The sequence below is a fragment of the Silurus meridionalis genome, chromosome 7 (assembly GCF_014805685.1).
Source record: "Silurus meridionalis isolate SWU-2019-XX chromosome 7, ASM1480568v1, whole genome shotgun sequence".
NCBI lineage: Eukaryota > Metazoa > Chordata > Actinopteri > Siluriformes > Siluridae > Silurus > Silurus meridionalis.
The window spans coordinates 1,361,175-1,418,778 of record NC_060890.1 but is presented as its reverse complement, the minus strand read 5'-3'; the positions used below and the strand labels follow the sequence as shown (position 1 = coordinate 1,418,778).

The 57,604-nt window shown below is 40.7% G+C and overlaps 4 protein-coding genes across 7 annotated transcripts in view; 2 read left to right on the top strand and 2 right to left on the bottom strand.

Moving 5' to 3' along the window:
- Window positions 1-1,090: 1,090 nt before the first annotated feature.
- Window positions 1,091-4,386, top strand: buc2l (bucky ball 2-like). Of its 2 annotated transcripts, none has more exons than XM_046853339.1 (4): window positions 1,091-1,378; window positions 1,670-3,565; window positions 3,641-3,745; window positions 4,218-4,386. In XM_046853339.1, the coding sequence occupies exons 1-4, from the start codon at window positions 1,126-1,128 to the stop codon at window positions 4,241-4,243; spliced, it is 2,280 nt and encodes a 759-aa protein (XP_046709295.1). In that variant the 5' UTR covers window positions 1,091-1,125; the 3' UTR covers window positions 4,244-4,386. The 2 variants fall into 2 exon arrangements, with proteins under 2 accessions (XP_046709295.1, XP_046709294.1); XM_046853338.1 differs by having other exon boundaries at window positions 4,215-4,386.
- Window positions 4,387-6,203: 1,817 nt separating this feature from the next.
- LOC124388781 (cadherin-20-like) lies at window positions 6,204-14,007 on the bottom strand. Its single transcript, XM_046853800.1, is given in 13 exon segments — window positions 6,204-7,258; window positions 8,620-8,862; window positions 8,939-9,056; window positions 9,141-9,259; window positions 9,340-9,476; window positions 10,510-10,584; window positions 10,586-10,761; window positions 10,841-11,028; window positions 11,449-11,616; window positions 12,025-12,144; window positions 12,318-12,518; window positions 12,624-12,717; window positions 13,906-14,007. Coding segments are annotated over 13 exon segments (2,316 nt in total). The 3' UTR covers window positions 6,204-6,683.
- Window positions 14,008-30,080: 16,073 nt separating this feature from the next.
- Window positions 30,081-52,880, top strand: LOC124389292 (cadherin-10-like). Of its 3 annotated transcripts, none has more exons than XM_046854644.1 (12): window positions 30,081-30,160; window positions 41,657-41,985; window positions 44,835-45,129; window positions 46,634-46,753; window positions 47,215-47,382; window positions 47,935-48,116; window positions 48,264-48,508; window positions 49,489-49,625; window positions 50,701-50,816; window positions 50,910-51,027; window positions 51,260-51,511; window positions 51,638-52,880. In XM_046854644.1, the coding sequence occupies exons 2-12, from the start codon at window positions 41,779-41,781 to the stop codon at window positions 52,126-52,128; spliced, it is 2,331 nt and encodes a 776-aa protein (XP_046710600.1). In that variant the 5' UTR covers window positions 30,081-30,160; window positions 41,657-41,778; the 3' UTR covers window positions 52,129-52,880. The 3 variants fall into 3 exon arrangements, with proteins under 3 accessions (XP_046710600.1, XP_046710598.1, XP_046710599.1); XM_046854642.1 differs by having other exon boundaries at window positions 50,910-51,045; XM_046854643.1 differs by lacking the exon at window positions 30,081-30,160 and adding an exon at window positions 32,276-32,294 and having other exon boundaries at window positions 50,910-51,045.
- A 1,991-nt stretch (window positions 52,881-54,871) lies between these two features.
- drosha (drosha ribonuclease III) overlaps window positions 54,872-57,604 on the bottom strand; it is a 46,465-nt gene continuing 43,732 nt past the window's right edge. The window contains 3 exon segments of the mRNA XM_046853769.1: window positions 54,872-55,240; window positions 57,064-57,110; window positions 57,275-57,367. Of these exon segments, the coding sequence (XP_046709725.1) occupies window positions 55,110-55,240; window positions 57,064-57,110; window positions 57,275-57,367 (271 nt within the window). The 3' untranslated portion in view covers window positions 54,872-55,109.

Sequence of the window (57,604 nt, the reverse complement as noted above, 5' to 3'; positions counted from 1 at the left end):
GGAGGCGACTCTGTGCAGCTTGGGACGGTTTCTCATCAACGCCTTGGGTGGTTCCGGAGATTCCGGAGTAAGAACGGGCGCTTTGAGGATGGATTGGACTGTAGTTAATGTTAACAGTCTCCTACATTGACTCAGGACTACTTTTCGCTTCTGATCATCATCACTGTACCCCGCAACATTGTATATCTGCTATTAATGGACATTTGGTGCAACCTAGATGAGGATGGGTTCCCTCTTGAGTCTGGTTCCTCTCAAGGTTTCTTCCTTATGCCATCTCGGGGAGTTTTTCCTTGCCACAGTCGCCACCAGCTCACTCATCAGGGACAAACTTACTTATAAAGAACATATTCACTTTTAATCACCACATTATCTGTGTAAAGCTGCTTTGAGACAATGTTCATTGTTAAAAGCGCTATACAAATAGAATTTAATTGAATAGAATTTAATAAATCAAGCAACAAAGTACCTTTTGGTACATTTCAGAATGTCTCTAGCCTGAGTATAAATATTTGTGTCAGAAGATTCTTTCCTGCCATGATGCTTCATATAAAACATTTCTAGACACCTGAGATTTCCCATCTAGTGTTACATTATATTTCTGTCTGGAAGATAGATAGATAGATAGATAGATAGATAGATAGATAGATAGATAGATAGATAGATAGATAGATAGATATCATTTATTTTTTATATTTAAAAAAATCCAGAATCTCAGTAAAATATAATTCAGCAAATTAGTTGTATTATATTTTATATTCTGCTAAAAGAAATATATAAAATTATATTCTCAATATTTTCCTGTTCAAGTTGACAGACAATATTTAAGCTGTGTTGATTGGTTGTATTCAAATTGTTGCTCGACCAATCACAGGACTTGCTTGGAGCCAATCACTGATGTGGCTTTGTTATTTAAACTCAGGTGAAGCAAACACTTGTTTGGGTATTGTTCTTTGTTTAAGACACAAGTTCTTTGTGTGAGTGTGTCCTTAGATGCTGTTCATACGTGTTCATTTCAAGACTTTGTTTGTTTGTTTTAGCAGCTTTGCTAATTACTATTAACAACTAAAAGTTTGCTGTTTCCCCCCCTCAGTTTTCTCCCTTGCCTCTTGCTCAAAGGCTGAAGATATGGTTGTTGCAGCTTCCCATAATCCACCTGGATTTGAACCTCATGCCCAAAGTGTTCCTTCTGGGGTGAATCCGATGCAAGGAGCTCGACATGCAGGACCTACTCCCTACAGACCCCCCAATCTCAATCACCCGGACCGTCAACAGCAAGGCAACTGGCCATTTTTCTATGTTCAACCCCCGCAACCTTATATGCCTTGCCAGTGGCCCATGCCTATGAGTTATGTTCCTTATGGAGGCTTTCCTGGGATGGGTAAGTGGCTGTTTAGTTTGGTTAAAGCATCAAGCTTTTTCAACTTGTTCTAACTCCTTCTGTAAATCCTCTTTCATGTAACATGATCTGTATCATCTGCTTTTATCATAAAAGTAACTGGTGACTTTCTTTTATTAAACTGATCCCCCTGAACAAAGCTGCAAAAATCTCATCTTATCAATCCCCCTATTGATATGGCCAAAAGTTGAACTAGCTTTGCTTCTTTAGCCTTAAATTTAACTTTTTATCCATGTCTTTTTTTTTTTTTTTTTTTTTTTTTTTTTGTCCAAGGTTATGGAATGGTGTTGCCACCCTTCCCTCCTGCCTCATATGTAGAAGCTCCTGGTTACATCCTTCCCCACAACCAGTTGCACATGGTTGACTACAGACGCATGGTGTCGCCCCACCTTGCTCCGACGATGGCGTATCAGGCTCGTCGCTTCCGCTACCAGCACACACCATCTGGTCGAGTCATGGTCAGTTCAGAAGTTCAAACTGAGCCTGTTCATGCTGATTCTCACCAACAGGGCCGCAATGCTGTGACGAGCACCCAGAGCAGCTCTGAGTCAGGAAGAAGTACGGACTCTAGCATTTTATCATCGCCTAAATCAAATGAAGGCAAATCCACTTGTCCTAAAAAGGGCTGCACTGTGTTGTCCAGCAGGATGCCTGTAGAAACAGCCAGAGTTGCTACTGTTCAAAATGGAGGGATTCTATTTGAAGCGGAAGAGGTAAGGATTGAATGTAGTGGCTCCCCTTCTGCAATGAAAATCACTCATTCCAAGGAGACCACTGAGCTAGCCAGTAATGCTGATGGTGAGCTCTTGCAGTGTAACATGGGATCTGCAGAGGATGTGGTCTTGCAGTGTTTCCAACCTGTGTCATTTGGAAATGATGAGGAAAGTGAAGGTATAAAAGATACCAGCCACTTGGAGGACCCTTGCCCTGATTTTCAAATGGTTTCATGTCCCTCAAATGGTTCAGTAAGCACATTAGATGGCTCGATTGTGGCACCGGTTGAACCAGTCAACAGTACACTGGTTGTTCAAGGGGATCCCAGCTTGGTAAAAAGTGCGCAGGAGATCTGTGGAAACCCCAAGAACATTCACTTAAAAATCTTGCGACTACCCCTTGACCTGCAGTGCTTGGATGAGTTGCGGCAGATGGAGGCCTCGGTCTGGTCTGTAGAGTCTTTAATGCCTTATGTGCCTACTTCAGAGTGGATGATGCAAAATAGCCTGATGACCTCAGGGGATCAATCTCTTGCCACAGTAATGAAGGCTCCTGCAGAGAGTAATCAACAATTAAACCACTTGCCAGAAGATGCAGCTTCATGTTTGAAACCTGGAACAGTGATTGAACTTGATGGCCAAAACCCTATGACTTCACTAGAATCCCTATCACCATTCCTCCCATCAGTGAGCAGACTAGCGGACTTTGGCAATTCATACTACAATAAACTATCCTCTAATTTTCAGAAGATCAGCAATCCTGGTAACTGGACGAAGGGGCAACCTGAAGCCTGTAAAGATGTCAAAATCCAGTCTGGCCACCCAGTCATTGCAACCCAAAGTCCCAATGAGCCTAAGAAATTGAAAGATGAGACATCCAACCAAAGGGTTATATCTGGAGTTGGCCTTTCTGATCAGGAGCATTGCCTTGCAAATTTATTCCCAGATTTGCCTCTCAAACGCAAAGTGCGGATGTGTGAAAGCTGTTTAAAACATGGTGCAAATGTCTGCCCTGGTAGTCCAAGCAGCAAGGCCTGCAACATGAGAAAACACAAAGTGGTGGACAAGCTCAAGAGTCCATTGTGTGCAACGTGCATGTGCAATCCTGAGAAAGCTAGGTCCTACGCGTCAACTATTAAAGACAACCTGGAGTTGAATAACGCAAATAATGAAATGAGTGAAGTCTCAGAAAATGTTAATCCTCAAAAAATCTGCTCCAAAAAGTTGTTCAATGTTCAAAATACCTATTCAGGTAAACATTCGGAGAAATGCCCCATGTCCTGCCAGTCCAAGTTGCGAGAGCAGAATTGCTCCTGTGAGGATAAGGCTTCACGCTCTACTTTGCCATGGCACAATAACTGCCAGCATGGAGACCTCAACTGGGAAAGAAGGGAGGAAAACCAGGCTGTTTTGGCGATGGAGAAATGGAAGGAAACCGAGCAGAATCTCATTGGTGGCAAGTCTTCAAATTTACCTAACTTTTGCAGAGCATTTAAGCCTATTGCTGTTTAATAGTTTTTTCACCTTTTAGAGAAGTCGTGGAGAGGAAGCAGGCAGGTGTCTGATAGCGAGAGTACCAAAAGTGGAGGAAAGATGAGGACCCGCAATAAACCGAAACAATGTACACAATCACTAGGTGAGTATAGGTTTTGTGGTACACTGGTCAGGATCATCCTGGGTCTCAAAAGCTTGAAGACTTTGTGGTGATTTTCACTGGTGGTTCTGGGACTTGTTTGAAAGTTATGTCCCTAATGTTTGTTTGAAAATGGGTTTTTGGCCTTCCGTCAACACGTGTTTCAGTCAACGAAAACATAGCTTTTTGCAAATGTTCAAGTTGATTAATTTGAAAACTGTTTACACATTGCAGTGTGCTGTGATGCTTCAGAGTCAGAAAGTAAATAAACGGCGGCGGAAACGACTCCTGTTGTCTGTAGCATCTTTTGTTTTGCTCATGTGTGGTACAGGGATGCAAGTGTTTTCAGACATTTGTGTAGATAAGCAGCTGTTAGCATGTTGGCTGTAAAGCCACAAGTTTTGGGGGCTGAGGGCTTTGTGGTTAAACATTTTTATTTTATTTAACATTCCTTGTTTTGTCTTTTTTCCAGAAGTTCACAGAAGAGACACAAGATACTGAAGACACGATTTGCACATTGACTGAAAAGAAAAGCGCACGTTTTATCACGTTTTAAATGTCACGTATATATTTTTCCACTTCCTTTAAAGAAAAGCACAGCTCACTTTTATACAGTGATTAAATAAAGCACTTTTGATGTTTTCCATGGTTTTGTGGTTCTTGTGTACCAGTTTAAAATGGTTTTGTGGCAATTTAGGGCTAAGACCAAGTAGTTCATGTCTGTGCAGAGAATTTGAATTAGGGAAGTGGTAGTGTAGTTTTTCAGATATTTGGCTTCTGATCAGATGTAAGCTCAAATCCCAGCACCACCAAGCTCCCACTAAAGTGTCCTGGAGCAAGGCTATTAAATTAGAATTGCTCAGTTGAAGAAACAGGAATTGTAAACTAAGTGTTGACCTCTTTTAATGCATGTTATGTTGACCTTAAGCTATAAGGAAGTGGTAAGTGGATACGATTTGATTTTTGATAGGTCATAGGTTCAAAACCTAGTGCCACCAAGCTGCTGCTGAAGGCCATTACCCCTCGATTGCTCAGTTGTATGACCCATCACTGCAAGATATTCTGGGTAAGGGTGTCTACTTAAATGCCATAGAATGCAAGTTATATGAATGTCTTAAATGCTAAGCTACACTAAAGATTGATATGACTGTAAAGCAGGGGCGTAGCCATCATTTCAAAAGTGGGGGGATGAAATGTGTAGTTACCGTTTTTGTTTTTTTTGTCCCCCCCACTAAAAAAGGGAGGGGGCCGAATTAACTTTTTATTAAAAAGTGCGGGGGACATGTTCCCCGTGTAATCTACGCCCCTGCTGTAAAGGGTTTGTAGTTTTGAAGATTTCAGAAGTATTCTGCTCTGATTTTGTCTAACAAACTCTGGTGATAATGGGTAAGAATGTGAACCTTAACTTACATTTTGAAAAGTACAAATATTTCATGATCTTCACCGATCTCATTTCAATTTGACCTGGTTTTTGACCATGACTAGAATGTGTGCTGGTGGGGATTCAGTCAACCACAAAGTGAGGAGGTCTGGGGTGCAGTCAGCGTTCAAGTCACTCCCAAAGGTGTCCACTAGGGTTGGATTTCTATAGCAGGAGATCTGTTTTAAACCACATAAAATGAAAATGTCTTTCTACCACATCTAAATACTTCCTATGCAACTATGTTTTTGGGAAGAACCCAATTGTCCTGTATGTTAAAAGCACATTTCAGCAAGACCGTGAAGATTATGGATGAATATTGTGTATAAAATCAAAATTTAGCTTAGTTTTGGGTACAGCAGGTTTTGCATTTATCATGGTCTTTGGGTTCTAATGTGAGGCTGGATTTGAATGATGTTAGCACAGGCTATCGTCTAGTTTCCTCAGAAATTTTCAAGAGCAATTGAATGTTTAAAATTATATTTAATATTCTAAAGCGTAATACTTAACTCACCGTTGAGCTACATCTGCCTATGAGATTCCAGTAATGTACACGACGTTGCTGTGGAAGTCAAGCCATAATGAGCTGAAACTGAGAGAATGCTTGTGTTACAATCTGTGGTGGGAAACCTTTACTTTAAACGTCACTACATTTTGTGAAATTAGTCGTTCCTTATTTAGTTATTAGGGTCAAAACGTAACTGGTGAAACAGGCAGCAGTTCCGACCGGCGCTTGGTGTATCTACTGTTTACCAACATACAGTTCAGCATCAGTTCCACATCGAGCAGAACATTTAGAGAGGAATAAATGATGAAACTCCAGACTTGAATTTTCCACAACACACGTTACCTCATTTATATGACTTTTTTTTTTTTTTTGTTGAAAAGGTTTGGGGCTCATGATAATTGTAATAAAATTATTAGCTGTTAGTGCTTAAGGCTGGGAGTTATTATTTAAATGTTTATTATTAAACATATAAAAAAATACATGTACAATAAAATATATATACGTAAGGCATGCTGATCAAAATCCATCACAGTGACGCTAACCTCAGGCTAAACGCTAAGAACCTGTAACGAGTTGAATATCAACCGCTCGCTATACAGGAATAAACCATAGCTACACGCCTTGTAACATCGTTAAGTCTCACGGTGCGGCTAAGAAAATGTTTACGAACAAATAATTTATTCAAACTTAAAAAAATCAATAAATACAAAGACAGTCTTTCTCCAGATCAACTTTTTTCATCAAGGCTAACGATCAAAATTCTTATAGCTAACCATTTCAATTCTATTTTCCTCCTAAAGCTAGATCGATCTTGATTCGTTTTATATTCCAAAATCAAGTTCTGGTGAATTTTCGAACTTAATGATGAATTGTTTAAGCTGATCACATAATGGTAACATCTAACGTGAATCTTCAAATAAATCAATAAATCGATTGAATTGGTGCTACTGTTTCTGAATCTCAGTAATGTAGTTATTATTTGCTGTTTCGCCATAGCAACACCAAACTTTCTCTTAAACGTTACTCTGGCTTCTTCCGTAAAGCTCCGCGAGTGTGTGAAACCTTGGCCCCCACTCATCTAAATAATCGTAATCAAGCTCTAGATCGTCGTTAGATTGCAGCGAGCTGAGCGACTCGGCGACGGAGCCCTTCCCTTCATAGGCGAACGTCTGGAGCGAATCGTACGCCGCTGCGCCGACATCCAAATCCGCTTCGCAAAGCTTTGCTAGCATGCAACTGTAAATGTTACTGGTGTTAGCATTAGCGCTGGTTTTCTTAGCATCCTTCTGAGTCACGTAGCAAGACAGGCTTGGGATCTCGGGCTGCTTTTCCTGTCGTAGCAAAAAGTTAGGTTTTATGTCCTTGTCGTTAGCATGTCGCCGCTTAGTGCCGTTAAACACCAGTTCAGCATAGCTTAGTGTTTCTGTGTGTGTCTTCCACAGTTTGGTCATGTCGAAGGCTACCGTGTCTTCCTCCCCGCCGCCTTCGTCATCGTAATGAACAATGTTTTCTCGCACGTTTTCTTCCTCGCTGCTGAGGAAAGGCTTTTTAGTGCCACTGCTTACAAGCAGTATGAGAACAAACAGTGCTGCAGAGAGAAAACACCAGAATTAATACAGTGAAGCAACATTTTACAGTCTTTACTCTCAACCCCCTTAATGATACGCCCCTAAACCCTACCCCCAAAACCAGGGGTGGCCAACCAGTCAGAGCCTGAGAGCCAAATTTTTTACTGTTACCGCAAAGAGCCACATCATACACATGGGCACACATGAACATCACCCATCCCTTCCTCTTACACACACACACACACACCTTTGCTCAGCCAGATTTATTGTAAATGTCACACACCAACATAATGACAGAAATTGACTCCTACAGTTCTAAGACCACAGGACAGTCATTTTTAACAATGAACACTGCACTGCCTTACACACAAACTCTGTTTAACCAAGTCTACAAACAAAAATATAATAATTTACAATAGCGTTTTTAGTGGGACTTTTGGCATCCCTTGCCTTGAACAATCCCCTTCAAATCTGCCTCGTATTCCGTTGTTGCCACTCAAAGCAATTCTTTCACATGGGTGTCAGTCAGAACAGATCGATGCTTTGATTTCACGTGTTTCAGGGTAGAAAACACAGACTGTGTTTTTTTTTATATGCGTGTTCACTTCGCTTGAGTTCCACACGATATTTTCGTCAAATGCGCATGTGCGTGAGATGAATATACCGCAGGGGTGGGCAATTAATTTTTACAAGGGGCCACATGAGAAACCTGAATTGTGTCAGAGGGCCACACCAACGATAATATTTTAGGGATGCACCGAAATGAAAATTCAGATCAAAAGGCAATGAAATCCATAATTTTTTGTGTTATGCCTTTTGCCTTGGCACCATCACTGGAAAACTTTCCTGTCTTTTTAAAAACGTCCTCCACAGACGGAGTGCGCATGCTCGGATTAACTACTTTAACCTTATTTAACCGGATTAACCGTGTGCTGGCTGTGCTTTTTTATTGAACTCAAGCAAAGCGAACACACACATTAAAAAACAAACAAACTTCGAAATGAACGTAAGAGCCGCATGAAACCAGCCAAAGACCTGCATGCGGCTCGCGAGCCGCGGGTTGGCCACCCCTGCCCTAAACACTTTAACCTCTAATTACTGGCATAAAGCATTTTACAGTCTCAACCACCTCAACAATACTTCTTTTAAACACCCTAAACTCTAAACTCTACACAGTACACTCTGAACATGACCCCCTAAACCCTACGTCCTGAATACTACACCTCAAACTCTACACCCTAAACTTAACACTCCAAACACTAACCCTAAATCCTACACTTGAACACTACACCCCAAACCCTAAACTCTATTTCTGAAAAACCTACACCCTAAATCATCCACTCAGGACACAACACCCCAAACCCTACACATAATGAGGTACCGAGCACGACGGAGCCGCAGGCCAGCATGGTGGTTAGCGCTGCCATGCTCAGGTTAGCTGGGAGTATGTGAGGTTCAGCGTTGCGGCAGGATGAGACATCTGCGTCACACTCACACACTCGGATCGTCAAGGTGTGTGTGCTGGACAAGACCGGCTCTCCTCCATCAGACACGGTGATGGGAAGGTGGTACACACTCTGCGCCACCCAGCTGCCCCGCCGCGTCAGGACCCTCGCAGAGTTATCTGACAGACGATGAGACAGACGATGAGACAGGCAGACAAAAAAGTGTGAGAGACAAGAAGACTGCTAGACTTGTACCGTGGTTATCTATGAGGGTGAAGTTGGGATTTGTCCGCACTTCCGGAGCGAGCGAGTAACGGAAATGCTGCCCTCCAATCGGCTCGTCCGCATCCACTGCTCTTATCGATTGGACCAGCTAAGACACACACACACACAATTCAGTTATCAGTAATTCAGAACACACCAACGTGTGTGTAGTTACCTCCAGAAGTAACTCTACCTGTCCTGCTCTTGCGCTGTTACACAGGAAAGCTTCGGGATGATCCGCTATTGGTGGATTATCGTTGACGTCTAGAACTCTTATAGCCACAGACACACTCGCTGTTTTTAGTGGGTTATCTGACCAAACACAAACACACACATAATTATTTTATGAAGCTCTTAAAACACCTACAAATAGATTTAAGTCAAAATCACACCTGTTTCCATAGCAATCACAGTGAGATTATGCCAGCCGATGTTCTCTCTGTCTAGACGAAGGACAGTCATGAGAGAACCACTGACCACGCCCACTGAGAAATACTGATCTGGATCACTGGCACGATCAATCATGTACCTGCACACACACATACACATTACAATTAAGTAGTTCGCGGTTCGGTACGTACCTCAGATTTTAAGTCACGTTTCGGTTCCATTTCGGTATTTCGGTGGGAACGCGAAACATAAAATTGGTTTATTATCATTAACGTTTGTCATTATCAACATCAACAGTTTACATTGTTAAAACAATTAGAAATAAAATGCTTGGTTGGTTAAATAATATATAAAATATTATTTTATTGTATTTGATAAAAACCCTAAAAAGATCTAAAAAATGTAATAATAAATCAAATAAATGTGATACGCTTTTTAATCATATCGATTAAATCTAGTAATTGGTGAAATTGGCCCAAATTTATTTAATCAAATAAAATTCAATAAATTCAACAGTTTACATTTGTTAGTGTAATACAGATGTGTGAGTTTGTGTTTAATTATTAGAGTATACTTAAAAAAAAATCTCCTTATAAGCTAAATTCTTAAAACTGTACATAAAATGCTAAAGGATCCGTATCGCTAGTGTTGGCGAAAACCAGGAAGTGGCGTTGGTAGTTTTACAGCGCGCTACAAATCGTATTTCTAGTATGGCGCGAGTAGCCACAGTGACACTGCACTAATTATTTTCTTTTTTATACACCTGGCATTGTTGTTTTTTTGTTTGTTTTTTTAAGTCTAATAATAATAATCAGATAATTTAAAAAAATAAAACTTCCGCCACTTAATACATTCATGAGGGGACTCAGATTCTGCACGTAAACATTGCAGAAAGATTGCATTCGGTTGACGTGTGTGCAGAACTGAATATTTAAGTTTCCGACAATTGGCAGATGCCCATATCCAGAGCAAGGTACAACTGAACATTTAAGGTTTAAGGGCCTTGCACAAGGGCCCAGCCTTGGCAGCTTGGTGATGCTGAGACTTGTGAAGTTCAAAGCCTTAACCACTGAGCTCCCACCTCCTGTTACTATTAGTAGTTATCTAATACACACTGACAACTCATATGCTAATAAGCGTGTATGATAATTTGACATTTTATATTCTCTCACCGTATCGAGTTGTTAGCGGCGTCTGGGTCACGTGCCGAAACGGTGACCAGCGCGGTGCCGATTTCAGCGTCTTCGAACCTCGGCGTAATAAAGCGTGGAGCCGAACTGCGGTGGCTCGTCCACGTCCTCAATGTTCACCATCACCATTGTGATATCGCTGAATGGGCCGTTTACCGAGAAGTGCTTGTCCACGTGCATGTTCGCAGCCTCCACTTTAATGGCGTAGCTATGTGCCGTCTCGTAGTCCAGACGCTGAAACACAAACAAGGGTTAAATCGCCGAATGAACGTCAGCGATATGTACAGGTCTCAGACGGCTCTTTTGCGAGCACCTGTTTGACAGTGATAACGCCATAGGTGTTGGTGGAGTCGGCGCCGACGTCGAACGCGTCTCGTCCTTTTCCGTCGATCACTCTGTAGCGCGTCTCCGCATTGATACCCAGATCCTGATCCCGAGCTTCGACGTGACCCACGACGGAGCCGACCGGAGCGGATTCTGGGATGCTCATTTGATACACCTCTGAGAGAACAAGATTATGAATTAACCCAATGTGTTAAAAAACGTTAGCATATTAATATGCGTAGTGCAAAATATACAAAATGTTAGCTAGCATGGAAATACAAAAGAGGTCGATTCCACAACACTGTGGTTGATTGTGCCTGGTCAGATAAGCTTTCCAGATTAGCTTTTCTAACAACAGCTCTTTCAGGAGTTCTCGTTTCTATCACAGAGAGCTGAAGCTGTATCTTTAGGTTTTCCTGTCGTCCTTTTGTTTTGTTTAAATAACCTCAAGAGTGAGAGTGTTTAAAGCTATTACAACGTACATGAGAACGTTTTTGTTCTCCCATAATATTACCGTAACTGACTAAAAAGTCAAATCTTTCGATCATGCTGTTAAAGGAAAACCGTCAGCTGATGAACGACGCTGCTAGTTCTTACTGTGAGCGAAGCGGGGAGGGTTGTCATTGACGTCGCTCAGAGTGACGTTGACGGTTGTCGATGTTGTCAAACCTCCCAGCTGACCTGCCATGTCTTTAGCCTCAATTACCACCTCGTATTGACCCTTGACCTCTCGATCCATGTCCGGCAATGACACTCGCACCTCACCTACAGAAAAAGATATTAGTATTTTTTTTTTTTTTATTAGCAAATAAACTCTTTTCACGAAAAACTGCTAACATGATTAACGCGGCTTCCCTGAGGAAAAGGCCAATAACTGACCAATCAATGTGCAATTTCTTTTTCATGTGACTTTAATAATAAATAAATAGATAAATAAAAAAAATAATAAACAAAATCTGTAATATACCCAAGCCTGAGACACAAATTAAATTTCATTTTGTGCTAGCTTGTCACTGAGCTATCTTAGCTCAGATGCTAGCTAAGCTGCATAGTTATACTAAAAAGAAAGATTTATTTGGCAACTTCAAGCTTTTTATTTAGATTGAGCAGAATGTTAGCTAAACTATTGAGTTTTTGTAAACGAGGTAATCGATTTGTGTGTCTGATTCTTGCCTGTGTGTCGATCCACAGAGAAATACGGCTGTCCCTTCACAACACTGTACACCACTCGAGCGCTGTTACCGTACGACGGGTCATCAGCGTCCGTCGCCGTCACCCGAATCACAGATGTTCCTACGATCGGAAAACATAAACCGAAAGATCAGATATAGATTAGATTTCTAAGTTAGACTGAGAAAACCGCTTTTCTTTCCCCGAGGGTTCACCTTAGATTTTAAAGCTAAATAAAATCAATGCACTTTTGTAGTCACTTTTGACTCACATTTTTTTAATAGTGTACAACGTACCAACAGGAGACATCTCAGGTACGGTGGCCTTGTAGGGTCCATCTGGGAATTTGGGCTCGTTGTCATTAATATCCTGGATCTTGACGATGAAGCGTGACTCGGGTTCGAGCGCCTGGCCTGTGTGGCGGTGAGTTACCTGAGCACGCAGGATGTAGTGATCTTTCATCTCACGGTCCAGCCTCTGTACAGCGTGGATATCACCTACACACACACACGTATTGGTGGTGGTGTTGTTATAATTATAATTTATTATATTGACACTGATAATAGAATTCCTTATGTGTGTGTGTGCACGTTTATCCCCACCGGTGCTTTCATCCAGTGTGAACGTGGTTCCTGCACCTTCTCCTGATAGAATATATTTAACAGCTCCATCTCCATTATCCAAATCTGAGTGAAGCTGAAACACACACACACACACACACATACTTTTATTCGGACTATTATTCACTAAAATGAAATTACTATAATACTAATTTTAGTGAATAATAGAAATAAACGGAGCTCTTACACAGTAGTCATGTGATGTAGTAGTACACAAAAAAACTGTATATGCCAATATAGCATAGTATACTATATAGTATAGTTGTAGTGTTTAGTACAATAAAGTACAGTATTGTTTAATACACTACAGTACAGTATAGTATAGTAATGTATATTACAATACAGTATATTAGAGTATTGTATAATACAATACAGTGTAGTATAGTAATGTATTCTAAAATACAGTACAGTATAGTAATGTATAGCACACAACAGTACAGTACACTACAGTACAGTATACTACAATATAGTATAGTAATGTATAGTACAATACAGTACAGTATAGTAATGTATAATACACAACAGTACAGTATACTACAGTACAGTATACTACAGTACAGTATACATTACTGTACTATACTGTAGTATACTATACTGTATTGTATTATACATTACTATACTATACTGTAGTATACTGTACTGTAGTGTACTATACATTACTATACTATACTGTAGTGTATTATACAATACTATACTATACTGTAGTGTATTATAGTAATGTATAATACAATATAGTATAGTCATGTAATTTATAGTACAATACAGTACAGTATAGTAATGTATTCTAAAATACAGTACAGTATACATTACTATACTATACTGTAGTGTATTATAGTAATGTATAGTACAGTACACTACAATATAGTATAGTAAAACACTGCAGTATAGTATGGTACATTATAGTATATTATAGTACAGTATACTACAGTATAGTAATGTATTGTACACTACAGTATACTACAGTACAGTACAGTATATTAATGTATATTACAATACAATACAGTATAGTATAGTAATGTATAGTACAATACAGTTTAGTACAGTTTAGTAGTATAAATGTATATTAGGGTATATATAATGGTAATATAATATTGTATATAAGTAGAATGGATAAAAGTAGTTAACAGGTTACAGTTTTTCCCAGTATAAATGTAGTATATGTCAGTATATAAATATACGTATAGTAATGTGGTAAGTAAAATTTGATTTGATTTGATTGAGTATCATTAATATAGTTGTAAAGAGTTTTGTTAGTCGTTAACACCTTTCCGACGTAGAGTGGTGTATCCTCGGCGTACTCTTCAAGCACAAAGAACTGGTTCCACACCCATCCTCTCTTCTCTCTTCTCAGGGGTCTCCCACTCATCCCCTCATCCCCCGCACCCCCCTGAGACAGTGTCACTAAGCACGTAACCGCGATAACGGTGCTGAAGTGAGAACCTCGCTGCAGGAACCACAGGGCCATGGCGGGGCTGACGGATCTCCACTCGTTCACTCGTTATTCGTCCTTCGTCCACTGCTCTGCCAGTTACCTGCTCCAACACACACAAATCTGATGAGTGAAAATATAAAATAGACCTCATGATCTTCCAGAATCTTTCTCAGGCTTTTTTTTTTTAAACCTCGCACCACACACACACACACACACCATCTGCTCACTATGGAGTTAACACACAGTGAAACACATTATGTGTGTGTTTCAGACAGACAAAAGAGCCTAACAAAAGAGCAACAGCAAGAAAGGGAAACATCTCCTCCCTCCATTCATCAGTTAATCTCCGAGTCTCACACTCCATCGGCCCTTTAGTGAGCACTTCATCTTCACTACGGAGGGAACAGCCGCTCTTTCACACACTTCTCCGCTTCTGTTCAGCGCCGTTTGACTTTTAACCCTCCGTAGGTGTCCTGAAGGAGTTTACAAATTCAGCATGCACAATGTGCGTGTTTGGTGAAAGATCTCGCCGTGTCTCTCCTCCGATTCTAATTCTACCACTTTTCTCATGGATCATTGTAATGTGGCCAAAAGTTTGTGGACACCCGTATCTTAGATTTGTAATACTTTTCTTGAACATCCCCTTTCCATATTTAGTCTCCATTTGCTCTTATAATAAACTCCACTCTTCCAGGAACATGTTTTAATTAGATTGTTTAATCAGTTTGAAGCTCTATAGCAGCAGATCTTCCTCTCAATCGCATGCAAAGCATATCTTAATGGAGCTGGAGCAGGTATCCTCGTTCAAGAAAAGGAAAAAATTACATGCTTCTACATCCCAAGACATCCAAAAGAGGAACCACTTGGCTTGAAATGTCAGGTGTCCCTATACTTTTGTCCACAGATGGTATTTAAATTAAGGCAACATTTTCCCACATATTATATGATTAAATAATGAATGGACTGAAACTTCAGTATTTGAACTCCCAATCTGCCCATGCAATTATTCAGAGCTCAATCTGGTCACATGATCACTTTCTCCATCAGCAAGGAGAGACGGCGCGAAGCTCCGATCCGTGAAGACTAACAGGTAATGTCTTTCTCAGCTTTTCAACAACACCAAAGGTCACTGTAGCCGATTACAGTAAAACCCACCTGACAACATATCGGTCACATGACCGCTAACGTGGACCTTTAAAGGTTAATTCAGCATTTGTGTAATGAAAAGATATTCAGACATACATCGTGAGGGGGATTATATTATTAATTTTCCAGCCATGTGTCATAAAAAAATTATAAATTAATAAAAAATGGGGTAATTTTCCCATGGGCCTGATTTTTACAAAACCCACAGCATCCTGAACGAGATCCAAGAGTCAGAAATCAAATCTCAAAAACCTCATCTCTATCCCAACACACACACACACACACACACACACACACACACACACACACACACACACCATTTTGTCACAGCTAATTAACTGACATGCTGCGTTATTGTGTGTGTTAATCAAGTCTTTTCATGGCTAATCTCTTTCTGTCTCTCTCACACACACACACACACACACACACACACACACACACACACACACACACACATGAATAATATGGATTTTCTCTTTTTAATTGAAACATTATATTGTATATTTCACAATTTTTTTTACTATAAAATAAATGATGTAAATAAAAAAAATATATATTTTTATATTTTGATATTTTATCTATATATTTTTATAATGTATTTGAACACGTATATTTTTGCAATATAATTGTTCATGAGCATAAAGTCATTTTTAAATCATATTTTATAAATGATTTTATTATTATTATTTTACAGTTTCATATAAATAAATATATAAGTAACTCTCAGCAGCATTCAGAAATAAAGTATGATATTTACAATACTTATAGAATGACATATTTACATTATTTTGAGTTTATTTATATACATATTAAACACTCAAAACCTATTTATAATATCAATTTATTATATGTATAATATACAGTAATATATAAATAAATTCCAAGTTTCCTCACAACTCTTCTGGTTCTTTATTATGATCGTCTCTGCACAAATAAAATATATTACAATGATTTTCATCTTACCTTTGCTCTCTCTCTCTCTCTCTCTCTCTCTTTCTCTCCCCTCTCTCTCTTTCTCTCTCTGTTTCTTCTCCTCGTCCACTTAAAGGTCAGTTAATAGTAAAGAGGACCTCCTGCATCGTCCCTAATGTCTCACTGCATCACTTCATTTCCACTTTATCCTCTCTACATCTCTCAGAATGGCTTTACAGAGTCGCCTAGGACCAATGAGAAGGGAGAGAGAGACGGAGAAAGAAAGAGAGAGAGAGAGAGAGAGAGAGAGAGAGAGAGAGAAAGAGAGAGAGACCTCCCACTTTATTTGCAATTTGCAAGTCAATAAAGAGGACCCTGTAACAAAAGTGTGTGTGTGTGTGTGTGTGTGTGTGCTAATGCCAAATTTGAGCGTTAAATTGTAGAATGCAGCGTGACAGAGTGTTCAACATGAATAAATGCTCTACATTTGGATTGTAGAGAGAAAACTCTATCTATCTATCTATCTATCTATCTATCTATCTATCTATCTATCTATCTATCTATCTATCTATCTATCCATCTATCCATCTATCTATCTATCTATCTATCTATCTATCTATCTATCTATCTATCTATCTATCTATCTATCTATCTATCTATCTATTAACCACCAACCCGCCAATGCTGGGCCCTTAAACAAGGCCACAACCCTCTACTGCTGTGTAAATTTGAACAATACACATTGGTCTGGAGGACGACTGGCAAAAAAAAAAAAGTCCATCCATCCTTCTGCTGAAAGCTTCAGAAATGAAATTTATATAAATGAAATATAGACTTTTTATATATTTTTTTGGGGGGGCAAATATATTATATAAACATTCTTAGTTCTGTTCTTTTATCATTATTATTATTCAGTTTAAATGCAACAATATTATATTATTATTAATTATTAATTATTTTAATTATATTACATAAGTGAGCCTATTTCTATTATACACACACACACACACACACACACACACACACAATATAATATAATATGGTATACATACAGTATATAATACAAATGATTTAATATTTTATGGAATTTATTGGAATATTACATGCGAAATAATATAACAAGGAACAAGAAAAATGAAAACTGAAAAAAATAATATCTTTTACATAATTATATTTCACACTGAGCATTATTTTTTATTTATTTTTTTTTTTTACACAGAATTTCAAAGCAATATTTCTTTATTCACTTGTTCACCCTCTCCAGTCTTCATCTCTTTCTCATTTCATACTTTTTTCTAGACGGTTTGATTGTTGCACGTTGATAAAAATTTAGAATTCGATGATCGGTGATGAAATTCGCTGTGACAGATTGGATGTGTTAAAGGAGAAGTTAAGAGCAGATGTTTTTCTCTCCCTCCGTCAGCACCCCTCGTGTCCTCCCTCGTCCGTTTCCCACCTTTTGATGGGGTAATTCCTCCGTCATTGTGTCCTTTATTCTCCTCGGCACGGCTGCTTAGCGGCTTGTCGCGATCCGTCACAGCACGCTCCATTAGTCTCGCGTAAAGCAAGGAAGAGAACTAAAGGAATGCAGAACCTGGGGGGGAAAGCGCTAACTAGCATAGGTAATGTGTCAGGGAGTCAAAGGCCATGGACTGGGCGACATCAGGACGGGCGACAAAGCGCCTCTAGCTAGCGTAAAAACCAGATTCGCTACGCGGTGTAATCCGCACTTGGCTGTGAGGATACGCGTTTTAGAGCAACACCATCATCAATTCTCCACACAAGATGTTTTTTTGATACAATTTTTTTTTACTTTTGAAGAAAATCACCGCACAATAAAAACACACACACTCTGGACAACAACGCAATTTGATTAGCCGATTGTAAACTAGCATGATAAAACTAGCACTCAACACCATTCAAATTCCAATCGTTATTTTTCACATACCCAATTTTACGCTAGGCTAAAAAAAAAAAAAAAAAAAGATCGAAATAATAGTAGAATAAATAATACAAATATAAACAAAGAATTAAATAAAATATGAATAAATTTGAATATATAAATACATTAATAACCTATAAATTAAAATAATTTACAAATATACAAATTTAATTATACAAGAATTTAGTTCGGAATTATTTGTAGTTAGCGTTCTTCAAGTTTCCTGTAAAAAAAAACAGGCGATTAGCAAAAAATCTATATCTTCATATCTATCTATCTATCTATCTATCTATCTATCTATCTATCTATCTATCTATCTATCTATCTATCTATCTATCTATATATATATATATATATATATATATATGTATATGCACACATGATTTCCAAAAGTATTGGGACACCTGCCCTTTCCTGCTATACGCGGCTTTTTTCCACGCGCTATAAAATTTGCATTCGCTTGAACTTGGAGACCTGAACCTGTTCCAGCATGGCGATGCCCCTGTGCACAAAGTGAGCTCCTTCAAAATCTGGTTTACCTGCTTTGAAGATGAAGATCTTGCTGCTATAGAGCTCTGATCTCATCCCTACTGAACACCATTGGGATGAATGTGAACGCTGACTGCACCCCAGGTCTCCTCAATTCAATTCAATTCATTTTTATTTGTATAGCGCTTTTAACAATGAACATTGTCTCAAAGCAGCTTTACACAGATAATGTGGTGATTAAATGTAAATATGTTCTTTGTAAGTATGTTTGTCCCCGATGAGCAACTGTGGCAAGGAAAAACTCCCCGAGATGGCAAAGAACCTGTTCCAGCATGGAAGAAACCTTTGAGAGGAACCAGAGAAAAGGAAAAGGAAGAAACCTTTGAGAGGAACCAGACTCAAGAGGGAACCCATCCTCATCTGGGTTGCACCAAATGTCTATTTGAAGCATATATGCAAAGTTGCGGGGTACAGTGATGATGATCAGAAGCAAACTGCACTCCCGAGTCAGTGCAGCAGACCGCTGACACCAACTACAGTCCAATCCGTCCTCAAAAGCACCCGTTCTACTCCGGAATTATATGGAACCACCCAAGGTGTTGATGAGAGACCGTCCCGAGCTGCACAGAAGTGTGAAGATCCACAGAGGGGAGAGGGGCAGGAACAGTGGTCACTGGAGCCTCAGGAGCATGTTTAACTCGACCGAGAGAGAGAGAGAGAGAGAGAGAGAGAGAGAGAGAGAGGGTGACGGGAAGAGAAGGATATGGATTATTAAGTGTAACTATTGGTGTATGAAAGTTAATGTCACTGTGCAGTTTGGACTCCGGCAAGACTCGCTATGGCAGCATAACTAAAGAGAGAACCAGAAGGTAACACAGACATGAGGGATCTCTGGGATGAGGCGACCCACCACACCACCGTTCAACAAACCTGAGTGAGCGTGTGAATGTGAGGGACGACAGCATACAAATATACCAGTTCACCAAACACTCTATATCCATGCGCCCTCCAGATCTGTGCCTTTACCTAAGAAAAATCTACTGATAAAAGGCTTGACTAAATAAATAAGTTTTCAACCTCGACTTGAACACTGAGACTGTGTCCGAGTCCCGAATACTGATTGGAAGGCTGTTCCATAACTGTGGGGCTTTATAAGAGAAAGATCTGCCCCTGCTGTAGTCTTCATTATTTGAGGAACCAACAGATAGCCAGCACCTTTTGATCTAAGTAGGCGTGGAGGATCATACTGGTACAGAAGTTCACTCAGATACTGCGGTGCGAGACCGTTAAGTGCTTTATCGTCAGTAGTAATATTTTATAATCAATGCGAGATTTGATTGGGAGCCAGTGTAGACTGATTAAAACAGGGGTGATGTGGTCATATTTCCTAGATCTAGTGAGGACCCTTGCTGCTGCATTCTGGACTAACTGAAGCTTATTTATGCACTTACTCACACCCAGACAGTAAAGCGTTACAGTAGTCTAATCTAGAAGTAACAAAAGCATGAACTAGTTTTTCTGCATCCTGTAACGACATCATATTTCTAATCTTAGCAATATTTCTAAGGTGAAAGAAGGCGATTCTGGTGATATTATTCACGTGAGACTCAAAGGAAAGACTCGGGTCAATAATCACACCAAGGTCTTTGACAGCCGTACATGCTGAAACAGAAACACCATCCAGAGATGCTACATAATCGGAAAGTTTATTTCTAGCTGCATGTGGTCCTAGTAAAAGTACTTCTGTCTTATCTGAGTTGAGCAGAAGAAAGTTATTAAGCATCCACTGTCTAATGTCCTTTACACACTTCTCAACATTGTTAAGCTGATCTCTCATCTGGCTTTGCTGAAATATACAGCTGTGTGTCATCAGCATAGCAATGGAAGCGAATCCCATGTTTATGAATGATTTCACCAAGAGGCAGCATATATAAAGAGAAAAGCAGTGGGCCCAAGACAGATCCTTGAGGAACACCAAACTTTACCTCATAAAGTGTGGAGAACTCACCATTTACATCCCCAAACTGATAGCGATCAGTCAAATAAGACCTGAGCCAAGAGAGAGCTGTTCCCTTTATTCCTACAACGTTCTCAAGTCTAGCAAGCAGTATAGTGTGATCAATGGTGTCAAAAGCTGCACTAAGGTCGAGCAAAACAAGTAAGGAGACAAAACCCTGATCAGAGGCCAATAACAGGTCATTTACCACCTTAACTAGCGCCGTCTCTGTGCTATGATGAGGCCGAAATCCTGACTGATACATTTCAAAAACGTTATTCTCACCTCACCTACACCAGGACCTGCCTTTCATAACACCCTTGTGGCTGATGAACACAAATAGCACACTGTATCCAAAATGTAGTAAAACATCTTCCCAGAAGAGTGGAGTGAATGGAGGAATGCGGAAGCCCTTTAGCAACGTGAGCTGTTGTGCACTTTATATTAACACTATACAAACACAGGCTGTATAAATAAATATTTATCATTTAAATTATTTGTACAGCACTTTTATTACATTTAAATTGTCCCCAAGTGCTTTAATAAATTAAATAGATGACAAAGATTTTAGCATCAAAAATGAGTCCCTATAAGTTTTTAGCTAAACAGTGACTCCAGTGGTGACTTCTGGTATTGAAAACCTCCCTGAGATGGTATATAAAAGAAACCTTGAGAGGAACCAGACTCGTCTGGGTGACACCAAATGTCCATTCATTACAGTTACTATAGTTCCATCATTACTAAAGCTATAAACTGTTCCCTGATGGACACTTGAATGCAGAATTGTCTATAGAAACTTAAGTCCAAATCCATCTTTATGTTCATATCAAATATTTCTGTAGAACCAAATATTCGTAATTCCAAACACCATTAAGGATCACAGATGTTCCTCTTGTTTATATGCAACAAACCAGGTCAATAAATGATATAAAGATTTACTTTAGCCAAACAAATCGATAAATGTCCAGATGTTTTACTTTCTTTTCACTGAAAAATGCTCCAGCATAAAGAACAGCTTTACACACTTTTAGCATGTGGACACTTTGTTTCCCTCAAACATTCCAATGAAATATTTCGCTCTGCCTCTTGTACTAGTTGGAGATTTTTTTCTTATGATGCAGTCCAGAGAAGTTCAGTAAGATTTAGGTGCGGTGACTGGGCAGATATTTCAATGATAAAAGACACTTCAGATGACCCTCTAAATAACACTTACTTGGTGAACTCGGACGTACAGTGAAGTCGGTTCCAAGGAGACACAGTCTAGACAGAACTGCATGGTGAAGACGTATGGAATGGGAGCCGTGTTGGTTCACTTTCACTTTCTGGAATCTTCCCTGCTCCAAAACAAACTATTAAACTTCCAAGTCTGATCACATCTTCTCGCCTGTTCTACACAAGATTTAGTTTTTGTGTAACAAAAGTTTGTCGACACCTGACTATAAGAATTGACATGTGCTTTTTGAACATCCCATTCCACATTTAGTCCACATTTGCTTTTATAAGAAGCTCCATTTTTCTGTTTACATTTTTGTGCAGATTTGTGGAGATGCATCCAGCCACAAGGGTGTATGTTAAGTCCAGTATTGATGTAGGTGAGAAGGTATGGAGGTTCCTGGGGTGCGGTCAGCGTTCGCATTCCTCCCGTAGGTGTTCAATAGGGTTGGAGTTCTCTAGCAGGAGATCTTTATGGAGCTGGCTTTGGGCACAGGGGTACCTTTTACAGTTATAGCACTTGTTTATGTTCCTGTGCCTCATTTTTCACTTTTATCCCCATTACACGATGTGATTCATCCTAATAATCGGTGTGACTCCGACGGTAACGCTTGATTAGCCCTGTTATTCAAATGAAACCTAGCGCTCTGGGTCCACTTATAGTTCTTTCCGCGTTTTTTGGTTTGCATTTTACGAGGACATGAGCACATTGCGGTAGACTGTTGATAATAATACCAGCTCGAATCCATCCTCAAAGTTCTTCAGTTGCTCAGTCACATCATGGATCTTTAGGCTGTAGATATGGAACCATCCCCAGCTGCGCAGTGTCTGCAATTAAAGAGAGATCCATCTAGAGGCAGGGTGTTGGGATAAATCAAGCAGATTGATTAGCCTGCTTGCATCGCAAGATTTACACAGTGAAATTTTAGAGCTGTTGGGAGGAACCTGAAGAAGGATCGGGGTCAGTTATGATATAGCACCTCCTGGAGCACAGAGGGTTAAGAAAAGTGAGGTACTTTCAAAAGTGGCAGCTTGGCCACACTGGGGCTTGAAACCTTGAACCCTTCAATCAGTAACCCAGAGACTTAACCACTAAATTTCCACTTCTCCCAGGATTTTTCCACATCTAAAGCCTTTGAACCAAAATATTCCCCTCAAGTACCCCCAGAGATGCTAAGCAAGCTAACCTGAATGTTGGAGCTTGTTGCCATTTAAATTTGAGGAGCCCCGTTGCCAGCATTGGGGTAAGATAAACCGTGCACTGGCACGTTTTCATAATGACACGCTTTGCCCTATATTGCCCTCTTTTAAGGAAGGGGGGATTAGGACCCCGAGCGGTTGCTCAGCCTCTAAAGTTCCTCACAAAGGAACCTACTGAATTCCAGGCATCCCAAAGAGCATTCTTTCAGTGTAAATACGTATATATGCTCCATGCTCCATGAAGATCTGCTTAACATTGGTTGGCGTGAAAGATCTCCTACTATAGAGCTCTTGAACCCTATTGAACACCTTTGGGATGAATGTGAATGCTGACTGCACTCTAGGAACCTCCTCATCTCACCGACATCACTACCTGACTTTACTACCAACATTGTCGCTAAATTAATCTCCACAAAATCTTGTGGAACATCTTCCCAGAAGAATGGAGTTTGTTAGAACAGTGAAATGGGGACTCAGTGTGGAACGGGATGTTCACAAAACATGATGATCAGGTGTCCACAAACTTCTGACCATAAAGTGTACATTAGAACTATGACAAGATAATGATCTGATATTTTGTGTGTGTGTGTGTGTGTGTGTGTGTGTGTGTGTGTGTGTTGCGCATCATCTATGTACAGATGTGGATGACACACTAGATGGCGGCAAATACCTGAGATATCCTTGTGTGCTTTCACATCATAGTGTCTCACACACACACACACACACACACACACACACACACACACACACACACACACACACACACACACACACACACACACACACACACACACAAACATACACACACAAACACATTAGGGCTGTTTTAAATCAAGATAAATTATGTGGTGCGTGTGTGTGTGTGTGTGTGTGTGTGTGTGTCCACACTCTCCACACCATCCTCCTCACACTCTTCCTAACACTCTTCCTCACACTCCTCCTCACACTACTTCTCACCATCCACCTCATACTCTCCCTCACATTCCTCCTCACTCTCCTTTTCACACTCTTCCTCACCATCCACCTCACACTCCTCCTCACAATCCACCTCACACTCCACCTTACACTCCTCCTCACACTCCTTCTCACAATCCACCTCACACTCCTCCTCACACTCCTCCTAACACTCTTCCTCACACTCCTCCTCACACTCCTCCTCACCATCCACCTCACAATCTTCCTCACACTCCTCCTCACACTCCTCCTCACACTCCTTCTCACCATCCACCTCACACTCCTCCTCACACTCCATCCTTACACTCCTCCTCACACTCCTCCTCACAATCCACCTCACACTCCTCCTCACACCTCCTCACACTCCTCCTAACACTCTTCCCCACACTCCTTCACACTCCTCCTCACCATCCACAGGTGTCCACACATATGTATTCAAATATAGTGCACCATGTAACAAATACTTAATTGATGTACTTAGACTTTTTTTGGTATCAGTTTTTTACTTCACTGTTTATTTTTCAGACAATTTATTTTCACTTATTACATTTTTACACAAATATCTGTACTTTCTACTAATGACATTTCAAATCAGACTTGTTACTTCAGTTTTGATCTATTTGGTGACGTGATCAATAACGCCTACTTTTAACTGAAGTACATGTCAGAGCCCAAACTTCTTTACTTTAGCTTGAGTAAATAAAAAAAAGAGTGAAGGATGTGTGTACTCGACTGGTTGCTAGCATAGTTAGCATGAGTGGTGTGAAGTAAATAAATAAGTACGTATTTAATAATTAGTAAGTATAAATAAGTATTTAGCAAATCAATCCTCACAATAAATCCGTTATAAACTGTTTTTCACTTCATCAGGAGTCTTGGTGTTGAGGGCCGGTGCATCTTTGAGCCTACGTTTAATATGAGAAAAAAAAAACTGCTAGAATCAGAACTTGAATACTTGTTCAAGTTCAAGGAATCTGTGATATTTAACGTGTAATCGAATCAATTTTGCGATTTTTGACGTGAGTACGATTTTCGGATCTTTACACCTCTGCTTAGCATATGCTTGGTGGAAAAGTAGCTGATATCGTGGTTTCTCAACAAAAAGACGTATAACCTTTGATTGGACTCCGATTAAAAAAACATTCAAATGTCCACTTTATCGATCCATTCATGGGCTCAATGCAGTGGTCATCGTGAAGAACGAAAATACGTGTGTTGAGAGCGTGTTCGGCTAAAATCGGTAGCGTTTGGAGTGTGCGCCATCTAGTGGAATCAACTGAAACGCATGGTATTGTAGAAAAAAAAAAGGAAACGGATGCCGTTTTTGGGACAATTTTGTAAAATACACCGGTTTGTCGCCGTTATTTAACCTTCACGTAGTGCACCGACATCCTTTAACGCACCCAGATTAATAAAAATGTCGATTTACGTGCAATTTATGTAAGTGAACAACGAGTTGCACAACAGCAATCTTTGTAAAAAATAGAAAGGGATTCCAATAAAGGAAGCGAATGTTTAAGTAGTATAGGTGAAGTGCAACAGCAAAGCTTAGCGGTTTTGTGTGTGTGTGTGTGTGTGTGTGTGTGTGTGTGTGTGTGGTGGCAGTGTAGTGTGTAACATGCAGGCTGAGCTGAGCTGAGCTGAGCTGAGCTGAGAAGCGAGAGATCGATGTGAAATGGTCATTTTTAGACAGATTGATTGACACTGAGAGGCCCGGGATCGTCTCATCGCTTTATCGTTCTTATCATTCCCACTCCGCCGTCTTCTCTTTCGGGTTTGATTCCATCACGTGAGCGTGTAATGGCTCTGGAAGCGCCTCTAATTCGCCTTTCTCCACCCAATTTCCCTCTGCTTTTCAAGCGCCGTCTCTCTTCCAGCGCCTCGTTTCGGCCATATTTTCTGTAAATGATGACGATTTTCTTGTCAGACCCGGAGTGTGTAACACACACACTGCGCGCTCGAGCCGGCTCAGGTTCGGCCGTCAGGATGAGGAGGTGTAAGGAGAGACGCAGCAGGGAGACGCTAATTCAATCGAGTCCTCTGTGTTGTATTAAATTAGGGCGGATCGCAGAAGTTTATTTGTCCATTAATGGAAACAGAAAACGCAATAGAGGGAAAAAAAGAATACGGTGAAACTTTTCTGCGCTGAGTGCAGGCTGAAGTGTGTGTGTGTTGGGGGGGGTTTCTTGTACGAGTTCCGTGGAGAAGTTCAGGGGTTTCAAAACTTTCTACCAAGCTTTACACCACTTCATTCACCATAAAAGCCTATTTTTCCACACATCATTACTCATTTTTCTACCCACATGTGTTTCTTCACCAACTGTTACCACAGATTTGTAGATACACAATTGCTTTGCATGTCTTTAGATTTTGTAACATGGAATTTTCCCTTCATTCGAACCAGGAAACCCAAATTTGTTCCAGCATGACACAAATCCAGGTCCAGGAACATCTGCTACAGAGCTCCAAATTCTATTGAACAATGAATGTGAACATTGACTTCACCTCAGACCTCCTCACTTTCTCACCTTTACAGTACCTGACTGAATGAAGCCCACAAATCACCACAAGCACACTCCGAAATCAAGCGGAACATCTTTCCAGAAGAATGGAGGATATCATAAGAGCAAATGGCGACTAAATGTGATTATTAGATACTCGAAAAGCAGGTACGAATCTTATTTTCAGGTGTTCGGAAAGACATCAACTGTCTAGGGGCCTTGTTTTTACGTGAGGAACATCGTTACAGTCTGAGTTTCCTCAGGAACCTATTAAGTGGCGGACCGCAAGTTTGTTTAGTCTCCGCCTCGCACTTTGAGCGCAGTTGCTTCTCGAAATTCTCGAAAACAAGAATTGTGTGAAAACCCGGATTTTTTGTTTGCGCATGCAGGAAACCGCTGCCACTTCGGCCCTTGCTAACGCTAGCTCTAAAGATCCTTTAGCTTCAAGAATTTTCCTAAAAAAGGAGAAAATCCTGATTATTCCGCATACACACACTTTCTACACATCTGTATTACCCAAATTGGGTTGAAATAATTATTCATTTAATTGTATTCAATCAATTCAATTTGTGGCAATTTAATCAATTGCTCAATTTGATCAATATCATGAAAAAAGTTGATTGCGCTCATTGGATTAATTCTATTGTTTATTATATATATTTGTTTTATTTAGAAAAAAACCAAACAAACCTGAACTCTGAATATTGTGTACCTTTTTTTGTCCATAAATTTGTATACAATTATTCCCAATAGTCCTCATTCCACTGTGGTCCTCTAGGGTGCACTGATGAGTGAAAAGATTCAGTTTCTATCCAATCAGATTGCAGTCTTCACATCACGTGTTGCCAGTGTCAAAAGCGACCCATGTTGCTTGAAGCTGTTGCTTTAACCAATCGGATTGCGAGTTGCCGACTCTCCGACGCCCCCTAATCATTACATCGTTACATTTTAACGTCTTTTGATTGGTCGGTCAGAGAACGCACTAGTCGGAGCTCGCGACCTGCATCTGGTTTCTATAGATGTGGCTTCATAACGATGGTACTGAGGGGCGGAGTGAAGGCCAAGGTGTGCAGGCCACACCCACACGAGAGCTGCTGTTTAAATTGTATTGGCAATTTTTTCCCCTTCAATTGTAGGAATGCAGGATTTAATTTCTCCAGCCGAAGCAGCCCGGGTTGTGTTTTAATACCACGTTCGCTGATCACATTATTTCTTTCCGTGATCGAGTTAGCGATCCGTCTCGCGTTTCGGTCCATCGTCGCGCGGTTACATAACGGCGTATTCGCTGGAGAGGGTGAGGAGAACGCCATGGGGATGAAGAACGTCTGGCTTTTTCGTCTTGCTTCCAAAACGAATGGATGAGAAAAAAAAATTAGAAGAAAAAACTTTTATTCAACTTTCAACGGTTTCGAACTCATTCACTAGTCGGGGTTCTTCTACACTTTCTTCTGTTTTTCGGAAGGCTTCGTCCCAAATCGTTTCCTCTGTTCATTGATATAATTTAAGAGTGAACATATACAGTATATTGTTCTGTACTCATTGCTGGAGTGCAGCTTTCTTTCTTCACACACACACACACACACACACACACACACACACACACATATGCTTGACTGAGCTCATTAGCACCAGCACACATTCGCTAGTTCAGACAGAAAGCATTTGCATTTCTTCCCAGCGAGACGAAGCACGGTGTCGGTTGCACACGCAGCACAGCAGGGTTTAGTGTTCCTGATTAAACACTTTGTCTTCCGCTCGTTAATGCAGGATGAAGTACCACTTGATCTCGGTTTGAGACACAGCCAACCGCATGGATCGGAGTTTTAAAAAAAATACTTTACTTGTATAAACAACCCCCAGTTCTTATTAGCAGTGGAGTCAGAGATGTGGTTTGGGACACAACCACAGTAGACTTGGCCTATATAGTGAATTTGTGGTATGGGACATGTCCAGATTGATGATGGTGTTTATGTGACCTATATAACAGAGTGTCTAGTTTGGGACACACCCACAAAGCATTGATTATGCTGTATATGTGGACTACATAGTGATTAGTGTGTATGGTTTGGGACACGAACCCAGTTGGTTGATGACGGTGTTAATGTGCCCTGTTTAGGGAACAAAGTGTATGATTTGGGACAAGCACATAAGGGACATGGCCTATATAAAGAATATAGTTTGGGGTATGGGACATGTCCAGAATGATGATGTTAAGTGCTATTGTGCCCTATATAGTGGACAGGGTGTGTGGTTTGAGAAACACCCGATGTGGACTGATTTTGGTGTTTATCTGGACTATATATATATATATATATATATATATATATATATATATATATATATATATATATATATATATATATATATATATATAGTGGACAGGGTGTGTGGTTTGGGACACGCCCAATGTGGACTGATTTTGGTGTTTATATGGCCTATATATAGTGGACAGGGTGTGTGGTTTGAGACACACCCAATGTGGACTGATTTTGGTGTTCATGTGGCCTATATATAGTGGACAGGGTGTGTGGTTTGAGACACGCCCAATGTGGACTGATTTTGGTGTTCATGTGGCCTATATGTAGTGGACAGGGTGTGTGGTTTGGGACACGCCCAATGTGGACTGATTTTGGTGTTCATGTGACCTATATATAGTGAACACGTTGTGTGGTTTGGGACACGCCCAATGTGGACTGATTTTGGTGTTCATGTGACCTATATATAGTGAACACGTTGTGTGGTTTGGGACACGCACTCTAGACTGATGTTAAAGTGTACCTAGACTATAGAGTGAACAGGGAGTGTGCATTGGGACACGCCCACTCTGGAGTGAACAGGGTGTGTGGTTTTGGATTTGATGATGTGAATGATGGTGTCGAGCAGAAAACGAGTGGTTTGGTGACCGCATGCCCGCAGCGCAACCTTGTAGTTGGAATGATCTCGCAGAGGTTCATGAAGAACGTGCAGAACATCAGACAGCTGCTTACCTGCTGCAGAGGAACATCTCCTTTATTACTCTTCCTCTCTTTCTTTACATCTCTCTCTCTTTCTCTCACTCTTCACCTCTTTCACTCTTCCATTACTTTTCTTCATCTCTTCCTCATCAAATCTCATTCTTCCTTTCTTTCTTTCTTTCTTTCTTTCTTTCTTTCTTTCTTTCTTTCTTTCTTTCTTTCTCTCTCTCTCACTCTTTCTCCCCTCTTCCTTTCCTTCTCCTTTTTCCCTCTCCTCATTCCTCCCTCTTTTCTCCCTCTCTTTCTTTTCTACTTCTCTTTTCCAACCCTTCATTTCCTTCTCTTTCTCTTTTCCTCTCCTTCTGTTCCTCTCTTTCTTTACATATCTCTATCTCTCTCTCTCTCTTTCTCTTGCTCTCTTTCATTCTTTACTTCTCTTCCTCTCTTTCTTTCTTTCTTTCTCTCTCTCTCTCTTTCTCTTGCTCTCTTTCATTCTTTACTTCTCTTCCTCTCTACCTCATTCTCTCTCTCTCTCTCTCTCTCTCTCTCTCTCTCTCTCTTTATCTCTGTTTATCTCTCCTCCCACTTTCTGCCAGCCAATCATAAGCACCCCCTCTCTCTTGGCTCTTGGTGTGAAGTGTGTGTGTGTGTGTGTGTGTGTGTGTGTGTGTGTTGCTGCAGTTTGGAGCACATCACCTCTCTCTCTCTCTCTCTCTCTCTCACACACACACACACACACACACTGGCACATTCCGTCTCTCTGTCCTCCTCCGCACGCTGCGTAAGTGACTGTTTCTGCACTTCACACTGATGTTGATGCTGAGTGTGCGCGCGCGCGCGTGTGTGTGTGTGTGTGTGTGTGTGTGTGTGTGTTACATCAGTGATCTTTTAGATAGTGTGGTTCCTTATGTGTGTACTAGAGTCTCTTAGGCTTTATGTGTGTGTGTTTGTAAGATTATTGTTTGTCAAGTGTGTTTGTGTGGTTTTGTGTGTGTGGTTTTGTGTGTGTGTGCGTTTGTTCTGTACACCACATTAATACACCTGCTATGGTTTTGAAGATTAAATTGTATGTAAACTTTTTCTGGTGTTTACCTCTACACACCTCCACTCTGTGTGTGTGTGTGTGTGTGTGTGTGTTAATGAGTGTATATTGGCTTGTAAAGTGTGTGTTTATTGGTGTGTGTCAGATAATGTGTGTGTGTGTGTGTGTGTGTGTGTGTAATTGTAAGTTGGTGTGTGATTCTGTAGTAATGTGTGTTACAATTAGTTAGTGTGTAATTGTGCACATATTGGTGTTTTACGGTGAGTTGGTTGAGTGTGTAGTTGTTTGTGTATTAATGTGTGTTACAGTGTATTGATGTGTAATTGTGCACGTCTTGGTGTGTGTTACAGTGAGTTAGTGTGTGTTATTGTGCACATCTTGGTGTGTGTTACAGTGAGTTAGTGTGTGTAACTGCACATCTTGGTGTGTTATAGTGAGTTAGTGTGTGTAATTGTGCACATCTTGGTGTGTGTTACAGTGAGTTAGTGTGTGTAACTGTGCACATCTTGGTGTGTGTAACAGTGAGTTAGTGTGTGTAATTGTGCACATCTTGGTGTGTGTTACAGTGAGTTAGTGTGTGTAACTGTGCATGTCATGGTGTGTGTTACAGTGAGTTAGAGTGTGTAATTGTGCACATCTTGGTGTGTGTTACAGTGAGTTAGTGTGTGTAATTGTGCACATCTTGGTGTGTGTTACAGTGAGTTAGTGTGTGTAATTGTGCACGTCTTGGTGTGTGTAACTGTGCACGTCATGGTGTGTGTTACAGTGAGTTAGTGTGTGTAATTGTGCACATCTTGGTGTGTGTAACAGTGAGTTAGTGTGTGTAACTGTGCACATCTTGGTGTGTGTTACAGTGAGTTAGTGTGTGTAATTATGCACGTCTTGGTGTGTGTTATAGTGAGTGTGTTTGTATTAATGTGTCCATGTGTGTTACACTGAGTTGGTGTGTTACAGTATGTGTCTGTGTGTAATTGAGTGCATTTGTGTGTAACACTGAGTTGGTGTCTAATTGTGTGTTTATTGGTGTGTATTGCAGTTAATGAAAACAAAAGAACCTTTAATAGAACAGAATATATTTTTTCCAAGCAATTCATTAAATAATTAAACAATTAATACATTTTAAACATTTATTTATTAAAATATTGTAAATGTTTAAGCAGATTTGCCTGTTTTTATAGTAATATTAGGAATAAAAAATCAATACTTTTTTTTACATCACATTTTTTACACTGATTATTTATTTATTTGTTTGTTTATTTATTTGTGCGTTGTATCATTTTCATTTTATTATCTAATAAACTACACATCAGTGAAAAGGGTTTTTCCTTTTTTTCTTCACTTAAACGTATCGTTCTGCAGTTGATGAACATTTCCTGAGGTGATGTAATGATCCATGATGACGGATTCTATCGGTTACGGATCATCGTTTTTTTTCTGAAAATGTCCCGAGGAACATCTAAGCTGTTTCATGCACCGCTTCATTGGAATTAAAGCTGGAGAGAGAGAGAGAGAGAGAGAGAGAGAGAGAGAGAACTACAAATAGAGAAGTTTTCTGAGAATTGTACAGAGATCAGGGATGAAAGAGTTTACATTCACCATCTAAAGAACTGCAGAAGACCAGAAGTGCTGGAGGTGTTCAGGAGCAGGATCTTCCCAACAGATGTTTATTAAAGTGATAGAAAGGGAAAATTGTGGTATTAGAGTGAGAGAGAGAGAGAGAGAGAGAGAGAGAGAGAGAGAGAGAGAGAGAGAGAGAGAGAGAGAGAGAATGCAAATGATCTTAACAGTTCATGTGTGAAGCGCGGTGGTGGTAGTACTCTAACCTGCCCTGCATGACTGCTTCACGAATCGCATCAGTGAAGGTGAAGTGAAGGTAAATATCTTCTGGTGTCTGCGTGAGGAGCAGATGGAATTTTATGTAAATTGTTAAATGGAGTTATGTATGGAATATTATACAGTTTTATATGGAATTTCATATGGAGGTATAAAAGTTTCGATAGTTTTATATGGAATTTTATACAAAATTCTTTGTGGAGTTATATAAGAAATTCTATATTGTTTTATATGCTTTTATATGGAGTTCTATACAGTTTTATATGGTTTATTTAGGAGTTTTATAAAAAATCTTATATGGAGTTATATATGGAATTCTATACAAAATTGTATATGGCGTTATATACGGAATTCTATAAAGTTTTATATGCTTTTATATGGAATTTTATACAAAGTTTTATATGGCATTGTATATGGAATTCTATAGAGTTTTATATGGAGTTATTTATGGAATTCTGTACCAAATTTTATATGGCATTATATACAGAATCCGATACAAAATGTTTGTATATGGAGTTATATATGGAATGGATTTATATGGAGTTTGTTATGGTTTATATGAAATTATATACAGAATTTTATGTGGAGTTATATATGGAATTCTATACTGTTTTATATGCTTTTATATTGAATTCTATACAGTTTTATATGGTTTATTAAGAAGAGTTAAACAAAATCTTATATGGAGTTATATATAGAATTTTATACCAAATTTTATATGAAGTTATATATGGAATGTTAGATGGCTGTTTTATATGGAGTTTTATACAGAATTATATGTGTAGTTATTTATGAAATTCTATACAGTTGTATATGCTTTTATATAGAATTTTATAGGAAGGTAAATATGGAATTCTACCCAGTTTTATATGGTTTGTTATTGAATTTTATACTAAGTTATTTATGGCATTGTATATGGAATTCTATAGAGTTTTATATGGAATTATATACCAAATTTTATATGGTGTTATATACAGAATTACATGTGTAATTATTTATGGAATTCTATAGAGTTTTATATGCTTTTATATGGAATTTTATAGGGAGGTAAATATTTGAAATTCTACCCATTTTATATGGTTTGTTATGGAATTTTCTACAAAGTTTTATATGGCATTGTATATGGAATTCTATAGAGTTTTAAATGGAATTTGACACAAAATGTTAAGGAGCTACCTTAACATTGTACATTGTTTGGAAATGTACGCAGAATATTACATGCTCTAAATATAAATTTATGAATTTGAATGGAATTTTATACAGTATTGTATTTGGAGTTACCTTATTTGATACTGTTTTATATGGAATTCTATGTGGATTTTTATATGGAGAAATACAGAACTATACTGTATATGGAGGTAAATATGGAATTTTAAAGACTTTTGGAATTGTATATACTTATATATTTCAAATACACACCATCTAAAGATAATCTGGCGTGAAAGAAAACCGTTCCAAAAGCAAATTAAAAAATTAGGAGAAACCAGATTAGTGGATCGAATGGGCGAAATGTAATGGCACCTTATAAGGAATTAGTGTGTGTGTGTGTGTGTGTGTGTGTGTGTGTGTGTGTGTTGGTGGGGGGGTACACTAGCTGATACGATGGCTGAGCTGCACTACAGGAAGATTTAGAGCAGTGTTTTCCTGTTGTCATAGTGGGCGTGGCTAAAAGTCAGTGGGTGGTGTTGTGATCATGATTTATAAATAATTTCGGATTAAAAAAAAAATGGTTTGGTGTGGAAAAAAACGTTGCCACAAGTCCTTCTCAGCTCGGACTGCAGGAGTAAACACACAGGACATATTTTGCTTTTAATTGATTAATTTTTCCTTCTCTTTTGACCTTGAACATATCGAATAGCAAAATTAACCTCTTGAATCTTTTTTTGTTGTTGCTTTAGTCACTCTTGAAGAAATTGGTTGAAAGGTTTCAGAAAAAAACAACAACTTCTAACTGACAAATTTCAGCTTTACCTCTGATTTACCTCCAAAAGTATTCAGACACCTTGTGGCTCTTCCTTACGTTTTTCCCACTTACTTGAACTAGAAGACTACAAACCTGTTCCAGCATGACTTTCATTTCAGTCCTACTTCAGAGCTCCAACTCTGTTGAACAATCAGTGTGAATGCGATGTTCATGAATCGCCTAAAATCTTATGGTCAGGTGTCCACAAACTTTTGTCCATAGAGTTCATAGAGTTCTGCTTGGTTTGATGTCAATTCCTCCGGCGTGGCGTGTAGAAAAAAACGCCGCTTGATCTCTGCGTGTCTTATTTGACTTATTGTAAATGTGTTCAGGATGAATGGAGTCTGATTTACATCCTGGTCCTGGATCGAGTTCCAATCAGCAATACGTTCAAAAATCAGACATGCGACCGGCAAGGAATATGGAAATGTTGGGTTTAACCCTTCCCGAAGCTAAGCACGCACACTTAGGCTGATTTGCATTTTAATACGCAGACACTTATACACTTATATACACACACACACACACACACACACACACACACACACACACACACGGCCTATGTGTTCTTAAGTAAACAGTGATTTTGTCAGCAAATGAAGCAGATACATCAGTATCTTAAATAGAACAGACAAGTGTGTGTGAGTGTGTGTGTGAGTGTGTGTGAGTGGTTTGTGTTATTGACTGTGCAAATTCCTCCAGGGGTTCAGGAGCTCCAGGTGACGCTAATTAGCGATCTTGCTAACGTCGGCGATAAACACGCACAGGTTTATAAAAGGGCACATGGGGGAGTGGGAGACTCGCTTCAGTCTCTACACACTCTGTCCTGGTCAAGAGTACAGCCTGATTTAGTTCAGGCCCAGGAGGGCACTTACTTTAGGGTGTGTGTGTGTGTGTGATCTATCTATCTATCTATCTATCTATCTATCTATCTATCTATCTATCTATCTATCTATCTATTAATCTAATCTAATCTAATCTAATCTAATCTAATCTAATCTATCTATCATCACATAAACTGAAGACGTACTGAACTTTCCGTGTGGGTTCCGTCTCAAATCACACACCTCTGTATGAGCATACACTGTGTGGTTTGGAACAAGACCGCAGCGTTTATTTCACTCTGATGTTAATAGCTGCTTGCTAAAGTTTGACAGCTAATGATCGACAGCTAACGCTTCGCCAGCGCAATCACTAGCCAGCAGTTTTTTAGCGAGAAGCCGCTAATCCTTGGTGGTTATGATTTGACAGCTTGTTGTATAGCAGCTTTCTCCACAGCTGAGAGTCGGCATCTGGGTTTGACACGTAGCGCGATAACACTTGCTTTCGTACCTGCGTAACAGCCCGAGTGCTCACAGGACGGCTAGTGGGATATGGCTAGTGAGTGACACGGAAAACTGCTAGTACAGCGTGGTGGCTAACTTTTAGTGTGTGTGTGCGTGTGTGCATGTGTGCGTGTGTGTGTGTGTGTGTGTGTGTGTGTGTGTGTGTGTGTGTGTTTAGTATTCAGGTCCTCTCTCATGCTATCCCATGGATGGAGATGTCAATCCATGACTGTATGTCTGAGCCCTGTGGCCATTACCCAGCATGCCTTGCAGGGATCCGCTGGCAGTGACAGTTGTCACGCAGAGCTAAATAATTTGAAGAGCAAATGGAAAGACATTACACATGCACACGCACACACACACACACACACACACACACACAGTATTCAGTTCTTTGTGATATGAGAACTAAATGCACTGACTAAGGGATCTATTTTCTGTCTGTCTGTCTGTCTGTCTGTCTGTCTGTCTGTCTGTCTGTCTGTCTGTCCCTTTCTCTATCTGTGTTTACTTATTTATCTACCCATTAAAATCTTTCATTTTCTATTTAAACTTTTGTCCTTTCATTTCTTCCTTCTATCCTGCTTTTCAAACTTTGTTCTTTTGTTCCTTCTTTCCTACTATCGCTTCTCTCCGTCTTCCTTCCTTCCTTCCTTCCTTCCTTCTTCTTTCTTTGCCTCCCTTCCTTCCATTTTTCTTTTCTTTCTTTCTTTCTTTCTTTCTTTCTTTCTTTCTTTCTTTCTTTCTTTCTTTCTTTCTTTCTTTCTTTCTTTCTAAAAATCCTTTATTCCATTCTTACTTGCTTCATGCTTTTTAAACATTCTTTCTTCTTTTGCCTCCTTCTTCCTTCCTTCCTTCCTTCCTTGCTTTCTTTCCTTTTTCCATCCATCCATCCATCCATCCATCCATCCATCCATCCATCCATCCATCCTTTCTTTCATTCTTTCATTCTTTCTTCTTTCTTTCTTTCTTTCTTTCTTTCTTTCTTTCTTTCTTTCTTTCTTTCTTTCTTTCTTTCCTACCCTAACCCTTCGCTTCCTTTTTTCTTCTGTCTGTCATTCTTCCTTCTTTATTTCTTCCTTCACCTTCTTCCTCCCTTCCTCTCTCCCTTCTTCTTATTCAAACTCCCTTCCTTCCTTCTTTCCCTTCTCCCTTAATACAAACCCTAATTCTAAAAAAGTTGAGACACTGTGTAAAATGTAAATAAAAACAGAAAGCATTTATTTTAAAATCTCATAAACTTTGATTTCCTGAATCACGTCCCAATAATAATGTTGTGACGGGGCAACAAAAGTCTGGAAAAGTTTAATGTTATTAAAATTCAACATTCTGAGAAACAATTGACAGCAGGTCAGAAAATAATTGAGTGTAAATAGTGTACCTTAGAGAGGCAGAGTCTCTCAGAGGTAAAGATGGGCGGAGCTTCACCAGTCTGTAAAAGACTGTGTCTACAAACTGTGAACTGTTTATATCTAAATTGTGATTTCTTTTTGGGAACTATGGACACCGGGTCCTCCGGACTAAAGAGGAGAGGGACCATCTGGCTTGTGATTAGCTCTCAGTTCAAAAATCCTTATCTCTGATGATATAGGAGAGCATTAGTGCCTGTGGACTGGCCATCTTACACATTTGGAAAGGCTCTATTAATGCTAAACGCTACATACAGGTTTTAGAGTAACACATGCTTTCATTCTGAAAACATCTTTTACCATATTTGAGCAAGACAATGCTAACTGCATACTGCATCTATAACTATAGCATGACTTCGTAGTAGAAGAGTCCGGGTGATGAATTGGCCCGTCTGCAGTCTAGACCTTTCACTATTTCAAAACATTTGGCGCATCACGAAACAAAAAACACAACGAAGTAAACCCAGAACTGTCAAGCATCTAGAATCCTGTATCAGACACATGTAGGAGAACATTCCTCTCCCAAAACTTTTAGCAAATGCTCTCCTCAGTTCCCAGATATATACGGACAGAAGACGTGATGCTACATGGTGGGAAAAATGAATGTATAGAAAGAGTATGTCTGTGCATGTAAAGTATAGAAGTGTGTGCGAGTTAATAGAGTGGGTCTGTGTGGTCAGGGTGTGTATAAAAAGAGTGTGTGTGTATAGAGTGTGTTGAAAGTGTGTGTATGTGTGTGTGTGTGTGTGGCTGACTCTGTGGCCTGTAATGACAGCTGTGTAGGCAGTAAACGCATGTCATCATGATTTATTTAGTCATTTGCCAGGCGCTGAGGCAGGGGATTGTGGGTAATGGTGATGCGGGTTCACAGCGGTGTCCTGGCATCATGGACGCCAGCGTTTCGCTTTGAGCTGGCGGTCAGCGCCGCAGGAGAAGATAAGAAGATACCGCAGCGGAAAAACACCATAATCGACGTGCTAATGTAGCATGCTAATCTGCTAATTAGCAATTAGAGCATTATCAGAGGACACAGAAACACTAAACTTATGTGACCTCTCGCACCGGTTTCCGCATAACGGAGCGTTATCGTGATTTTACTGCACGCCCGTCAGGTGTGCTGCAGTGCATTGTGGGTAGTATAGCTACAGAGGGTGTTAGGGTTTGGGACGGAGCCTGGATCCTGCAAATAAACGTGTTTGTGTATAGTTGTATTGTGTGAACACAGGGTTAAGTTTTAAATGTGTGTTAATTGCCCTCTGGAGGTTTGTGTATATTTTTTCACCCTCGGGTGTGTAACGGTTGTGTGTAAACAGATTTGGCAGCAAGAGCAGGAGTGTAGATCAGGGCGGAGGTGGTAATAAATACTGAAAAAATGTATATTGGCGTGTAGTGTGTGTATTAATTTTATTACTAATTAGCCTCGTTAATATGCTCATACCGAAAAATTATGCAGATTATGTAGTGTAGTGACTAGCCTCGTTCATGCGCATAATTAACAGCTCGTGCAGATTATACAGATTATACATTAAGTAAAACCCATGCAGATTATAGCATCTTGAGTATGCGCATATTAAACAGATCATCCAGATCACAGTGTACTGAATAGCTTCATTGATATGCGCATATTAAAAAAATTATGCAGATTACACAGTGTGCTGGCTAGCCTCATTCATATGTGCTTGTTTAATATTTGCATATTATACAGTTTGTGCAGATTACACTGTGTAATGACTGGTCTCATGAATATGTGCATATTAAACAGATTGTGCAGTATATACAGTGTAGTGACTAATCTCATTAATATGCGCATATTAATAACCTAAATGACAGTTTCCTGATTTGGGAAGATGTTGCTGTTGTTGTTTTGAAGCTTATGTCACTCGCTCACAGTAAACAGAAGCTTCTACAGAACTTCCATAGAACGTTTTTTAATGTTTTTAAAGTGCCCAGAATTCCTAAGACATCGCTGTAGGGTTAAAAAAAACAACACTTCTGTATAGACCACGCCCACTTCTTAATATAAAAACTCATTTTTTTTTATGTTTTCTGCTCACCGTGGCTGTACAGAGTGATTATTTGTGTTGCCAAATGTTGCCTTTTTTCATCGTGAACCAGTCTGTCCATTCTCCTTTATGTCCAGATCCCATTTTTTGCCCCGGTTCTGATGTTTGAAGTGAACATCATATAACGCGAAGCTCTGGCCTCGATTCTGCACTCCGAAACATTTGAAGTATCATGGAACAGCATTAAATAAAGAAAATAAACAGGACGTCTATCCAAAATGTATAAAAAAAAAGGACGAGGTAAAAGCGTAAAGGAGCTACAGGAACCTCTGAGATGTACTGATCAGTATCTGACAAGTCTTCACACGTCTGGGTGATGCAGTCTGGCGGCTAGACAGCGGCTAGACGGCAGCAAGCTCTTTCCCTAAAGCATTTATCAAATGTGTTACAGTGTGATTAGACTGATGACGAGGTAGAACTTATATACAGTACAGACCAAAAGTTTGGACACACCTTGTGTATATATTATATATACAGTACAGACCAAAAGTTTGGACACACCTGCTCATTCAAAAAGTTTTCTTTATTTTAATGACTATGAAAATTGTAGATTCACACTGAAGGCATTAAAACTATGAATTAACACATGTGGAATTATATACATAACAAAAAAGTGAACTGAAAATATGTCATATTGTAGGTTCTTCAAAGTAGGCATCAAGAGAATGCCAAGAGTGTGCAAAGCAGTAATCTAAGCAAAAGGTGGCTACTTTGAAGAACCTACAATATGACATATTTTCAGTTGTTTCACACTTTTTTGTTATGTATATAATTCCACATGTGTTAATTCATAGATTTGATGCCTTCAGTGTGACTCTACAATTTTCATAGTCATGAAAATAAAGAAAACTCTTTGAATGAGAAGATGTGTCCAAACTTTTGGTCTGTACTGTATATAAAATACCTATTCGGTTCAAAGATCAAGAGAACACAGTTGAAGCATGGTGGAGGCAGCATCATACAATGGATCTGTCTATCTGTCTGTCTATCTATCTATCTATCTATCTGTCTGTCTGTCTGTCTGTCTGTCTGTCTGTCTGTCTGTCTGTCTGTCTGTCTGTCTGTCTGTCTGTCTATCTATCTATCTATCTATCTATCTATCTATCTATCTATCTAATCACATGACCCTGCAGCTGCTTTCTATTTCTGCAGTCTGAATCAAATATATGCAAATTTTATTTTTTGTGTATACGAGTTTTTATTATGAAGTGTGTGTGTGTGTGTGTGTGTGTGTGTGTGTGTGTGTGTGTGTGTGTTCTATCCTCATCCCAGTCGTTTGTTTATCCAGCATATATTTCTATCGCGTTTTGCTGACTGGATCATCGCCACATTAATATCCATTTTCCGTTTTGTTTATGAGGTCTCGCTCTAAAAAACATCCTCCGAGAACAAAACATTTCTGGAAACGGAGGCCGTTTATTAAAGTCGTTTCCCGGTGCGTTTCCAGCGAGAGATCGTTAGGGTGTAATGCGCTCGCCTTGCGAAGCCGAACGCTCCCTATCGATCGGATTTCTCAAAAACGCTCAAATAAGAAAAAATAAATAAATAAATGCCTGACCCCATTTTTTATATCTCCGCAGGACACTCAGTCTCGCTCACTCCACCCCTTGCTGCTGTAGTGTACACTTCTTAACAAGCGTTAATTATTTACCAACTCTGTGCTCCAGGTCTGTCGTGCTGTTGTGCTAATTTAGCTAATAATTATGCTAGCTAATTCTAAGTATGACACAGCAAACTCTGGCAGCACGTTGAATTTAGTCATCAAGCAGTTTTGATGGATAACAAGACACGTGTCACTCAGTGAGTTCACGTGTGCATGAATGCGCCTCATAATTTGCATTGCAAACCATCCAGACTGCTGCATGTCTGATCTACATGGCCTCAGATGATTGATTTTACTAATCAGCCATCCGACATTGTTTAATTTGATGGAATTATTATGTCAGAGTTTCTCCGAAAACTTGATGAAAATTTGACTGATTGACTGATTTGACTTTTAAGCTAGCTGGTAAAAACTTGAAGAACTTGAGGAAAAACCTGGGCTAAGAACTTCAGAAAAACTTGGTGAAGAACATTAGAAAATCTGGACTTCATAAAAACCTAGCCAGCTATTACAGAAAGACATTTCCTTAAGGCTTTAGAAGAATAACATCATAACACAAGAACTTCAAAACAACCTACTCCAGATGTTTTTCGCTAAGAATTCCACAAAGACTAAAAATCTCAAAAGAATTTGATGAGACCTTCAAACAAAACTTGGCTAAGAACATCAGAACAATGTATCTCAGGTAATATTTCGCTGTTTCCAAATCATTGGGCTGTGAAAAAAGAGTTTAGAACTTTGGCTTGGATTTGAACTTCAGAGGAACTTGACTATGCTCTGGTTGAACAATCGCTAATAACCAATAGAGGATGAGGCAGTTCAGTAGTTAAGGTGCTGTATTTGGATCAGAAGATTTTAAGATCTAATCCCAGCACCATCAATCTGCAATTGATGGGCCCTTGAGCATGGCCCTTAACTTGTGCTGGATCAATTGTACAAAATAGAAAAATTCAAATTCCCACTGGACAAAAGCATCTGCCAAATGCCGTAACGCTGAGCAGCATATCTCTAAATTCGTTCTATTTCTCCTGTCTTTTAGATGAATACCGAACTCTGGACCTAATGGATCAATGAACACAGAAGACCTGGACTATCGTTGACGGACGGACAACTCAGTTCGAGGTTTACGGGATTTCTGAGGCACTGGATATCCATCGCACAATGAGAACTCCTCTGGTTTTATTAGCATGGCTTTACCTGTGGGAGGAAGCTAAGGCCATGCTAAAGACTACAGGAGACCTGAATAGAGAACTATTGAGAGCAGATGGACCGCCTGGGACGCTCAGGCGATTTAAAAGAGGGTGGATGTGGAATCAGTTCTTCCTCTTGGAGGAGTATACAGGAAATGATGACCAGTATGTGGGAAAGGTATGTAAGATGGGGGGGCTCCTGTTGTTTGTTTGTTTGGTTAAAGGGGAGAGTTCACTTTATAGCAGTCTGAAACAGTTTGGTTAAAAGCTACACTGATCATTCCACCAACTCCTCCATGTCCTCAATGTCCAGACTGTTTAATGTTCTCCCTTTCTTGTGTAAAGATCCAAAGATTTGGTTGCCCTTACCAAGACTAGCTAGCTATCTTATCTTTAGAAACTGACACTTGATTGTTGAGGCCACCACACATGTACTCCAGAGGGTTAAGGGCTCCAGGAGTAGCAGCTGGGTGATACTGGGGCTTAAACCTTTGATCTTCCATTCAGAAACCCAGAGCCCTAACGACTGAGCTACCATCCCAGAACCATTGGGCAAATGGGTCAGGATAGACCCTGGATGGCATGGGAGTGCATAAAAGACTAAAAATACTGAAGTACATTCGGTTGCCATTCCTCAGGATGATCCAGAGATTTTACACAACACTAGGTATAAGGTCAGAATGCATCCTTGATTTGACAACTTCTGAACACCAAGAAGTGTAACATAGTTTGACATTTTTCATTGTTAATGAATTTCCATTAAAGGAACCTCAGAAGAACTATGCATTATCCTGGTCAGAGTAATGGTCAAACTTTTTCAAAAGTTTATTTAGAACTTCAGGAGACCTAGTTAACATCTTAAGATGAACTTGCCTGAAATCCTCAAATAAATTTGATTAAGAAATAAAATGTGGCATAGGAACCTAAAACTGTAAAATGTAACGAGAACTTCAGCAGGAGAACTTTCATGGTGGAAGAACATCAGATCAGATTGGTTAAAGATTTTGGAGGAACCTAAGAACAGCAGAAAAACCCGGTTAAGAACCTCATAGGGCCTTGGTGCAAATATCAGAAAAAAATAGCTATGAGCTTTCTAAGGACTTGGCAAAGAATTTGAGAGAAACTTTTGGCTCGATCCTTGCCAGAGTTGGAGTAAATCTGGAGCCCTTCCCAGAAAAGGGGAAGCCAATAAGCTGGAAGACATTCTGGATAAGCAGAACATTGATCATTCACAAAAAAGTTGCATTCATTGCAATCATGTTTCTGTAGTACATTGTTCAGGACTGAAGTGATGATGATGATGATGATGATGATGTAGTGAAAGCTGCGTGTCGTAACCCATGATAAATCTTCTTTTAGATAAACAGGATCTTTCAAAGAATCCACCCAGAACCAAGGGGTCATTTTCCAGTCGAATGAGGTGGTACCAAAAAGTACTAACAAGAACTTTGTTTGCACACATCACCTTCAAAATGAGACCCCTTGCACAGCGTTTTTCTGGGACGTGTCCTTGAAGTCTTTCCACAGCTCCTGATGTACACAGTGCACTGATTAATGACGGTCGGTGCTCCCTGTGACTGTGCCTGCACAAACTGTTACCACAAATCTGAAGGGACACCATTGTGTAGGACATCTTTGGATGTGAAAGTATGAAATCTGAGGTGGGAGATCTTCTGCTATAGAGCTTGTGGACCCTATTGAATAATTTCGGAATGAATGTGAACGTTGACTGCACCCCAGGAGCCTTCTCACCTACATCAGTACCTGACTTTACTAACACCCTTGTGACTGAACGAATCTCCACAAAACTCCAACAGAAAAATTGAGGTTAATGTACAGGTCAGTTGTCCACATACGTTTAGCCATATAGTGTACTAATACATGTTCTTGTGTAGAAGAACATGAAAGACCTGGAAGTTCAGAGACCAAGCTACAGTTAAACCCAGACTGCGACGTCCGTAGAAAAGCAGGACGCAACTAGCATTGAATTCTATTTTCACACTGATGGATGTCTAGCGGGACCGTGCGGCGCTCAGACCGTACGCCGTGGGTGAAGACTCCTTCCAGGGGCCGTGATCTCCTGATTAACACATTTTTCAAATGTTCTTGAAGTGCAATTATGACCTAGGGTTCAATCGACGTTTATGCTAACGGCGGTGTTGAGTTTAAGCTAAATCTAGCGTCATGATCAGCGAACTAGCCCGAACATTTTCATTTGTAGGTCAGTTTTCCTTAAAGGTGGAAATTAAGCATCGAGGACAGGATGTGCAGCTGCTGATCCAAAAACAGAGAGCGAGGAAAAACCAGAAATCGATTCCGGAGTCAGAAACCCTCTCCTGGTCAAAAGCTATTGGAAATGTAATTACGCAATCCACAGGAATATTGCAAGGTTTCTTCGCTCTCCTGCTAGTTATTGCTAACGCCTGGAAAACGGCATGCCCTCTTTACAGGAAGCAGGATTGATACCACAGCTAGCTAAACGACCGTTCGACGTCCCGTTATGCTACGTGGGGAGTCGTGAAAGTCTCCCTTCAGCGTTTAGCGCCGATTCCGAGCGATGTTTCATCTCGACTAATAGATTTGTTTAAGGACAGCGGCGTGATAAATGAGCCCCGCTATAGTTAGCGGGGACGAGCGCAAATTAGGACACGGCACACAGGTAACTATCTTGTCTGGTGTTCACTCCCTCATGAATACTCATGGAAGGCTACCGGGAGTTTAGTTTCTATATGAATAGTGTTTAATATAGCGCTCTGAGAAATATATCCCTGAGCTATTTAGGACAAAAAAAAAATCTCATCCTAAAAGAGTCCCATCTGTAAACACCAGCGCTACGTAGCATGCTAATTAAAAACATGGCTACGTTTCAAATTCAATTTCGCCCCTAACCTACATTTACTTTACTTATAGTTCGGCGTGGATTTATGGCTCGTGTTTCTGCTAGTCAGCAATATTATTAGCGAAAAACAGCTAACAAGCTTTTATGAAACGGTGTGTGTGTGTGTGTTTGTGTGTGTGTGTGCGCAGCTGCACTCGGATAAAGACCGAGAGGATGGCAAGGTGAAGTACGTCCTCTCCGGGGAAGGCGCTGGAACCATTTTCGTCATCAACGAGAATTCGGGCGATCTCCACGCCACCAGGAGGCTGGACCGCGAGGAGAAAGCGTCATACACACTGAGCGCCAAGGCGGTGGATAAAGCTACGGGTCGTGACCTCGAGGGTCTGTCAACGTTCATCATCAAAATACACGACATCAACGACAACGAGCCCAAGTTCACCCGGGACCCTTACATGGCCTCGGTGCAGGAAATGGCTGACGTCGGTGAGGCATCAGCCAATCACATTACAGAACGCCTTTCTTTTATTCTCCCTCTTTCTGATGTCTGATGTCAGTCTAAACCCGACTCATCTGTCCATCCAGACTATATACAGTGTAAATCAGCTTCGTTTTTCCATTATGATCTGCTAAATGAGCATATAGGGTGTGTGTGTGTGTGTGTGTGTGTGTGTGTGAGTGGTGCCATCTGTTCCAGTCAGCAGGCTTCATCACCCAGACAAAGCGTGGCCCTGTGTAGCCTTCACACAAAAGTCATTTACATTCGGAATCTAGACAGTTATAGCGAATGTGAACAGGGTGAACCCGGAGGAAGTGAGGAACTTCAGTGAAATGAGACTGAGATCAGAATTCAACTGTGCTTTTTTTTCTAAATTTGTGGAGATGCCACACGGGTGCACTTTAGACCCGCTCCAAACACATACTGTTATCCGGCTGTAGTTAACACCCTGTTAATTGGTTGTGTGGTGTGAGAACAAGACGTGGGCGTGTTTAAGTTTGCTCATCACTGTTTTATTTTAGTGCTTATGCACAATCATTTTAATATTAAGTACACTACGCAGGAATATGGGGAATGCTGTACTGTGTTCAGCCAATCAGAACACGCTGTACTCCTCTCAACCAATCACATTGTACTGCTTTAAGCCAATCAGAACATGCTTTATTCTTTTTAGCCTATCAGAACATACTGTACTCCTCTCAGCCACTCAGAACACTTTTTACTCCTCGCAGCTAATCAGAACATACTTTATTCCTTTAGCCAATCAGAACACACTGTATTCCTCTCAGCCCATCAAAACACATTGTACTGTTTTAAGCCAATCAGGACACACTTTATTCCTTTTAGCCAATCAGAACACACTGTACTGTTTTCAGCCAATCAGAACACACTTTATTTCTTTTAGCCAATCAGAACACAGTGTACTCCTCTCAGCCAATCAGAACATACTTTATTCCTTTAGCCAATCAAAACACAGTGTACTTCTTTCAATCAGAACACACTGTACTCCTCTCAGCCAATCAGAACACACTGTACCCCTCTCAGCCAATCAGAACACACTGTACCCTTCTCAGCCAATCAGAACACACTGTACCCCTTTCAGTCAATCAGCAAACACTGTACTCTCTCAGCCAATCATAACACACTTTATTGCTTTTAGACAATCAGAACACACTGTACTCCTCTCAGCCAATCAGAACACACTGTGCATCTCCACCTGTACGTATCAGTGGCATTAATGTATTTCATGCCAGTGCCGTGTTTCCATTTGAATTTGAATGCACTTTTCATGCACACTTCATTTTGCATATTCACTTACTGATGCAAAGCCAAAGAGATAATGACCTTCAAGGTCACGACCCAAACCACACACCCTATTCACTCTACCCCATCATCAGTCCACTTGTCCCTAACCACACCTCCATTACCCGATCTAGTCCACGTAAACACACTTCCTGGATGTAATCCTCTCTCTGTTATTTTCACACTCAGGTACGTTCGTTGTCCAGGTAACGGCGACCGATGCGGACGACGTCATGTACGGAAACAGCGCCAAGGTCGTTTACAGCATTCTGCAGGGTCAGCCATACTTCTCCATAGAGCCCGAGACAGGTCAGTGTGCTTGAAACATCTGTGGACATCTGACCTGATTTTTGACGTCCCAGTCCATATTTGGTCTCCGTTTACTGTTCTAATATGCTCCACTCTTTTGGGAAGATGTTTCTTTAGATTTTGGAGAATTGTGGGGATTCGTTCAACCGCAAGTGTGTTAGTAAAGTGAGGAACTGATGTGGGGTGAGGTGGAGTGCAGTCAGCGTTCAAGTTCATTCTAAAGATGTTCAGTAGGGTTGAGGGTCAGAGCTCGGTAGCAGGAGATCCTCCAGTCTGACCTGAAGCATATCTTCATGGAGCTCACTTTGTGTGCAAGTGCAGGAACAGGAAGTGATGTGAAGGGGCAATTTCATGCTAGCAGATTTGGACATCGGGCAAAAAAAAAAAAAAGTGTCCCAAATCGGGCGTAGACATGCTTCATAGGTCGTGTACCAATGCTCTACTTGTGTGCTATGGTTCAGGGATCATCAGGACGGCTCTGCCCAACATGAAGCGTGAAATCCGAGAACATTACCAGGTGGTCATTCAAGCCAAAGACATGATGGGACAGCTGGGCGGCTTGACCGGAACCACCACGGTCAATATCACACTGATCGACGTGAACAACAACCCACCCCGGTTCACCCATGGTGAGTAAATGTCCAGCAAGAGCTTTGACAACCATAAAGTTAACGTCTAAGCTGGATGTGGAAAACAATAGTGGTATTTCTGTCGGAATTACGTAGGAGGAAATTACACAGCATTAATGTCAGCGTTTATGTCTTCCTCAGTATTACTGTATAATTTGTATTTATTGTACTGTATAATTGTATTAATTTATTCCCAACAGTTTATTCTCTTCATTTCGTAGCGTTTCTTTCGGCTGTACTGCTTCCAGTACGTGTACGTGGTTGTTAGATTTTTTTGTCCAATCAGATTTCAGCCTCTATGTTCTGCCATGTCAATGTAATCTGCCCAGAACCTTCAGCAATTCAACCAACGTTTTTTCAGTGCAGGTTAACCTTAGTGTGGGTGTGTCCCAAATTCACTCCACAATCAGTCTCAAACCGTGGAAATTCAGGGTTCAGTACGTACCTGGGTTTTTAAGTCATGGTTTGTTTTTTTTATTTACGATACACTTCATTATCATTATTGATTCAAAGAAGAGATCCCTGTGTATTAATCATCACGGCGCTCCTCAGGCGTGTATCACTTCAGCATTCCCGAGTTAGCCGAGGTGGGTAGTGAACTGGGCGTGGTCAAGGCTACGGATGCAGACACGGGCAAGAATGCTGAGATGACCTACAGAATCACAGACGAGCAGGACACCTTTCGGATCAGCACCGACCCCACAACGCAGGAAGGAGTGCTCATTCTGAAGAAGGTAGGCGGACTAACTAGGTCTGAAGCAGGAGTCTGGAGCGTTCCTCATGGAATAGCTCCAGTTCCACGTCTTTCACCGAGATTGTATGAAGGAGGATGATGGATATATAAAATGTCTAACTTTTGTGTTTTGATGATGTTATCTCAGCCCCTGGATTATGAAAGGAGAGCATCGTACACACTCATGCTGCAGGTGGAAAACGTGTACCTGGACCCTCGGTTTCACACGTCCGTGGACACCGCCACGGTCAAGATCTCTGTGGAGGACGTTAACGAGCCGCCGGTCTTTAAGCGTCCTGCTTACGTGATAGAGGTCAAAGAAGACGCCTCGATCGGGACGGTTATCGGTGCCGTTAGCGCCGTGGACCCAGACGCTAACCGCAAACCTGTCAAGTACGCTAAAGTTTCACACTCCTCAGGTGTACCAGGGGTTTTAACAGCAACGGGGAACACATCCTGATGTCTCGTGACCTACTTTACGTCCCATAATAATTCAAAAATGAGTGTCGAGAGTCTTAGTGGTGAAGAATGATGGAAATCTAATCTAATCTAACAATTAGACAAATCTTACATTAGATTATTGTATTGTATAATAAATTGTTGTAGATTATACAGATTAGATTAGAGATAAAATGATACAATCTTAGATCGGATTTATAGCATAGGCCCCGATCCAGAGCAATTTACAATTGAGCAGTTGAGAATTTGAGGGCCTTGCTTAAGGGCCCAGGGATAAAAGCATGCGCCAAATGCCATAACTGTAAAAGTCCAATCCAATCAGATGTCCAATGTCTTAACACCTTAGCTTCTATCCCCTTAAGTTATTGGTGGAATCAGAAGCGGTCTGATTATTAACTTGTAGACTTGGAGGGTTTGAACTCGGATTATTGGATTTACAGTCCAAAGTGCTAAACAATATAATAATTTAGATTAGATTAGAATTTTTTTTTTAAATCATCAGATCTTGGTAAATTAGTATATAGTGACCAAACGGTCATATAGATTAGATGTTACATTTATGTATTATATTTATAGATTACACTTATTATTAAAGTATTAGATTTCCGTAATATAAATGTAAAATCAATCAGACCCAGTTACAAATGTAAACGGAAAAAAACACAAACAGTTACTTTACAATATATCAGCAAAAGTATTGGGACACCTGACTTTTCCATCCTGATGTGGTTCTTCTCCAAACAAAGTTTGCTCTGGACGTAGCTTGAAATTATCCCTTCACTCGAACATCTTCCCAGAAGAGTGGAGCTCCTTTTAAGAGCAAATAGAGACTAAATGTGGAATTGGATGTTCCTATAACGTAGCGGGTTAGTAAATGTAAATATGGTATACTTGTGTGTGTGTGTTGTGAACAGGTACATGATCGACTGGCACACGGATATGGATCACGTGTTTAACATCCATCCCAATAACGGCTCGCTCTTTATCTCACGCTCTCTGGACCGAGAGGAGAAACCCTGGCACAACATCTCAGTGCAGGCTGCAGAACACAGTACGTCCTTTTTATCCTCCAATCACAAAGTATAATGCATTAGTCTGAGCGTTCCTGCTAACACACTTAGCGCCGCTAAGGGGTTGTTTTTCCTTCACGACGACATCAACAAGCGCAATACAAATCGATTGTTCGGAGGACCGCATTTTAAATGAGACCTACGACAACGAATGAATCCAAAGCTATGAAATTAAAACGGATTTAAAAAAAGGCAGGATTACCAGCACACCAATCAAACTCGGACCCCAACGACGGCGTCAGTGGACAGTAAGGAAGTGAACGTAATCCGTCGCTGCGCTTGAGTAGCTTTTTTCGCGTATCCGTACTTTACTGAAGTACATACGAGTCACGTTAATTTGTATTTATTGCTATTTTTACTCACGATATTGAACAATGAGTTTTTTGTTAAACCTTGAACCGAGTTTGCAACGGTGGAAACAAGATCACGTGGACGCGGAGAGACTTAGCGGAAAAGCGTTAGTCGCAATTTTTTCTGTACCGTAACAACTCTGTATTGTATCGCCACACGGTTTTGTAAAAACGAGCTTTGCTCTCATCCACTAGACCTGGCGTGAAATTTTAGCGCAAAGCCAACAATCGACTTGATTTGGGCGAGGACCAGGAACGCATTTATTGCTATTGTATATTTACATTTGCACCAGTTACACCAGCGGTCCCTGACCTTTTTTGCGTCACGGACCGGTTTAACGTCGGACAATATTTTCACGGACCGGTGTGGGGTTTGAATTTAGCGGTAATGTATCCAAAGCGGATGGAGGTAAGACATGTGACCGAGGCATCATGACCTGCATCAAGAGTGAGTCATAGACAGATGTGGAGAAGAGAATCCGGTAATTTTTCAAAATAAAACATCGTTCAGAATGGGATAATAAATAAAACGGAAATAATGTAAGTTATGTATTCTTTCTGTTTGGCTTAGTACCAACTAATCCACGGACCGGTGACGGTCCAAGCTCTGAGTGCGTAACCGACTCTGAATACCATGGACTTTTCCTGAACTTGTGCGTAAATCAGAAGGAAAACTCAAGTTTAACAGCTCTCGTTCTCCTTGCAGATGGTCTGATCACTCACGTTCCCGTCTACATCAAAGTCCTGGATGTCAACGACAATGCGCCGACCTTCGACGCGCCGTACGAACCTTTTGTCTGCGAAGACGCCGGAGTGGGTCAGGTAATCTGTAAAGCTAAACATGAAGTATAAAAAAAACGTAGCTGGAATTACGAGTCAAGGCTCATTCTCTGCATCGTTTTTTTTTTTCCTCAGGCGGTCCAAACCGTGAGCGCGTCGGACGCCGACCAGCCAAACGGGGGCCATCGGTTTTTCTTCCGTTTAGCGCCAGAGCCTTTCGGAAAGTTCAACTTCTCCGTCCGAGACAACAAAGGTGACTTACAGCGAAAGGGTAACTTCTAAACATTGCAGTTTTCCCCAAAAATCCGTTCCAAAACAGATTTGAAAGAAAAACCACAAATATATCAACATGCAACTAATCCCAAACTTTTGCTGACTAGCTGAAGCCCTTAAGCTTATAATGATCTAAGGTTTCTTCTTGAACCTTTATTGCTAGTTTGTTTTCTAGCTCGCGATCTGACACCATGCTGAAATGTTTTTAACAGATAACACGGCTACGATACTGACCCTGCGCAGCGGCTACAGTCGCATAGAGAGGAGTTTATACCTGGTTCCCGTGGTGATCGCGGACGGGGACGTCCCTGCACAGAGCAGCACCAACACGCTGACGATACGCGTGTGCTTGTGCGACCAGGACAGAAACAAGAGGACGTGCGAAGCAGAGGCATTTGTGATTAACGCCGGACTTAGCACAGGAGCGCTAGTCGCGATTCTTCTCTGTATAGTTATTTTGCTAAGTAAGAACTTTTTTGTTTTTGTAAAAACTCATCCTGCCCCCTTGTCTTTTTTGACCACACCCCTTTTTCCAATTGTGTAAAAATCTTATCGCAATCAACCATCGATGTTTGCGTCTGTCTCTGTAGTGATCGTCGTCCTATTCACGGCTCTAAAGGGGCACCGGGAGAAGCTCGACCCGCTGATCGTCTCCAAAGAGGATGTGAGGGACAACGTGGTGAGCTACGACGACGAAGGCGGAGGCGAAGAAGACACCCAGGCTTTCGACATCGGGACTTTGCGGAAAGCCGAATCGCTCGACGATACCAAGCAGCGCAGGGACATCGCTCCGGAGATCCTGCGCCGCCCTGCGCCTAAAATCCACAACCAGAAGTCGGAACCTGACATCCGCGACTTCATCTCTCTGAGGCTCTCCGAGAACGATTTGGACCCGGCGGCGCCGCCGTACGATTCTCTGGCAACGTACGCGTACGAAGGAAACGGTTCCGCTGCCGAGAGCCTCAGCTCCCTGGAGTCAGTCAGCAGCGACGCCTGGAGCGATTACGAGTTCCTGACTGAGCTGGGGCCGAGATTTAAGAGGCTCGCGGACATGTACGGAGGAGATGACAGCGAGTCGTAAAAAAAAAAAAAAAAAACCGAAAGCGGGACACGGATTTGATCGATCAGTTTGTGGAAATTTGTGCAATTTTAGAAAGCGTCAGAATTTGAAATCCGACATGGAGTTTACTAGAGATGACTGACGGATTTCTTTTGCGATATACTCTAACTATATAACTAACTGTAACAGAAATGTACAGAAAGTCCAATAACATCCGTCCCGCCGGAATAAAGGACGCTGAAGACCAGAGGGTTGCTGAGAGACTTGCTGAGGCGTTGATGCTGGTGGGATTTTGATCTCCAGTTTTGAACGAACTTTAAGCCAAATATTTTACAATAAAAGTGTCTAACAGCATTAATGAAAGATCTCTGCGAGAGTATGACCGGACTTTCAGGTAGCGGGTCTAAGAACTGATCATAGGAGGACGTTGGAAGCTAGAGTGAAGGCTAACAAGACCAGGAAGTGATGACCAAATAAGGAAAGTGGGAAACAACCTAAACAGGAAACTATAACCAAATACTTTTTTTTACAAGATTTGGGTCGATGCGTCAGTGAGTCAATTAGCGGAGTCAATTAAAAAAAAATCGGCCTGGTGAGTCATTCTACTGGCGAGTCAGCCTTGTTCAATGAATCAGAATGTAAAGTGAGTAATGAATCATCTGTGATAAATTTGACGGACGGTAATTGAGTCAGTCTGTGATTTTCAGTCAACGAGTCAAATGGCGAGTCAGTGTGTTTCTCAGTGAACGAAATTAAACAGGTTTCACGAGTCAGTCAGTAATTCATTTCCTCAATGTGTCTGTCTGCAAGTGATTCCTGTGATGAATCAGTCACTCCTGCTACCACACACACACATGAATGGCGTTTGGTTTGAGGGCTCGAGTTCCCCCTAGAACCTGACTCTTAAATACATGATACAAAAACTTACACACAACATGTAACACAACAACCCCTATTATACACAACGACTGTACTATACACTGTTATTTTATATTGAATATTTATACAATATTAAAATACGCCGAAAATACAAACGTGTTTTCCATGTATCACGTGTTTGTTGGGAGAAGATCAATGCGTAAGTATTGGCCCCCTGTTGAACAAAAGTCCTTTTCAACTACATGCCCTAATGTCCAGTGGAAAGACTTGGTGTTATGGTCATTAAGTCAGTCAGTGTATCGTTAAATAACCTGCCAGTCAAAAACCCAGTGAGTCACTCTGCTAGTGAGTCAATCAATCCCTGAGTCAAAGTCTTTGAGTCAGTCCTGAGAGTCAGATGCTCAGTGAGGCACGGAAGAGTCAGTACTTTCAGTGAATCAGTATGTGAGTAATCAGTGAGTGAGTCAGTCAACAAATTAGGCATTGAAATACGAGTTAGTGAGCCTGATGGTGAGCCGATCAGTAAATGAGTCAGTTAGTGAATCAGACATTAAATTCCAAATTAATTAGTCAAATGGTGAGTCGATTCGGTAAATGAGTCAGTCAATAAATTACCTGACAGATTGTGAGTCAGTCACTGAATGAGGTATTACATTACCAGGGAGCAAATCAGATAATGAGTCAATCAGTGAATGAGTCAATCAAAAAATCGGGACAGTACCAGTCAAATAAGTCATATTGTGAGTCAGTCCATGAATGAGATATTACATTAGCAGTCAGTGAGTCAGATTGTGCATCAATTAGTGAGTGATTCAGTTTCTAAATCGGACATTGAGTCAGTTCTGAGGCAGTGAGTCAGATAGTGAATCAATCCATGAATGAGTCAGTTACTAAATTAGACATTAGGTTCCAAGTCAGTAAATCAGATGGCGAGTCAATCAGTGAATAAGTCAGTTACTGAATAAGTGCCAAGTCAGTGAGTCAGATTGTGAGTCAGTCTGTGAATGAGTCAGTGAGTAAAACAGACATTAATTTGCCAGTCGGCGAGTCAGACGGCGAGTCTAAAAGTGAGTAAATCAGTTGCTTAGACATTAAGTTTAGAGTTGGTGAGCCATATGGCGAGGCAATCAGTGAATGAGTCAGAGACATTAAATTACGTCAGAGTCAGATTGGGAGAAAGTCCTTAAATGAGTCAGTCAATAAGTCAGAAAAATTCAGAGTCAGTGATTCAGATTGTGAGTCAGTTTGTGAATGCGTCAGTAATTTACCCAGACATTAAATTCCCAGTCAGCGAGTCAGATGGGGAGTCAAACAATGAATGAGTCATTAGCAATCAGTGACTCAGAATGTGAGTCAGTAGTTTCCATTCAAAACACTAATTAACAAACGCGACCCCCAGAATTAACTCTGGACCTGACCTCCTCGGTGGATTTAGACGGCTTTGAAGTCTTACTGCATCTGCACACCGTCTGCACACTGTCTGCACACCGTCTGCTTGGTGCCTCGAACAAGAGTTTAAAACGTGTGTAAAAAAAAAAAAAAAAAAACTGTTATGGCTGTTATTTTATTTTCTCACCGTTCGAGGTGCAGCGGATAAATCAGGAGGTGTTTATAATCAAATCGACACGTGACGACTGCCGTGAAGCGGCGTGAGACGACACCCGCCGAGCGTCCCAACTGACCCCTGGGCTGCTGACGAGTAAACACTTTGTTGATTTCTCTTTACCTTTCGAACGGTTCAAGCAAAAAAACAACAACAACAACAAAAAAACTAAGCGACGGTGCGACCTCGTGTTTTCACGCCTCTAAACGAGTTTCTTTTGCCGCGTCACCGTTTACAAGTCTGGGGTGGAAAAAACAAAAAGAGACCTGGGTGAGTCGTGGACAAGGAGGAAAAACTTTATTACATTACAGAACGTGTAAAACAAATAAAAACGTATAAAATGACCTTCAAAGTCATTGGGGTGCATTATTTATTTTTTTTTAAATAATGGTATGACCCATAAAGACAAGAGGCTCCACGTCAAACAAGTCCATTTATCCATGTTCCCTTTGTGGTGATTATTATACAGTGTGTGTGTGTGTTTGTGTGTGTGTGTGTGTGTGTGTGTGTGTGTGTGTCCTTATTTGTGAGCATCCTCGGCATCGTCGCTCTCTCGCTCCTGCCGTTCTCTCTCCCTCCTCATCTCCTTCAGCTCCTGCCGGTACTTGCGCTCGATGAAGCGCTTCTGATGAGCCATCTGAGGGAAGTTATCTGGAACAGAGCGAATGACGAAAGAAAAAAAAATAAAATAATGGAAGCGTTTATGGGAAAAGAATTGCACGAGTTTCAAACTTTGGAATTTTGGAGCATTGATACTTCCACCTGTTAACCAACATGAGCTCAATGAGCAGATCAGAGTGAGAGAGAAAAGTGAAAAACTCTTGAAAGTGAACGAGAACCGTAAGAGAAGGAAGAGTGAAAGGGTTGAGTGAGACAGAAGAATGAGAGAAAAGTAAGATCTGAGTGAGACAGAAGAGTGTGATGGAAAGCTGAGATCAAAATCAAAGAGAAACATTAGAGAAGTGAGAGTGGGAGTTTTAAGTGAGACAGAAGAATGAGAGAAAACTGAAACAGAAAAGTGATGGACTTGAGTGAGAGAAAGGTGAGAAAAGAATGAGGCAGGAGAGGGTAATAAGAGAAAAGTAAGAAAAGTAGGAGGGATATTTGGGTGTTAGAAAATGAATGAGACAAGAAGTGTGAGACTAGAGTGAAAAAGTAGAGTGAGACTGCAGTGGGACTAGAGTAAGGCAGAAGAGTAAAATAAGAGTGACAGAAGAAAGACTAGAATGAGATTAGAGTGAAACTAGAGTGAGAAAGTAGAGTGAGAGATTAAACTGAGACAAGAGAGAGATTAGAGTGAGAGATTAGAGTGAGAGATTAGAGTGAGAGATTAGAGTGAGAGATTAGAGTGAGACTAGAGAGATTAGAGTGAGACTAGAGTGAGAAAGTAGAGTGAGAGATTAGAGTGAGAGATTAGAGTGAGACTAGAGAGAGATTAGAGTGAGACTAGAGAGAGATTAGAGTGAGAGATTAGATTGAGACTAGAGTGAGAGTTAGGAATGAGACAGTGAGAGAGACTAGAGTAAGAAAGTGGGGTGAGACAGAAGAGTGAGACTAGAGTGAGGCAGAAGAGTAAGACGAGTGAGAAAGTAAAGTGAGACTAGTGAGAAAGTGGCGTGAGACTAGAGTGAGAAAGTGGCGTGAGACTAGAGTGAGAAATGGAAAAGAGACAGTAGAGAGAGTAGAGTGAGACTAGAATTAAAAAAAGTAGAGTGAGCCAGGCGAGACACACTATGGTGAGAGATGAGAATGAGACAGTAGAGTAAAAGAACTATGTGAGGAGTGAGAGAGTGTGGAGGAGAGGAGGACAGTAAGATGAATCAGATGGAAAAGAGCAAAGGTGTGGGGTGAGTTTAGTATGAGAGAAAAAAAAGAGAGAGAGAGAGAGAGAGAGAGAGAGAGAGAGAGAGATTCATCTGATCTTACTGAAGAAAACATTGCTAATTTATTCCTATGTAAAGGGAGAAGTGCAGGACAGGTGTTCATTTACCACAAATGAGCAAATATCAATCACCCTGACAGCAGCCAAGAGTGCAAGAAAAAACACAAGAGAGGAGCGACAGAATAAGAAGGTGAAAGACTGAATCAGGGGGAGAAAGAGAGAGAGAGAGAGAGAGAGAGAGAGAGATGATGACTCATCTGTTTCTTCCAGCTGTCACACTGAAACCTGCAAATTTGCAGCATGTTTTTATTTCCAAACACTCGCTTACAGTCTGTTTAGCAGTAACGCTGCAGGAGGGGCGAGAGGATGGAGGGAGGAGGAGAAGAGGAGTATAAGAAGAAGGTGAAGAAGCAGCAGGAGGAGAAGCTGAAGTAGTAGAAGGATTATCCCAAAAAAAAAAAAAAAAAAAAAAGGAGGAGCATGAAGTGAAGAAGAAGGAGGAGAAAAAAGGAGAAGCGGAAACAGAAGGACGAGAAGCTAGAGCGGGACCAGAAAAAGAAAAGCAGACGAGAAAGGAGGAGGAGGAGCTTACATTTCTCCAGAGCATCCATGGCAGCTCCCATTTCAGCCTGTTGTATACTGTGTAGAGAAAAAGAACATGTTTAATAGATGTGTGTTCCTCTTGCTCCCTCTTTCAGTTCTTGAGATGATGAACCATATTTGAGCTGCACCACACTCCATAACTCCACCCTGATGGAGGGAGCAGAGAGAACGAGACACCACTAGCTCAAGCATCTCCATACCTCGGTCCTTTTCCACAGCCGATCCTCTCGCCTTTGAAGTACACAGCGACCGTGTAGGTGCGAGCGTGAGACGGCCCGACGGTCTGGAGCGTCCTGCATAGGGACGGAGAGAGAGAGAGAGAAACAATCACCCAATTCGTTCTTAATGCAATCAAATTAGCTTTTTAATCTAACCTTGTTGAGAAGTGAAGGATGAGGGAGAGAAGAGTGAGACAGAAAAGTGTGGAAAAAGAGAAACGTGAGAGAATTGAGAGTGAGAGAGGAGAGATTTGAGTGATAAAAAGGTAAGAGAGGAGTGAGATATAAAGTGAGAAAAGAGTGAGATGGATG

What these genes read in the sequence shown, in the direction of transcription:
- buc2l (XM_046853338.1), top strand. Translation starts at nt 1,126, where the DNA reads ATGGTTGTTGCAGCTTCCCATAATCCACCTGGATTTGAACCTCATGCC. An exon ending in CGAGCAGAATCTCATTGGTG is followed by an intron (nt 3,566 to 3,640) that starts GCAAGTCTTCAA and finishes TTCACCTTTTAG; the next exon opens with AGAAGTCGTGGAGAGGAAGC. An exon ending in ACAATGTACACAATCACTAG is followed by an intron (nt 3,746 to 4,214) that starts GTGAGTATAGGT and finishes TCTTTTTTCCAG; the next exon opens with AAGTTCACAGAAGAGACACA.
- LOC124389292 (XM_046854642.1), top strand. Translation starts at nt 41,779, where the DNA reads ATGAGAACTCCTCTGGTTTTATTAGCATGGCTTTACCTGTGGGAGGAA. An exon ending in CTCCATAGAGCCCGAGACAG is followed by an intron (nt 46,754 to 47,214) that starts GTCAGTGTGCTT and finishes GCTATGGTTCAG; the next exon opens with GGATCATCAGGACGGCTCTG. An exon ending in CTGTATAGTTATTTTGCTAA is followed by an intron (nt 51,512 to 51,637) that starts GTAAGAACTTTT and finishes CTGTCTCTGTAG; the next exon opens with TGATCGTCGTCCTATTCACG.